Source organism: Acomys russatus, chromosome 26 (assembly GCF_903995435.1).
Source record: "Acomys russatus chromosome 26, mAcoRus1.1, whole genome shotgun sequence".
NCBI classification, from domain to species: Eukaryota; Metazoa; Chordata; class Mammalia; order Rodentia; family Muridae; genus Acomys; species Acomys russatus.
In genome coordinates, this window is record NC_067162.1 from 30,176,287 (window position 1) to 30,243,407 (window position 67,121).

A 67,121-nucleotide genomic window follows, 5' to 3' on the forward strand; every position below is an offset into this window, starting at 1 on the left:
AGTTGTTGTTGCTGATGGTGGTGGTGGTGGTGGTGGTGGTGGTGGTGGTGTGTGTGTGTGTGTAGGCATCCTGAGTGAGCAGGGTGTGCACACCTGAGCACGGAGGCTCAGAGCCCTTGGCGTGCCAATAGGCGCATAGGAGTGAATGAGATGAATGGGACAGGGTTGGGCAGACTGGCTCTTTCCCTGGCGAAGCCGGCGACTGAAGGCTCCGCCTCGTGCAACTACTTGGGACTTTGTTCCGGCTTCTTCGAAAGCGGATCTAAACCAGGGGGCGGGGCGGGGGGGCACCTGCTTGGCGTGGGGGCCTGAGATAGAAGTGCAGAAAGCCCCATCTTAGCCCCGCCTTAGGCCCGCCCCAGCCCCGCCCCTAGGGCGCTTTATAAGCTGGATCTGCAGAGAAAGCAAGTTACCCTCCCACCCCAGGCCGGTGTTCCTCTGCACTCGGAGTCCTGGCCACGAGTCCCTCTCCGGGCTCCCCCACCCGGCCCCTGCCCCGCCTCGGCCCGGCCCGACCCCGCAGTCATGGAGCGCTGGCCTTGGCTGTCCGGCGGCGCCTGGCTGCTGGTGGCGGCCCGCGCGCTGCTGCAGCTGCTGCGCTCAGACCTGCGTCTGGGCCGCCCGTTGTTGGCGGCACTGGCGCTGCTGGCCGCGCTGGACTGGCTGTGCCAGCACTTGCTGCCCCCGCCGGCGGCGCTCGTGGTGCTAGCTGCTGCTGGCTGGATCGCGTTGTCCCGCCTGGCGCGCCCTCCTCGCCTGCCCGTGGCCACTCGCGCGGTGCTCATCACCGGTGAGTGCGCAGAGCGCAGGGACTCCAGGCTGGAGGGCGGGACCGCACACCTAGAGGGTTTCCCTTGGACACCATCAAGGCGGACTCCGCAGCTCAGAAGTGAGAGTCCTCTGCTAGATGCAAGAAAGTGAGCCAAGTAGGAAGCTCCGGGCATCTCACCAAGTCCGGGTTAACTACCTGCAGCCGCGGAGAGTATTGGAGGGAAAGTTAGAATGGGCAGGTGCTCAAAGGAAATTAGTGAAAGAGGAGAGACGAAGTTTATATTGTTCTCCTCACTAAGAGACCAGGTGTGGAGCAGAGGGGAGTACTCTAAGGGACCTTGGAAGACCTGCGAAGGGAGAATGTCATTTCTTAAACTCTGCCTGACATCCCCTACACCACTGGAACACACTGCTATTCTCTGGGGACAGAGCGCTTAGATGGCCAGTTCTGCTCCCCGTGACCTCCATTGGCTGGAATCCTTGGAGTTCAGAACCGCCTGAGGTCACAGCAGCTGGATAGTAGCTGCTTCTTAGATCCAGCTACCCATTGCCAAAAGACTACAGCAGTCTGCAGTCTGCACCTAGCACGTCATCCTGCCTTGTCCTGGGTGCCCAGGAAAGGGGAATCTTGGAGAGCTGAACTCAGGTGCCTCTGGAGCCTGGCTGAGCTCTCTTTGTCTGGAGCAGGGAATAAATCTGTCATCAGAAGGAGGGAAGGGGAAGGGGGGCTGCAGACCCAGCAGGAAATGGGGAGGGGGAGGAAGGCCAGGGGGCACTGGTCCACTGCATGGGAGGAGGGGCGGCCCCCAACCACCATGGCGTCTCAGAGATCCTTTGGTCCTTTATGGGTGGTCTTCATGATTGGTTAGGACTGGGAGAATTTAGGAGGGCCTCCTTGGACTGGACCTTGGGGGAAGTTGGGTGGAGACAGGTGGAATAGGAAAGATGTCTTGGATCACAGAAAGGGTGTGAGACAAAGGTTTACCACAGAAATAAGCATATGATTTGGAAAGGGGGACAGTCAATAACTAGTCTGTCTGTGGCAGTGCAGTGGAGTATGAAGTTTCCTTGGGAGGAGACAGGTGAGGAACCAGGTTGTATTAAGGTAGAGGAGTGTGGCTGGCACAAAGGCTTATGGTCTCAGAAGAGAGGGTGGAGATGGGGTAGCACTCCAGCAGGATGGGAGAGACTTCCAGGGTGAGTGTGAAGGCTCAGGGAACCCCATTTTCAGGAGGCTGAGGAAGGAAAGCTCCCAAACTCTCTTGGAATAAAGCGGGGACTAGGCTATAGGCTCTGCCTACAAAGATCTAAGAGATCCCTTCCTGACTTCTAATCTGCGAGTGACTTGGCCAGGTCCTAGGCCACTTCAGGTTCTACTGGCCTGGGCCTGCAGTCTTTCCTAAGATCTCACCTCAGATCTCTGCTACCGCTATTACTTCTCATCTTGAGCCTGAGCAAGAGGAGAGAAGAGGCATGCGTCCTGTGACCTGCGCTCCCTCCATCTCTGAGAAGCTCAGTGTTTGGGAGTGAGAGGAGGACTGCCCAGCCTACTCCTGTGTAAGCACTGGAAGTTGGCTTCTAGCTCCAGGATGCCTGCAGATTCTGAGGTTTTCCACCACCAAGCAGCAAGGCACATAAGTGACCGGGTCTTCCCCACCTGCCAAGAACACTGTGCCTTATGCCTACAGAGATGTCACTCATCCCTCCCCAAGAATGCCCAAGAACTGCTTGCCAAACCTACTCCACAAGCTCTGTGTGGCTTGGTACCTTGTGTGCAAGCATGTATATATCTTTGTGCTGATGGGTGACATGGGGTCAAGCTCGTGTGTGTGTGTGTGTGTGTATGTGTGTGTGTGTGTGTGTGTCAGAGAACATCCAGGCAGGTTAAGAATGTTTGCAGGTGAGCAAGAAGGTAAGATGTGGGTGTCTTTTGGGACCCCAGAGCTGAGGCTCTGGGAAGCTTTAGTGGAGTGCCGTCTGCTCCAGAAGGAAGCAGAGGCAAGTGTGCACATTTGTGCACACACACTCCCCTCCCCCAGTCAGATTTGCTTGGAAAGGACCCCTCAACACAGACTGGCAGGCCCCAGCTACACAAAGCCCAGTTTGCAGCCCCCTGCCCAGCTTTGTTCTCTCAGCATAGGGGGCGGGGCTGAGACTAGAAGGGGTGCTGTTTGTCCAGGAGTGGGGAAGCCAAGCTGCAAAGCAGCTTTTCTGCTCAGCAGGACCTCGGGGCTGGCGGGCTGCACAGCACCTCCTCCCTCACTGGCCCTCCTCCTCCTCTCACTGGCCACCCACAGAGCCAGGATCAGAATGGAAACCATCAAGGAAGCAAGGGCTTATCAGCACCAGGGACCCCACACTGGGGCCTTGCCTGGTGGCTCTTATCTCTGCATACCAAGGACAAGAAAATGAAGCCTCCACGCGTGGTAGCCGACCTCAGGTCACACTTGGTGGTATGGGGAGGGATTCCAATGTAGGTCTGTTCTCTTCATTTACCATGCATGGTTCCTGTCCTGAGAGGGAAGTGGTCTAGGGCTCAGCAAATACATATACCCAACGTCAGTGGTTGGAATTCCAAGGGCAGAGACCAAGGGGAAGTTGGGAACGGGGCTCCAACTTGAGCCTGGAACAATAGTGGGGGCGTCGAGGCCGAGAGGGGTGCTCAAGTTGAACAGGGCCAGAGTGATGTTGCCTGGGCTTTATTCTAAGGCCATAGGATCCCAAGGAAGCAAAAAGGCCTCTGGGAATCGTCAGTAGCAGAGTGACACTGTCAGTTTTGAAAATATCCCTCCGGCTTAGGAGAGGATAGAGTCATGGGACAAGATAGGACCAGACCACAGGTCTCTGTTTTTTCTATACAGTAAGGCTTATCAGTCACACTTGATGGGTTAGCTCTAGGGAATCAGGGACATGACAGCCGTCACTGAAGTGATGCTCAGGGCTCAGCCAGAGGACAAACTTGTAACACACATCCGTAAGGAAGAGGGGAGGGTTGAGTGTCCGGGAGCCTAGATTCTACCCAGACCCCAGTGATCCTTGGCTTGTCTTGGGCTGGACTGGGCCACTGTGGGAATTCATTGGCTATCTTACCCCGGCTAGGTTGTGACACTGGCTTTGGCAAGGAGACAGCTAAAAAACTGGATGCCATGGGCTTTATGGTGCTGGCCACTGTGTTGGATTTGAATAGCCCTGGTGCCCTAGAACTGCACAGCTGCTGTTCCCCTCGCCTAAAGCTGCTGCAGATGGACCTGACCAAGCCAGAGGACATCAGTCGCGTGCTAGAATTCACGAAGGCTCACACCACCAGCACTGGTCAGCAGATGGGTATCTCCATTAGGGCTGGGCATGGCTGGGTGAGTGTGAGGGAGGCAGGGACTGCATGTTTGCTGTCAGGTGGACCTGAAGCTTCCCTCCTGCTTTTGTGCCCCCAGGCCTGTGGGGTCTTGTTAACAACGCGGGCTTCAACAGTGTTGTGGCCGATGCGGAGCTGTCTCCAGTAGCAAGTTTCCGCAACTGCATGGAGGTGAACTTCTTTGGTGCACTTGAACTGACCAAGGGTCTCCTGCCACTGCTGCGTCACTCAAGGGGACGTATTGTGACCGTTGGCAGCCCAGCAGGTAAGTGCCCTCCTGCCCTGCCCTGAGACAAAGTAGTAAAGGAGCTGCTATCAGGTGAAGAAGGATTTGGGAGTCCCAGGCCAAGGCTGAGAAGCCTCATCCCCATTCTATCCCCCAGGAGACATGCCATATCCCTGCCTGGGAGCCTATGGAAGCTCCAAGGCAGCTGTAGCACTGCTTATGGACACATTCGGCTGTGAACTGCTTCCCTGGGGGATCAAGGTCAGCATCATCCAGCCTGGCTGCTTCAAGACAGGTGAGGGTTCAGGTGTGGTGCAGGACACGCATATGGCAGAGGCATGTGGTCTGAGGACGTGATGTGGCTTGGGTTATAGTCACAGATCATATTAAATAGATTTGTGGCCTCTGGCTCCTGCCTTCTGACCTTGTCACCGCTTCCTTCAGAGTCAGTGACCAACGTGAACCTCTGGGAGAAGCGCAAGCAACTGCTGCTGGCCAACCTGCCTGGGGAGCTGCTGCAGGCCTATGGTGAAGACTACATTGAGCACTTGCACGGGCAGTTCCTGCATTCGCTCAGAATGGCACTGCCTGATCTCAGTCCGGTTACAGATGCCATCATTGATGCACTGTTGGCAGCTAGGCCACGCAGCCGCTACTACCCAGGCCGTGGCCTGGGGATCGCGTATTTCATCCATCACTACCTGCCAGAGGGCCTGAGGCGCCGCTTCCTGCAGAACTTCTTCATAAGTCACTGTCTGCCCCGAGCACTGAGGCCTGGCCAAGCTGGCCCTGCTCATGATCAGGACACACCCCACGGCCCAAACCCTTCCCCAGTTGCAGCTCGGTGAGCCACAAGCCTAAGTGTTCCAGCAGGAGAGGCTTCATAAGCCCTCGGCCCTTGACCCTGGCCATTACAGAGCCTGGGAGTCTGTTAAGAGAAGCCCAGCCTCTACTGTGGACCGGTAGTCCAGGCCTGGGAAGCTGAAGTTCGTTAGTGACCCTCTGGACTTCTCTGCTTTATGAGCCCACACATCCCCTACCAGGCACAATGCTCCACACTGCAGATTGGGAAACCCAGATGGATAGATGGAGAGTTTAGTGTAAGATTTGGCTGTAGCCTTTGATAAGGCTCTACAGACCATCTCTGTGCAAACTAAGAGTGGTTGGCAGGTAGGGACCGCCTCAGGATTCTTTTGGCACCAGTGCCTCAGTGCTGCAGTCCAGGGTAAATCCCAACTGTCTCTTGACTTAGGTCCCCGACTACCTGCTCCCAGCCCTAGGGAAGCTACATATTGTACGTGCCTGGTTGTTGACATTTTAAAATAAAGATACATTTTTATGTCTCCTAGAACTGGGAGATACAGTGTTTTGGGGGAGGTGACTGCCTGGTTCCCTGGGTGGTGGGGTGTGGCTATGTGACAAAGAGAGATGGGGAACTTCCTGGGAACTCCTGGGACTCAGCAGGGGACCTGAGTGGGCTCCACAGGAGCTATAGGGTTCATATCCCTCTTTTACCGACCTGCATAATGAAATGAGATAAAGGAACCGGCCAGCTTTAGGAGTTACATTGTGAAGCAGTTAGGGAGGTCTGGGAGGCCCCCAGAGCCAAGACACAACTCCTCTGTGACAACCCCCACCCCAGCCTATCTCTGTACCTGAGCTCCCAGCAGAAGGAGCCGTCCTCCAGGGACTCCCCAAACCCTGTGGCTGCTGACTGCAGGGGAGGGCTCATCAAGGGTGCAGCGATGAACTAGGCTGGGAGTCAAGGAAAGGGAACAAGGGCCCAAAGGAAGGAGCAAGCAGTAGGCTTTTTAAAGAGGGCAATTTATTGTCTCAGAGGGGCAGAGCTGAAGGAAAGGGCTACAAAGCTACTTCCCCACACTCCCAGAATATGCATTCTCAATTCTTCCCATAGGCTGTGGTTCTGTGGGTTGACCCACAGAGGGGAGAAGAGGCTTGCACTGCCCCAGGGAGTTCTCAGGTTAGGGAGGGACATGACAGTGACACAAGTTTCTTAGACATGTTAGTGGCTGTAAACCGGGGTGGGGATGGGGGGGTTCTTTGCTCTGGAGGAGATCTTGGTCCATTCTTGATCAGGGGAGAAGTGCTTAACCCCCTTTTTAGGCCTAAGAGCAGCCCTGGAGGGGTCACAGAAGCTGGACAGCCAACCCCAGGACAATGTGCTACACCTCACCAGGTCAGACACGTGAGCCGTGGGCTTCACCACAGCACACAAAAACATACACGGTACATTTGGGAGCCATGGGTTAGAACGCTAGAAGATGGGGATATAGTTGTCGATCTTGGCCCGATGGCGCTGGGCGATGCACTCAGCAATCCAGACAATGTTGCGACATTCCTGTTCCTTAAGCTTCACAAAGGCATAAAAGACACCAAAGTGGAACTGGTTCAAGAAGGCCAGCTTGTTCAGCTTCACCTGTGGACAAATGCAGGCGTGATGCACATGGCTGTGGCCAGCAGCATAAGGCCTAAGTCACAAGCCTACTGGGTAGGCTCCACAAGAGCCCTGTGCTCACCTCATGCTCAAAGAATCGGTCCTCCAGGGTCTTGTCTCCAGGATTGCTACCTGCACCCTCAAAAAGCAGTTTGTATTCCTGGCCAGCAAATGAAGAGGAGCACAGGTGTGAGTGCTGCCAGGTGCTAGTGGTGCCAACACAGCCACTTAAATCTGGTCAGCCAGGGCACTCACCGGGTAGTAATCAGCTACATTCTTGACCTGTTCATAGTCATCCGCCCGAGCCAGCTGAGCTAAGCCCTCAGGGTAGAGTCTACCACAGTGTGGAAAGAGCTTGGCACGGTCCTCCTTGGACAGCTCTGTGCCGAAAGAGTTGATGGTGATGATGAAAGCTCGGCGGTCAGCTTCAAACTGCAGGACCAGTGCATAGGTGAGAAGAGAGGGGAATAAGGGAGGCCATGGCCAGTCAATTGGCAGAGCTCCCCCTGGCAAACATCAGTGGGGACAAAAGGCAGGGAGATGGGCAGGCACTCACCTCTAGGATAGGACACATGGCATCAGCTGTGGTCCCACCCAACAGAGTGCAGAACTTGTAGAAGGACTCCAGATAGGCCTGTAGAAAGGACAGCTTCAGGGTACACAGCCCCACCCCTTTTTACTGCCAAGCTTAGAGGGGGCTCTGTTTTCCTCCTGGTGCTCTGCTTTTTTAGACTCCAGAAACCTCTCCTTCTTCAGCCTTAGAAAACCAGGTATCCAGGGGCCAATGAGGAAAAGTTATCCTCAGAGTTCAGTCTACACTGAATCCACAAGCCCTCCCTTGCAACAATCCACCTTGCAGACTCCTCCTCCCCCCAACCCGAGGCAGCTCGTAGGCATCAACAGCAGGAACCAAACTGTCAGCTCAGTTCCTGCTGAAGGATGGCTACTGCCTATGTGAGCACCAGCCTCACAGTCAATAACTGGGCACATGGGCTGCAGGCGGAAACAAGTACTTTTTGTCCAGGCAAATTGGATCTGCTTGGCATGAGGAAAGGACAGGTTAGCTCAGATACAAGGTCTTTCCCAACTCTCACTCACAAGGTTTCTTCCCAATTCCTCCACCCCCTCCCCAGCATGGGCTTGCAGACCCCATGGGGGCGCTCTTGCACGAAACTTCACTCAGACCCAACCTAAGGTCCCATATGTAGCATGGTCACCAAGACTCTGGATCTACATGCTAGGGACTATTCTGAGTCGGGCTGGGGTGGGGAGAGGGGCTTGCAAGGCATGAGAAGCTTTCCACCTTCAGGTGTGCCTTCCATGCTAGCTTGGACACTACACATGATAAGCTCAGTGGGGAGCCTGCTAATATAAACCAGTAATAAGAAAAGCCTGGAAACAACAGAGCCCAGCTCAGAGGATCTCAGAGAATCAAAAGCCATTTTGATTGGCAGGCAGAAATGGCTCCCAGCTCCCACCTTGGTGGTACTTCACAGGCCCACCAGGAGTCAGTCCTCTGTGGCCTTCCTATGGCCAGCCAAGCTGGTTGTGCTGAAATCTTAGGACCTACTTTAATGGAGCCTGCAGTTCCTATCTGTGGAAGAAACCACCAGGCAGTTCGGAGTTCTGTTACCTAGCATTTACTTAGCCAAGCTGTATTGATCCCCAGAAAAGCTGACCCTAGGACTAAGGCCTACATTTTCCTCTAGAGGCTATAGTAGCAAAGAAACTGGCAAGACCTAGGTACCAAGGTCACCTGCCAACCCCATCCTGTTCCCAGGTTCTGCCAGCCCATGCTTGCTGCACCAGCTGCCTACGGTTCACTTGTCAGACAGCTGTAGGTCCACCTAATCTCTCATCTGTGACCACTGGGCTGGGATATTGCCTGCCAGGCAGGCAGCTCTGGCATGGAGCCCATAGTGTTGGGTCAATGTTTGTGAGCTGGTCCTGGGCAGTTCTTTGCAGTGACTCCAGCCAAAACCAGTCAGGCCCAGTGAGGGTGTGGGTAAGGCTTGGGGGATAGCCACACCCCTCATTCTGTCTGGGGCAGGGAATCTGTCAATAGGCTAGGTGAGTGGGAGAGAGCACTATAAGATTAAGCTAGCGAGCACGCGCGCGTGCGTGTGTGTGTGTGTGTGTGTGTGTGTGTGTGTGTGTGTGTGTGTGTGTGTGTGTTCGAGCACATGCACCTGCACATACATGTATGTTTGCATGTACCCCTTATCTCTAATCTGCTTTCCACCCTGCAGTCACAGAGAGCCTTCTAAGAATACTTTGCTCTGTTAGAAGATTTCAGACCCAAGCTGGAGAGATAGCTCAATGGTTAGGAGCACCACCTGCTCTTCCAAAGGTCCTGAGTTCAATTCCCAGCAACCACATGGTGGTTCACAACCATCTGTAATGTGATGTAATGCCCTCTTCTGGTCTACAGGTGTACATGGAGGTAGGACACTGTATACACAATAATAAATAAATAAATCTAAAAAAAAAAAAAAAAGAAGAAGAAGATGACTTCAGACTCACAGCGTAAAGTTCATTTTTTTCCACATTTCATTTATTTTGTGTGCCTGTATGTGGGAAGGGTCAGAAGATATTTAGTGAGTATTAGTTCTCCCCTTCCACCATGTGGGTCCCAGAGATAAACTCAGGCTGTCTAGCTTGGCAGTAAGTACCTTCATTTCCTGAGCCATCTTGCCAGCCCAAAGTTCAAACTTATCTTTTTTGATTATTGTTGTTTGTTTTGTGACAGGATATCAGTATGTAGCGCTGGCTACCCTGAAACTTACTACATAGACTCAAACTCACAGCCATCTGCCTGCCTCTGCCTCCTAAGTACTAGACTAAAGGCCACTATGCCTGGCTTACCTTTTTTCCTTGAGACAGACTCTTACTATGGAGACCTGGCTGACCTGGAACTCACTACATATACTAAGCTAATCTTGAACTTAGCAAAAATCCTCTTGAGTTTTCTGAGCATTTTGAGGTATATACCACCACTCCCAGCTAAAGTCCAAACTTTTGATGTGCCATTCGAAATGACTTGGCTCACTCAGGGCCTGCCTTCTTTTGGATACCCTCCCACTATCCACATGAGACCTGCACTCTCACTGTCCACCCCTTGCTATCTGGCTGGCCCATGCGCCTTGCCTTCCTTTTGAACGTGCCATCCTTCTGCCTATGCTATCATAACTTCTATTATCTACCACCAGATCCTTACTGTATGTTGGCCCAGGCCCCACAGAAAGATTAGAAGGTCTAACCTCAGACTGAGCCAAATGTCCACCAACCAGCTACAATCAGAGCCGTGGACACTGGATAGACAGATGTCCTCAGGTTTAGGTCAGCAGGTCTCTCTCTTCATGGTTTGCCAATTTCTGGCCCATGTTCCTGACTAAAGTCTGCCAGGACTCTTAGCATCATGTCTTAGAATCACCCCACAAACTGAACTCAGCCTTCCCAAATGCTCTTAACTGGTACCTAATTTTAAATGTCTACAGTGACTGTGAACCCAGAAATCCTAAGCCCACTCCAACTCCAGAGGCTATCCAGTCTACGCCACAGCCTAGGTAGAGCGAAAGGCCAGTAGATGTTAAAGATAGTGAGGTATCACAGTCTGGGAACTGTAAACTGGCTGTGCCTGGCTGGATACTTCCCCCACATAACTAAGTACATTATTGTCTTTGCCTAAGCCTAAGTGCCTATTCTGGATGGCAAAAGCTTGTGTGGTAGGTGTCTGAGGACTATGGCCTGGGTGGTGGCCCATGACCCTCCTAGATGCTTGAGTGGCTGTCTAGGAGCCAGCTCTGACAGGTCAAGTGTCAGAGCAGCAGCCACTCCAGCTGATCTTCCCTGAGTCTGCTGCAGACACCACGGAATAGATAACGGGTTCCATGCAACCTTGTAACCATCACAGCAACCTGAAAGTGAGACTAAGCCCCCAGGACGGGAGTGTGGCGCGGGTATACCTGGCCGGCATCTCACATAAACCACCTCCTGGCCGCCCACGGCCCCGCCCCTTCTAAAGACACTACCTTGTAAAGCGTATTGCGGATTATCTCGATGTTCATCTCATCAAGGTCTTGCTCTGAGATGCAGTCCTGGAAAAAAGCCGCTGGGGAGGGAAGACAAGGATGTGAAGGATGGGTGAGCAGCCTAAATGAGCGTCCATTAGGCTAGGTACTGGGGACCCCCGCCCAGCTTGAGATGCTGCCTTGGAGTAGTAGAAGCAGCTCTCTGAGCATGTGCACTGACCTGAGCTGTTCCTGCCCTCCCTGCTCCTAAAATTGATTTATAAAGGAGGCGGCCAGCCATAACATGATCTAATCGCTGCTGGGCCAGACCCAAGTTTTGACCATGCCAGAGACAGGCTTGCATAAGAGGCCATGAGATTTTTCGCTTCTCCAAGGGCAGCTATGGGTTGAGGGGCTTGAAACCCTCTGCTCTGTACACCCTATGAAGGCCTAGTGCCGACACATGGAAAACTAGCCTCCTTCTCTAGGTAAGAATGAGTTCAGCAGCGAGGCACGGAGTAGTCAGTGATCCACTGCAGGGCTAAGAGGAGAGGCCAGGCCAGGATCCCAAGGAGGGCCTGACAGATGCCTCTCCCTTAAAGATGAAGAAACTGCAGAAGCTACAAACAGCCCAGAACTAGCTCAGAGCTACTGGGAGAATAAAAGGCAAACTAGGTGATTCTCATGCCTTCTCTCTAGCATTTAGGCAGACAGGAGCCAGCACTACTAGGCGGGGCTAACATGAAGCTATCCTGACACCCCCTCCTTCCTTGGCCTCTGCCATGGACCCTGGGAACTCCTCAGTGAGATTCAAATGAAGCTGTTTGCTTCTCTTTTCTGCCTCATAAGAAGCTAGCCATTGCGGCCCTGGTTAGGACTCCAAGGGACGCAAGCTCTTCTCTGTAAGTTCATTCTGCCCTTCTCTGAATTCCAAAAAACTAAACTATTTCCAAAGTTAGAAAGCCTAAGCCTGTTTTTTGGGTTGTCTGTCTGGCCTGGAAAAGGTGCTGGGACAGGACAGGAAGTGGGATGGGGATAATGAGACTAGGAGGCTGGGGGAGGCCAGGGCGGCAGCAGCAGGCAGCCTCCTTCTGCTTCAGGGTTTCCCCATCTCTTACAATCCACAAAATCCACACTGAGGCTCTGATGCTAAGACCACTGTCCAGCTGCTGTTTCCACCACAGTGGCTCACCCAGGGGCGTGTCCACCAGAATGGCATTGTAGAGCTCTGCAGGTGTCTGTGCGATGTTCACAGCCTCCATCTGCTCAAAGCTGCCTAGTGGGTGGCACTTGGGCACAAGTTCAGCAATTGAACGCTGGTGCAGTGTGCCCGTGATGAGCAGGATCACGTTGTCAATCATGTAGCTATAACTGTGAGAAGCAGACAACAACAGAGCAGATTGTTAGGGTAGAGGGTTTGGAAGGCCTGGCCCAACACCCTTGCCCACAGAACACATATGTCAGCACCTCCGAAGAGTAAGTACTGGCTCATGGATTCTGTAGATAGGCTCCAGAGGAACCCCCACCCCCAGTAACAGGACCACAGAATAATACAGCCTCTCCTTTGACAAGATGGTGGATTCATGCCCTATAAATGACTGGAACACAAGCACCCCCTCCCCATGGTGTGAACAGTATTCCAACAGTACACAAGAACAGTGGCCACATGTGGGTAAGGCACACAACCCATCCCAGGGGCAGGTGTGGTCAAGAGCTTGAAAGATAAAAGGACTTATAGATGAAAGTGTGTTCTGGAAAGGGAACAGTACGCAAAGGCCTGGAGGCACACACTGAGTGAGACTGGATTTGAGGAACTAAGTGTCGCCAAGACTGGGAAAGGGAGGGCACAGCTATAGGCAAGGCAGTGCTGTCAGCAGAGGGCTGCCTGGAGACTGAGCTCAGGCCAGGCAGAGGGTGCCACCTTCACCTTAAACACAAGGAACCCATAAGTGGGATGAAAATAGAACACCATAGTGTAGTTAGGGCTACTCTGGCTCCTTGGGAATTGGGAATGCAGAGGAGGAAGAGAGCAAAGACTACGGAGTAAGCCAGGGAGCGGCTCCTCCAAGAAGGGCTAGAGAAGAGTTGTGAAGCCCCATCTAGAATGAAGGATAGATTAGGCATAGTGCACAGCCTTACTTTGAAGACAGAAAAAAACACCACTCCTTAGGGCCAGATGCCAGTTCAAGCAACTATTCAGGAGGGCCCGAATGAGATCCAGAGCTGGTCTGACTCAAGTCAGTTCTAGGATTAGTCTGCTAGGCTCGCCCTGCAAGAGGACTGCTCTGTCCACCGTGGGCAGCAGAGGGGGCTGTGGAGCAGGGGAGGGTGGGGCTGCAAAGACTTGGCATGGGACAACCAAGACAACTTGTCTCCAACTGAAACACAAAGCCACAGAGGTGCTAGAGCAGAGAGTTTTGTGTACTCACCTATGGGGGAGGAGGGATAGGATACAGAAGGGGAGAGGCTCCGCTACCGTCAGGCTGCAGCTGAAGTAGCTCAACTATTACCTAGCCTGCTGTAGGTAGTAAACAAGGAGCTGGAGCAGGCCTCAGGAGAATGTCCTCAACAGCCAGGCTGGGCCAAGCAAGAGTAAGGACTGAAGATGGAGCCTACTCAGATGTGCAGCTTGGTCATCATGTGGGTCCCTAACAATGGAAGTAGGGGCTGTCTCTGACTGTGTTGCCTGCCTCTGGATCCCTTTCCCCTAGCTGGGCTGCCTTGTCTGGCCTCAGTGAGAGAGGATGGGCTTAGTCTTGCTGCAACTTGAGGTGCCCTGATGGGTTGGTACCCCTTTGGGGCCTCCTCTTCTCTGAGGAGAAGGAGGGAAGGAATGGGGGAAGGGGAGCATGAGAGTGGGACTGGGAAGAGAGGAGGGAGGGGGCTGGGATCAGACTATAAGGTGATTAAAGGAAAGAAAGAAAGAAAGAAGGAAAGAAAGAAAGAAAGAAAGAAAGAAAAGAAAAGAAAGCAATTCTACATAGAGCTAGGACAGATAGTTTTTTTTTAAATGGAGGCTACTATTAATTGGGCCCTGAACACAATTTTGTTCTGTTCCTAGGAGGACTTGAACTAAGCTCTATGCCTGAGACAAATCTTGAGTACCTAGGGCTAGACTGTTTAGGGAAAGTCTTGGTAGGAGGTGGTGCCCACTACACCAAGGGAATAAAAGGGAAAAGGTGGTGGCCCACAGTGCCAGCCACTGGGGTACCCCTATAAGGCCCTCAAAGGAGGTACAGGAAAATAACCCCAGTCCTGCCTCAGCCCAACCCCTACATATTCTTTGTGCTTGCTGAACATCCCCCTAGCTTGCACCCAATTCAATACCATTACAACCTCTGCTGTCCTGGGCCTGGGGCTAGGCAGGTGACCTGTTTTCATATCCAACCCAGCTGGACCATTAAAGGATATACACTGAGAAGAGACAGCACCTCTTCCCCAACTCCCTAAAAAAACACAAAAAAAAAAAAAACAAGAGTCTCAGGCAAAGTCCATTTGTTTTTTGGTTTTTGTGTTTTTTGAACAGGGTTTCTTGCAAGAACCATTTGTGATTGCAAGCCAAGAGGTCTATAGACCAGCCTCTTGTTCCTGACCCCATACAACTGGCAGAGTAGGGGAACGGCAGAGAAGGAGAGAAAGCCTGCCAGAGCTCTGTGCTTTGGCCTTAACCTATATTTCCTCCACTCTAGTATGTCTCTTGCCTCTGATATCTTCTGCATCTCACATATGCCAGGATACACATAGCACCCTTCATCACTTAACCTGCACACAGTCTAGCCCCCTAAAACCATTGCATCCCAGAGACAGCCATAGAGACCCACCCAGAGATTAGGACTGCCCTTTCCCCTCTTACACCCCCTGGAGTCGCTGAAGAACAGCTCATCCAATGTGGCCTTAGCACCTCAGCAGATAAAACCCACAATGGGCTATTACCAGGCCCTATCTCAAGATAAGACAGAGGGCTTTGTCCCCACAGCCACTGTTCATACACACACCTATGGCCAGCACCTTATGTTCTAGTTCTAAACGTCACACCTTTGTCTTCTCAGTGATCCCACAACCTAGCCTCCTTATTCTCAACTTACCCCCTCCTTGTGTCCACAATCCAGGGTCTCTGTTTTATCTGTTTAGGCTAGGGCAAGGCTATATAAGACACCAAAGGTGTCTGAGTATTTCTGAGTGTCCTGGCCCAGCCTTCCCTTAGGCCCTATAGGGAGATGCTGCCACCTGACTGTACTGCTATCCCTCTGATGAGTGGAAGAGGCCAGCTGCAGTTCCCATTTCAGCTCTGACAGTGTGTGTAGAAGGCAATAGTAGCTCTTCCCTCCCTTCCCCAAACCTCTCTTTGTTATAAGCCTTAGTTGAGCACAGAGGAAAATGCAGGGCCAAGTTAAGGCCACTCATAATCATGGCACTCAGCCCCTTCTAATTCCTCCTTCTACTCAGGCCAGGCCTGCCTGCATCCTGTGCCAGGCTGAGCAGTTCTCTTCCCCTGGGCCAACTATAAGGTTGCTTCAGCAGAGGCCCCTGCTTTCCCTTCCTGCACAGTAAGACTCGAATCTTCTTTCCTGGGAGATGGAAGGCAGGACAGGCCTAGCATAGGTGATGAGACCCAGCCATATACTTTCCTACATTCAGTGAGCAGGGAACCTTCCTTCTCTCTGCCTAGCTCTTCAGCAGTTGCCCCCCTGCTCCCAGAAAGCTGCGCTGCCATGTCTCCCCTCATTTGGCCTCAAAAGAGAGAACGAAGTTCCAGCTGGTCAGCATCTCCCTCCAGAGGAAGACAGCTGGGGAGTGGATGGCCCGCTGCCCGCCAGGCCAAAGAGGCCCTTTTGGAGTAGGGGGTGGGGCAGTCTATAATCCTCTGCCCTGAGGCCCTCCCTTGCCCTGTGCCTCCAAATAGCTTGGGTTGGGAGAAGTCTGGGGCTGCAGTTTAGGAAGTCACTTCCTTCAAAAAACCTTGAGAGTCCCTAGTCGACCCTGTCCCTCCACTGTGCCCTTTGGTGCCACCTGCTGGAGCAAGGTGGCTTCTCTGCACTTGGGCTGGGGGGCTGTATGGAAGCAGGTACTTCTGTCAACTACTCCAGCTGCAGCCCCCACCAAGGGTCCTCATTTGTTGCTAGTGACAGTGTCTGTTCTCAATTACATCTAAGTTCTGAAGAGCCTCACCCAGGGCTGGAAATGAGCAGAAGTTTCTGCTATGGCCTCAGCACATCACCTCGTAAGCCTCAAGCCCCCCTTTACAACCAGAATGAATGAGATGTGGTCCACAGAGCAGTTAGTGGGGCTCTGACCATCTCAGTAAAATCCTGACCCTTTTTCAGGGTCCAGTTAGGCTATTCCATTTGATTTGAGCCTTTGGGGCTCTAAAGGGTTCCTCAGAATGGTGCTTTTCTTTTCTCCTTTTTTTTGGGGGGGGGGGGATGTTGTTGTTGTTTGTTTGTTTTTCAAGACAAGGTCTCTCTGTGTAGCCTTGGCTATCCTGGACTCACTCTGTAGACCAGGCTGGCCTCGAACTCACAGAGATCTGCCTGTCTCTGCCTCCCGAGTGTTGGGATTAAAGGCATGTGCCACCATGCCCGGCTCATTTTTGTAAAAATATTTTATTTATTTATTGCATGTACACACCAGAAGAGGGCACCAGATCTCATTATAGAAGGTTGTGAGGCACCATGTAGTTCCTGGGAATTGAACTCAGGACCTCTGGAAGAACAGACAGTGCTCTTAACCTCTGAGCCATCTCTCCAGCCCAATGGTACTTTTCTTTAAGCCAGAAGAACAGGGTCAGTGCTGGCTCCCTTTCCATGCTAGAAAGCAATAAGGAAACAGAACCCACAGCAGCCCTAGAGACTCCATCAGCAGATACTTGCCCACTCACAAACTCAGCTTATTGGGAACAGTCAGGATAAAAAGGCCTGGGGAAACCTGATGACTGCTCTATGACCAAGCAGGGCCAAGGTGGTTGTAACATGTACTGCAGAGGGTAGGAGATGCTTTGGGGGACCCACTGGACACTTGAGGCAATTGTCCTGGGACAAGACTTCCTTCCAGGTGTCCACTCCAGTTGATGGCAATTCTCCCAGATGGTACAGGTTAACCACAGAGTTTCTGCCAGTGGGCATATAGGCTACAGGCAAGTGTTATCCACTGAGGATGGCCCTGCTAGAAGCTCACACATTTTTTTAAAATGACATTTAGGGGCCACCTGAAGATGTCCCAGACACCAAGCTTACCCTCCTACATCTTTCCCAATTTATCTTCCAGGGCTAACTCTCCTGTGGGAAAACATCATGGAATAGGCCAGTTAAAGGTCTCCTCCAAGGCTAAAACACCCTAAATAAAGGCTCAATATCAAGTTAATGGCTAGGCCTGGCAAGAGTCTTTGGTAAAACGGCACTGTAAAGGTGAGCTGGGTCACCTCCAGACCATATGTAACAGTCTACTTCACTTTGACCATTTGCTTTATGGCAAACCTCTGCTGTGGCTCCCTGTGTCTCTGCACCACTATCCCTCTGCATCCATATAGCTCCTGCCTGGCACTAGCTCTGGACTCACCCAAAGTCTTTCAGCCTAGATCCCCACCCCTAGTCCTTCCCTCAAACACCTTTCTCCTCAGCCAAGTAGCCATTCCTTAGGGAACGTAGTCCTGAGTCCCCAGCCTGAAGAAGCCCCACCCTACCCCCAACACAGAGGCCAAAGAAAGCTTCACTCGCCTCTTTCCAAAATTCTATTCACACTTGAATTATCTGCTAGGGCACTGGAAGAGAAAGAGAAGCTAAGGAAAAAGAAGTTAAATTAGTCAGATATCATGAAAGAAGAAAGTGCTGAAGGCCGGACACTACCAGTGTCCTTGGCCACATGAAGGCCAAGACTGACCACAGTCAGGGCCTTGCTGTGGAGTGGCAGAGCTTCTAGGAAATGACTGCAGGCTTGAGTGACAGGGGAGGTGAGAGAAAAATGAGGAATGTGAAAATATAGGCCCCAAAAATTAGTTTTTAAGGGTGGGTGATGATGCTAGAGATTCAGGTATGGTTCTAGAAGCATGGGAGAGACCTGAAAGGGAAGGTGGCAACATGGGTAAAGAGGAATGGCCTCAAGGTCCAGCCAAGGGTGAAGGGATTCAGACTGCTGGTAGAAGGATCTCAGGGAAAGGAAGGTGGAATAGAGTCAGGGGAGGCATGCAAACGCAATGTTGGAAGGTGTAGTAGCTTCTGATGACTTTGAAGATGAGTAGGTGGGCCATCTGCTCAGACATGAAAAGACTGGAGGCAATCGAGAAATGATGCTTAGGGTGGGGAGGGGTCATCTACTCTTTTTTTTTTTTTTTTTTTTTAAAGATTTTATTGATTTATGCGTGAGTGCTCTATCTGCAAGTAGACCTGCACTCCAGAAAAGGACATCAGATCCCAGTATAAATGGTTATGATCCACCATGTAGTTGCTGGGAATTGAACTCTGGAACCTCTGGAAGAGCAGACAGTCAGTGCTCTTAATCACTCAGCCAGCTCTCCAGCCCCAGTCATCCTACTCTTGATGGGAGCTTCAGGGTGCTGAGTAGGGACAGCAAGAAGTCACTGGGCAGAAGCAAGCTTAGGCTAGCTAAATGGGTAAGCATGTATGTCTGTTAGTTGGAATGATACCCACCCACCCCCCCTTAACACACGCCCTGCCAATAGCTGGCTTCCCCAGCTTTGCTCCCAGCAGTGGAGGTGGAGGGAGGACAGCTCCAGGCTGAAGGCTCTGGGATTACTCCAGGGCTGGGGTGCTGCCAGCCGGGTGGGACCATGAGTTGGGCAGCCAAGAGAGTTACAGATGTTGGCAGAAGATAGCTCAAATGATAGACCAAAAAAAAAAAAAAAAAAAAAAAAAAAAACCTCCAGCTAGGGACATAGGGAAATGAAGACAGAGGGACAGCATAGAAGGAAGCAAGGCCTCGTGTCATGCTGAATCCAAAACCCACCATGTTTTGCAAGGGACTCAAAGTGGGCTGGAGAGCTTGAAGGCTGTGGGTGGAAGATGACTGCCTGACTCTGCAATTTCAGGAGTGGAGTAGTTCCAGGCGGTGACATAGCAGTCATCAGTGAGGGGTGGCTTATGGGAGAGGGGAGGAGCAGGCACTGGAGATGAAGGGGTCAAGAACAAGCAGCCACGGGCTCAGACTGGCCAACACATGGCTGCTGAGCTATTCCTGGGCTGAGGAAGAGGGGAAGGCTATAAGCCACAATCACCCGTGAATGGAAGAGGTGGGGAAGTGGTGGATTCAGACAGCTTGCCACAGGATAGCACTTGGCCACTTTAAGCACACTTGGTGCTCTGAGCCAACCTCCAGCAAAGAGCTGGCGGCTGCTCTGTCTCAGTCACGCTCAGAGCCCTCTTCAGTTTCACAGCCTGGCTGGCTGACACCAACACAGGCCAGGGTAGATGCACAGGCAGGTGGGCAAGTTGGCAGCAAGATGGATAACATCTAATCTCTGACCACTGGCATGAGGTCAAGCTTCCTCCAGCCAGCCTAGCTGGCAAGACCAGAACATTCACCAGGAAGCTGAAGGAGCCTTGTGCAAACAAGCTGAAGGTGAACACTAAGCTCTGGTAATAAACTCCATTTCCTGGTATGTTCTCGGCTCTGGCTGTAGGGTAGGGGATACACAGGCCCAAGCTAGGAGTTAGGTGACAGATGGTAGAATGATGTCTCTCTCCCTCTCTCTCTCTCTCTCTCTCTCTCTCTCTCTCTCTCTCTCTCTCTCTCTCTCTCTCTCACACACACACACACACACACACACACACACACACACACACTGGCAGCACATGATACACTCCATGTGCCCCGTCTCCCTAGGTCTACATTGGCACACCTCAACAAGGTGAGAGGTAGTTTGAGCATGAGCTGTCTAGGACGCCCCAGCACAGAGGTCTCTGGGGGAGGCGATCTACAGGCAGGAAAAGGCCTGCTTTCCAGCTTATAGGAGTTCTCTGCACCTTCTGGATGTCCCAGCCTATTACCTTTACCTGAGGATGGAGCCGTCTGCCTAAATACCCCATTTGAGTAGATAAATTCTGTGCAAGTGGTTGCTCTTGGTTGAGAAGGTGACAGGCTAGCCAGCCAGCATACAGCCCTGTCTCTGAAGAGACAAGTGGAGTACTGTGCCTGGTCTCAAGCAAGAGGGTAGGGAATGGGAAAACAGGACTCTCAGAAGGATGTGGGGATACATTTCCTAACAACATTCGCTGTACAGCCCGTGATCATACTTCTGCTCATCGCCTACATGAGGTAGCCATCTGGGTGGAAGCCATTCTTGTCTGCCAGGCTGTGACTCATGACTCCTAGGTCACTCCTTAAGGGTCAACTTCTCTACCTTTCAGAACCCCGGTACATAAGACTAACTAAAGTAGCCTCTTCTAGGCCTCAAGCCCAGGGTTTTCTCTGTTTAGCTTCTCTAAGAGCTCTATCCAAGGGTCACACACCGAGGAAGCCTGATGCAACCAAGGGTTATTAGTGAACAGCCCACCTTAGCTCCTGTAAAGGACAGCAAAGCACTCAGCATTCAACTCAAGCCATGCCCAGTCTTTCTGACCTGTCAGAGCAGATGGAGACCAGGCCTCGGCCTAGGTAGGGGCAGAAGGACTGCAGGGAGATCCATCCCAGGATCTCCAGAGTTCTGCCCACACCTGGACCATAGACTCATAGCATGAGGGGAGTGGGCAAAACCTAATGAGTGTTTGATGGAGGTACTGTAGAATAAGTGAAAAGGGAGCTCCAAATTTCCCAGCTTTTGCAACTTAACACTTCCACAACAGTGAGAAGACAGGAAAAGAGACTGGTAACACCACTTTAGAGAGTGTGACCTAGTGTCCAGGGTTGTTGAGCAACCAATCTAGTTACCACATGAGAAGACTTTTGTTTTGTTTTGTTTTTCGAGACAGGGTTTTTCTGTGTAGCCTTGGCTGTCCTGGACCCAGTTTGTAGACCAGACTGGCCTCGAACTCACAGCGATCTGCCTGCCTCTGCCTCCAGAATGCTGGGATTACAGGTGTGCGCCACCACGCCCAGCTGAGAAGACTTTCAAAGAAGATATTCTTTAATGACAGCTGACCTGACAGAGCTGCCACCTGGTGCCAACTTCTGCAGGCTTAGAGGTACCTTGCCCAGCACTATGGGTTTACTCACGTAATGAAGTCCAGGAAGCTGGCAAGCGGCTCATAGGCATGGTTTCTCATGTGGCGGAACTCTACTACCATCTTCTCCTTGAGCTTGTCATCGATGACGGACACTGTCAGAGGTGATGCTTCATTGGCCAGGAAGTTGCCATAATCTGTACTCTGCAGGTGCAGCTTCAAGTCTGAAATCCAAGGGTAAATGGTAAGGGCTTTTTGAATCGTACCCATTGCCCTAAGTTTCCTTCCCTACCCAATTCTAGGCCCAGCTCCTCCCGTGAAACTGTATCCTGCTGTCACTCTATCTTCCATCTCCCTACTGGCTCAGTGCAATTTACAAAGGAGCCAGGCTAAGAAGTCAGGACACTGGGCTGCAGAGAACAAACACAACTAGAATAATTGTGCACCAAGATGGTGAGGCTGGGAAACCTCAGCACAAGATGCCACTTAAAACCTGTAGCCTCTGAGACCCTAGCTCAGGACAGAATATAACATGGGCTTCACTTTCCAGCACATTAGAATTAGAGGGGTGGGTAAACCAGGCGTGGTGGCGCACGCCTTTAATCCCGGCACTTGGGAGGCAGAGGCAGGTGGATCGCTGTGAGTTCGAGGCCAGCCTGGTCTACAAAGTGAGTCTAGGATAGCCAAGGCTACACAGAGAAACCCTGTCTCAAAAAACAAAAAACAAACAAAAGAAAAAAGAATTGGAGGGGCAAAATATTCAGACATAAGACACATTGATAAAGAAATACCTAAAGCTATTATAGGTAGAGAAAAGAGCCAGCACAAAAATATGGTTGAGTAGAGAAGGCCATGTTGGGTTGGGCTACAGCAAAGGGTAAGGAGTAGGAAGCACGAAGGAAAAGTGAAAAAGGGAGTGTATGGCCAGGGCATGGACTCCTTTAACAGTGGCTGGAGGTAGACAGGCTAATATGAAGAACTCTCTTGAGCTTTTAGAGACACGTGATAAAATATGACTCGCCCCTGCCAATGATTGTTTTATTTTTGCAGTACTGGGAACTGAACTTTGGGCTTCATACATGCTAGGCAAGTATTGTGTCACTGAGGTATAGTCCCAGCTCTGTTTTTTTTTTTTACTCGTATATATACATATATGTGTGTGTGTGCACACATATGTGTAAGCATGGTTATAGTGGTTACAGGGAAATCTTGGACATCATTTTTGAGGCTCTTCCTTTTGCTTTAGACAGGGTTGCTCACTGGCCTGGAACCTGACCAAGTAGGCTAGACTACCTGGCCAGTGAGCTTACAGAGAATCGCCTGTCTGGCCTCCTATCTCACCATTGTTGGCTAAAAAAAAAAAAAAAAAAAAAAAAAAAAAAAAAAGCACATGCTACCACGCTCACCTTTTAACATGGGTTCTAGAGATTTGAACTCAGGTTGTCATTGCTTGTTAAGCAAACACTTTATCAATTGTGCTGTCTACCCAGCACCTTGTTTTATTTATTTATTTTTGGTTTTCTGAGACAGGGTCTCACTATGCAGCTTGGCTGGCCTTGAACTCATAGAGATCTCCCTGTCTCTGCCTCTCACATGCTAAAATTAAAAGCATGTGCCACCATGCCCAGCCTCTTTCACACATGACCTTGTTATGTAGCTCAAGTTAGTCTGGAACTCACTATGTAGACCAGGCTGGCCTCAAACTTTTCAGTCCTCTTGCCTGAGCCTCTCAAGTGCTGGGGTTAAAGGTGTGCGCCATCACACTCAGCTTTCTTTTGAAATTTTAACAGAATTGTCCTCTTAAATAAACTTTAGTTTTGCGTGACTTTAAAAAAAGATTATTAATGCCTCTGAAATTCTTTTTGTGGGTGTGAAACAAATGGTTAAAAATATGAGCTATCTGCCGGCGTGGTGGTGCCCACCTTTAATCCCAGCACTCAGGAGGCAGAGGCAGGCGGATTACTGGTCTACAAAGTGGAGTCTAGGACAGCCAAGGCTACACAGAGAACCCCTGTCCGACCCCCTCCCAAAAAAATAAAATTAAAAAAGAGCTATCCTACTTTATAAGTACTAAAGTGAAGTTGACTTCATTTATCAAGTCATATTCAGGCTTTGCTTTATATATTTATATCTACCAGCAAACATTTGGTGGCGGTGGCAGCAGCAGCAGCACACACCTTTAATCCCAGCACTCAGGAGGCAGAGGCAGGTGGATCAGTAAGAGTTGGAGGCCAGCCTGGTCTACAGAATCCAGGATAGCCAAGGCTATACAGAAAAATAAACAACAAAACCCTCAAAACCACATGTTGCTAACTGGGGCCTGGGAGACCAGCATGGGCAAAGGGTTCTGGTCTAGGGCCACCAAGTCTCAAAACTTTTACTTCAAGAAGTTTTAGAGCTGACAGCAGCTAGAATTGGTATTTTGGCTTAGACTATTAGCTAGGCCAAACTGTCCATTTATCCATGCAGCCATAGCAGCCAGCCGAAAATTCTCCTCAGGCCAAAGACTTCCTATTCAGCTCACAGTTTGGGCCTAGAGATTAAGATGGGGCATAGGAAGGCCTCAGGGCAAAACTCAGTTCTCTGACTAGATTGCCTCCTCACCAATGGCCCTATTGCTTCCTAAGGTAGCAAGCCTAGCCTAACTCAATCCTCCTGTCCCTTATGCACAAAGCCCTAAGGACCCAGGCCTCTGTACATTCTGCCCTTCTGAGCCCTGGCACATGCTCTGGGAGATTCTGTAGACAAGCTGTCACCTCCCACTGGGAATCCTGATAAGCTCTCCAGCAGCATGACACTTCCTCTGTCCCACACTTGCCTTGTATCACTTGGCTCTCTCTGGGAAGCTAGCTCAGCAACTTCCCCACTGCCAAACACCTTCTCTTAAATAACCAGTGACTCTCCATCAAACACTTGGTACTCAGGTGAGAGTTTCCACATCAGAAGACCTAGAAACACCCAGGTCATGTAATGGTCTCCTCCCATGCCAAGAACAATCATTGTGTTAGACCTAGCCATGCCCACTTCATAGGCTTGTCATTAAAAAGTCTGATGGAGCCAGACCTTGTCCCGAGTCTCACAGGCAGAGTGTAGAGAGGTTAGGGTACTATGCAGGCCTGTGGGACTCTGTCACTCCCTACCTCAGCTCTCTTTTGTTCCCCTGCCAGCCTCCCTGACCACAGGCTTCCATAGTCCTTGGATAGGGAGAGCTTTTCAGGTATGGAACCAGCTGCCAAATAGCCTTTAAAGCCAGAAGAGTTGTCCACTGGATGCTCACGGCCTACCTGTCAATAGCAGACACAGGCCCTCACTATCATGACTCAGCGACAAATCCTAATAACATCTCTTTTGACACCAACCATTACCAGAGAAGCTAGAAATATACACGTGTGACTGAGCAGGTCAAAGCTGGGGTGCTCTCCTTTGTAGAACCCCACCCCTGGAACTTCACAGAAGCTTCGGAGCAGACACCCCTGTGTCTCCATTGCTGCATTCTGCTGACACCGCATCTGGGGAAGCACGGCTCTGAGCACTGCTGGAATGCAGGCGGCTGGGAGGTTTCTGCTGGAGTTTGTCAGATCAGAGCAAACCCGGGAGACTCTACTGAGAATCCTGCCCAAGGCTGAAGAGTCTGCCTTACCAGGAAACTCATTTTTTATATTTTATTTATTTATTTATTTTGGAAACTCATTTTTAAAAGCCCCCAGAGACACTGTCAAAGGGCTGTTCCAGACCACTTTCTCTGGCTAAGGCCCACATTTCCCTGTGACCCAGGGAAAAGGGACAGCCTGCCAGCCAAGAAGGCAATTTGGAGGGAGGCAGGCAGGCTGATCCCCCAGCTCGCCCACGAGGGGACCACACAAGGCTTCTAAACCAGTTTTCTGACCCTGATGGAGAAACCTGGCGCCCAGACTCAGTGGCTGGCAGCCCCAAGCTCTTCAGACAGGCCTGGCCAGGGCTAGGACAAGCTGGGTTAGGATGCTCTCTCCTCAGCTTCCTACTATGGCTGTGGAGGAGGGATGTGACTGGAGACAGGATCCAAGCACAGGAGAGGCTTAGCCACCACTGGGCCCTAGCTCAGCCCCTCAAGGGCACCCGAGGACAACAGGGGCTAGGACCTGGGCTCAGCAGCCTAACAGAAGCAGTGGTGGACCTTGAGAGGACCAGACATGCCTGGTCTGAGGTAAGAGCTGTATTCTGGTTACAGCAGATTCTGGGAACAACTCTGGGCTAACCACAAGGCCAGCTGTCTACCCCAAATCCTATCAGTGGCCCAGCACCAGTTAAGTAGTGTCTAGTCAGTTTGGGATTTCACAGTAAAAAACGTCCTAAGAGGCTGATTCTCAAGTTCAGAAAGACGTTGTTGCTATCAGGAAGTTCTCGTTTGGTGTGAGCGAACCCTAAGGAAAGGAAGCAGATTAATTCACTTCCCCCATGTTCCCGGTCCTGCTCAGCTCTGGGCTTACTCCTCCACACCCCACACCAGAACCATCCCAGGCCTCCTATGCCTTCTAAGTTCTTGTCTCCGCTGTTCTGGAAGCTACCTCCATTAACTCCAACTCCCGTGCCATGCACCCTTCCTGCTCTACTCCTTAGCTCTCAGTTCCCAAGCCCAGAGTGAAGTCATCCAACGCCAATATGTCACCATCACCTTCACGCAGGGGGCTCTGTGGCCCTGGAGCTACAGCTCTGTTTCTCACAACACCCCTCCCCCTTGCACTTCTTTAGCCCTGACTCTGACTGACCAGTGCCACTATCCTGACAACAGTCACCTTCCTCTCATCCCAGCAAATGCTCAGGGAAGTCCATAGGTGGCCTTAGTAAGAAGCCCCTGAAGTGGAGGAAAAGGAGCTGTTTCCTCAGTCCAGGCCAGGAAGACTGAACAAGGAAGATACACACTCAGCCTAGAAACCAAGAGCCTCTGCCCCTCCCTCTTCCACAGGGCAGCCTCTGTCATCTTGAGTTGTGTGTCAAAGGCCACTGTCCCAGCTCCAGCAGAGAGCTCTTGAAGGTACCTGGGAAATCTGCAGCCCAACACTCACCTGGCACAGCTATTCAGCCCATAAGCCTGCCCTAGCTTCAGGCTAGCCTAATAGCTTCCATCTGCTCTGAAAACCCCCTTGCTTATCCCTAATCCCCTGTCTCCTCTGGTCATGACCTTTCAGTGGAAGGCTCTGGTCCCTACCGACACTACTGACCCTACTGACTGATCCAGGCTCCTAAACAGTACAGCTGCATGCCCAACCAACAACCTGACCAGTGTTCTCTGCTCTGTATGATAAAGTATTGGCTTGGCAGTGACTCAGACAGGCTTAAGCAGCCCTACCCCCACCCTCTTCCTGAAAGCACTCCCTAAGCCTGCCAACCCTGAAGGAGATCTTTCAGGCCATTCAGCTGGCTCCTAGGGGCAGGTAGCACATGGCCTTTCCAGCCCTCTGGCCCCTACAGCAGTTCTCCAAGGACATAGGCAGGCAGAAAAGGAGGGTTATGGCCTATGCCAAAGGGTTGGTCCCACATGCCTTAGGGGACCAATACACTGAGCAGGGTGGCCAAGTTCTACACTCACTTATGGCCTCATGGTCCACAGAAGGGTCTTGTTGGCCAGCTGGCCACAGCAAAGTATAAGAGGACAGTGTGTTCCCAGACTTCACTTCTGCTTTTCCAGAGGCTACTCAATGACACTCTCCTGGGGAGCTCAGGAGTTTTCAGGAATTGTATGAAACCAGATGCTAGAACATGTTCCATAGAGCCTAATGTGCCAACCCTAGTGGTAGCTAGGCCACTGGCCTGTGGGGTCCAGGTGACGGGTCTGCTTCAAAGGAACAGGAATCAACTTCCAATGCTACTACTCCTAGAGGTGAAAAATAAGATGTGGACAGATAGCCAGGATGGTGATGTAACAGAGCCTGTGCTACCCTGACACTTCTGGGCGAACAGGCTGGTGAATGTGCTAGGCTCAGGAGACTTTCTCAGGCTCATGTCAGCTCTAAAGCAGATGTGTGCACTGGCTGGCTGAATCTGCAGGGTCAGAGTGCCACATCTGGAACACAAGTGTGGGAGCCTCTGCATGGGAATCATTAACTCTAGGTTTACCTAAGACCCCAGCATAGACTGAGTATACTCTTCAGCCTTTGAGCCTCCACTGTGGCATATCTAAGGTGATCCAAAAGCCGCCAGGCAATGCACACTGAGCACCTGTGTGTGCTAGCTTTCTCCCTCCTCACATACTACCCGCTCTTCCTTACCGCCCCTATAGTGTTGTGAGCACCTTACCCTGGCCAGTGAAGGCATACCCTTCCCCAACAGCTAGGTTATGCTATAGTTCCTCTTCCCTCTTAAGACCCACTTTGCCCAACCATTGGTTTCAAAATATCATTCCTTGGACAGAGAAAAGGAAATACTTTGTGTGTTTGTTTAAATACAGGGCTCACTGGTACCCCAGGATGGCCCTCAAACTTAAAAATCCTCCTGCCTCAGTCTCTTAAGTGCTAGGATTACAGCATGTACCTACCAGCATACCTGGCTCAAAACAAAAAGTCTGAGCTTTGGAGCCATAAAAATGTGGGTTCAAGCTGGGTGTGGTGGAGCACACCTTTAATCCCAGCACTCAGGAAGCAGAGGCAGGCAGGTTGCTTTGAGTTCGAGGCCAGCCTGGTCTATAAAGCAAGTCCAGAACAGCCAAGACTAACACAAAGAGACTCTGTCTTGAAAACAAACAAAAAATGTGGGTTCAAATCTTGTCGTGCAACTTGGCCCTGAGTATTTTAAAGTACATCTCTATATCCAGGCTCCTGGCTAGTCACCCAACACTTGCACTGGGTGCCCAGCCCCAGGGCACCCACACAGACATTACATTGAAGTAATGGTATACAGAGAAACATCAATACAGTACACTATAGACCATCTCTTCTAGCAAAAAGAACTCCACACAAATGAACACTCTCAGCTCAAAAGTCACGATCACTCCAGCTGTGGCTCAAGCTACACTATTCGGCCCTCCCAAGATTTCTCCTCTCCATGGTCTATAGCAATTCTTCTTCTGGGCTCTGGTATGCCCTCCACATCCCCGCCTGTGAGGATTACTATACTACATGAGCATGCAAACTCACCAGCACAACTCTACTATCTACTAGAGATAGAAGAATATGGCTGGCTCAAGACCTAGGACTCTTATCCCAAAGTCCATGTGTTACTTCACCTACCAACACGATCATACAGAGCTCAGGGCAGCCCAGAAATCCAGACAGAGTTTATGACCCAACTCTGCCCCACACACTATATCCTGGGCTTCCCTGAGCTAGAGCCCCAGAGTCTTGGGAGCAAACAGGAGATAGAGTAGCTACATCAGCGCCTGCTCCACAGGAAGCCCTAGGACCTGGCAGGCCTGCGGGACCTAGAGCCTATTGCTGGCACAGCCAAACAGTTACTGGGTTTCAGCTGGTGTGAGGCAGGGCTGACACAGGGAAAAGACATGGAGTTCTCCCTCCTTGGTCTCTGGACTCGAATTTTATTTCATGCTGGAGGCTTTTACGTCAAGGTGAGGCATTGACAGGAGGGATGGGGCAAACCCAGAGGTGGTCCAGCTAATACTGGTAACACCACCCACCAACATCAAATATTGGTGGGAAGATCACTCCCCATGTCCAGAGTAATCAGAATGTCCGTCCCAGCTTAGCCACCCCACTCCCAGCTCTGGGACAGGTGGCAGGTGGCACAGAGTCACATTTAATTACCCATAAGATCTCAGGAACACCTCGTCCCTGTAGCTGGGACAATGAAAGCATCTCTCATAACCCATGAGGAAGTCAACTCATCTGACAATCAGGACGGTGCCAGTCAGGCAATGGCTTCATGTGCCAAAGGGAGGGGCGGAACTGGTTACTGCTGCACCCAGGGCAAGTTCCAAGAAGCTCTCCCCTAACTGAGTGGTAATCCAACAGGACAGCCTTCATCAGGCAAGGAATACTTTCCTTGGTCCTAAGACTTCATAGGACTGGTATGACCCAAAAGACACAGGCTTACAGGATAGTTTCCTTGTGTTCCCAACCACAACCTAGCCTGGCAATCAAGGGGCCTTACCCTGGGAGTTGGGGGCCACACCTCTTCTGCGGCTACCATGCACTTTGGCCTTATGTAAGCTTTCTTCTCTAGATTTGCTACTATAGTCAGAGAATCTGCAGAATGGAGTACATCTGGAGCTGTTAAGGAAAACTGTTTTGCATTTTCCAAAGATATGAATCTGTTTGGATATGAGTAAAAGAGGTACAGTGGCCTGACCTGGCTAGGTGCCAGGCAGCTAAATGAAGGCCACCAGTAGATGTAAGCTGTGATCAAATATTGGCTCATGTCTAGGTCTTGGGTTTGCTGGACCATAGCAACTGTCAGTGTAGTCAGTCCTTGATGCTGGGCTCCTGTTCCACACAGAGACCTCTGGAAGAAGGACATGAAGAAAAGCTAAGGCTTGTTCAGATGGAGAAGGGTAGTTCTAGGGCTCTCCAGAGGCTCTGATCTCTGTGTGACTATACCAGTATCCTGCCAGGAGCATCTTGCCAAATCCATGGTGCTCAGAGATAGCCCAAAGGAGAGACATAAGAAAGAAATACTCAGTTGGGCAGTGGTGGTGCACACCTTTATTCCCAGCACTCAGGAGGCAGAGGCAGGTGGATCTCTGTGAGTCTGCGGCCAGCCTGCTCTACAGAGTGAGTTCCAGGACAGCCAACGCTACACAGAGAAACTCTGTCTCATGGGGGGAAAATACTTATTTTGCTTTGGCCTCAGCTTTATGACAGGCTCAAAGGATCAAGCCTCACTCATGGATGTGAAGACACGTTGTCTTCAGTATGAAACTCCATTCCCTATAGCTCACAGAAACTGCACAGAGCAGTCCAGGCCAGGGGCAGAGTTGAGTCACACTATACACATGTCTTGCAGAACCAAGAGAGTTGGACTAGGCAAGAAGGTGGCAGCATCTAGCAGTAACTATCCAGACTGGTCCTGTTCAGTATCCTTCACTCACCCAGTTTTGAGCTTATGTCCAGTAACTCCACTCAAGAACACAGTAAGACATGTGTGGGGCAGCAGTAAAACGCTACACTGGATGTGACCAGATCTGTGGTCCTGGCTGGCCTCTGGCAGGGCAGTGGTTCCATGTTTGAGGAGCTTCATAGTTTAAAAGGTAGATCCAATGGCTCAGCAGTTAAGAGCATTGTTGTTCTTACAGAAGACCAGAGTTTGGTTCCCAGCATCCACATCAGGTGGTTCCTAACCACCTGTAACCAGTTGTTGGGGAACCTTATTCCTCTGGACTCCACAGGTAACTGGGCACACACGTACAGATAGCACAGATACCCCTACACACACATTCTCTCCCCCCCTCCCTCCCCCATCCAGGACTCTCTGTTCCTCCAGACCTGGCCACGTGGAACGTAGTTTGGAACTTAGTGGGTGGAGAAAATGAATGGACTGCCACAGGTGACCTGGAAGCCTCAGGGTCCCGTGCAGCAGATCATGGGTTGCACCTCACCTAAATTCCTCAATTCCCAACTCACTACCTCTAAGCTAGATTCCTTGTGGCAAGGCCTGGAGGATTGGCAAGAGCCCAGAAGCAGGGATTCTTTCCACTGACCACCCTTACTGAGTTGAGGACTAGATACACACAAGTATAGCCCAGGGAGCCATGAATAGACAAATTAAATAGTAAATGAAGGAAAAGGGAGAATCTAGAGTAATTTGACCAGAAGAGCTAAGGCAGGTGTCAGGAGAGCAAATGAGTAAGTCCTTGGGCTTTATCTGGGACCTAATATCCCAGATAAAATACAAGAGTTGGATAAGTTACCTCAGGAGCCTGTCTAGCTCTGCCATACTCTAGTCTGGCCAGGCCCAGGTCACTCTGACTCCCTGTAACACAACCTTTGAAGGCCACCAGAGAGGTTTCCTGGCAGGACTAGTAGCAGATGCAGGACCAGGGGATCTAAAGCCCTCAGAATACAGACAGCAACAAGGTGACTGTGGCTCATCTACCAATCAAATGTGAAGTTTCAGTTGAGGTCAAGGCCTGAATCTACTACCTGAAAGTCCAAAGTCTAGGCAAGTGCCCTTAGCTAGACCCCAGACAGAGCTGGCCAGGAAAAGAGTGCCCAGCAAGCAGTCAGGGCTTTTCCTCCCAGAATCCTTCCCCTGCTGAAAGCCTGCCTGTCTGTCCTCAGATAGTCAGGCCATCTACACAGTCTGTCAGGGCAGCTGCAGGATGCTGGGTATGGATAGGTGGAAAAGGCATCCAGATTATGAAATAGTAGTCTAGCTAAAGTGGTTTTTCATTTTTCCACCTTTAAAGGGAGGGGGGAGATGAAGGAAGTCAGCCTCAGAACACCGGCTGAGCAGAAGCAGTGACCTCAGTGGAAAGGCACTCAAATGAGAGCAGAGGAGGAGGAAAAAGAGTTGTCAGCTACCTGTTAATGACCCCTTCTTGGCATAATTATAGGGCCAACATTGCTTACTTGGAGTTTGGTAGCATGTTTAGTACTCTCCCAGAGTCACTTACACATATGTATCTGTATGTGACACACATGCCTAAATGTTCCAAAGAAAACTGAGGAGAGTATAGACTATGGATGAATTCTGGTTAGAACCAACAAGTGTAGAACCAACAAGGGTGAAATGCTGGTGAAGGGGATATTTCTAAGAGCCTCAAAAGCAAGGTCTTGACCCTTGGGGAGCCTCAAGCTCCTACATGAAACCCTGAAGACATCTTGAGAGCTCATAAGCTAGCATACTGTAGTAGCTGCTACTCCACTCTGAGAGCTGCCAGAATGATCAAGATGCAAGCAAATGCAGACAGTGTATTAGTCAGGGTCAGGTCATCCTGTACGTCAGGACAGAGACTATCAGAAAACGTTCTCTGGTCTTCTTCCTATCCTTGGAAGATGGGACACAGAGAAAAGAGCAGAAAGAATGAAACAAATAAAAAACACTGAACAATGAACCCTACACTTAATCTGAGAAGCTAATTGGGGACTTGAGAGACAGAAGCAGACCCCAGGACGGAATCCTAAAGGACAGCAGCCATAGACAGGCACTGTGTACAGCAGAAGCCCAGATAGAGAGCAATGCTGCCTTGCCAGGCTCACAGGCAGCAGAGTGATCCCAGTGCGCCCTCTTGTGGCCAAAGGCAGGATGGGTTTACAGACAAGCACGAGGAGTTTGGCTCTTAGAAGAGGTTTGCTCCAGCTCCAGTTCCCTTTCAACACATCCTTCCAGTTTCATCGCGCCTCAGACTCTTGGTCTCCATCTCCCCCAGCCATCAGCCCCTGCAGGGTAAGACTTCTGACACCCGCAGAGAGGTGCAGAAATGTGTCATAAACAATGGGAATTTAGGGGACTGGAGAGCAGCTTAAAGCACTTGCACTTGCAAAGGACCCAAGTTCACGTCTCAGCACCCACATGGTAGCTTATAACCATCCATAATTACAGTTCCAGGAGATCCAACAATGCATTCTTCTGACCAGGCATGTACATGGTGCACATATGTACATACATACATGCAGGTAAAACATTCATACACATTTTTTAAAAACAAAGAGAAACTCGAGAGACGGCTTAGCAGTTAAGAGCTCTGGATGCTTTTCTAGAAGATTGGATTCCCAGCACCCACGTGGGAGTTCACAACTATCTGCAATTCCAGGTCCAGGGGATCCAATGCCGTTTTCTGTTTTCCTGAAGCACCAAGCACACATGTGATGGTGTCCAGACAGACATATAGGCAAAACACCAATACATATAAAAATAATTTAATTAACTAAAAAACAATGAAAATTTAACTGTAGACATCAGGAAAAGCCAAAGTGAATACCAGGGCAATATGAGTCTGACATGAGAAACTGGTCTTACATTGGCATAGGCAGTTTTCTAAGGGACAAGGCTAACAGGATGTGGAAAAAAGCCTGGGTACCCTCAGTCTGCTACACTCTTTGTTTTCTAGCTCAGCTGGACCCTTTCAAATCTCTATAACCCTCAGAACTGTTTTGTTTCTACTGATACTTATTACTCAGAAATAGGACAATCTGTGACACAGTGACCCCTTCAGCATGTGGCTTTAGCTCTTTCTCCCCTGGATTCAAAATCCTAGGACCCTGCTAGTAGCATTATGGGCCTAGCACTCATCCAGAGAGACAGACAGACAGACACTCTCTGACACTCTCTCTCTCTCTCTCTCTCTCTCTCTCTCTCTCTCCTGAGCATCCATTCTGGTGAGAGTTACACTGTTGAATCTTAATAAGCAACAATTTGAAGCCAGGTGTGGTGGTGCATGCTTTTAGTCTTAGCACTCAGGAGCCAGAGGCAGGCAGATCTCTGTGAGTTCAAGGCCAGCCTAGTCTACAAAGAGAGTTCCAGGACAGCCAGGGCTATTGCACAGAGAGATCCTGTCTTTAAAAAAAAAAAGTTTGCAAGTGAGTGATTTCCATTTCACGTCACACAGATTCAGCTTTACACAGCTGGGTAAAAGGAGATCAACAGCGAACAGGTGGTCCTACAAAGAAGAGGAGACAGTCTAGGAATCAGAGAGGTCTGACAGTCCTGAACCTCAGCAGGCACAGATGGCTTACCAGAGAGCCTATTGCACCTGTCTGTCCTTTATTAGGCCCTGGGATGAGCTGTATTATATTTGGTTGTTTGAGCTGTGAGCTGGGGAATGAAGCAGGATGCTGTAGCAGGTGACAGGGAACGAGAGACAAAATGGATTAAACAGAGACAGACCTAGGCCCTCAGGGATGTGGCTCTGCTCTTCTTTTTCTTTCTTTCTTTCTTTCTTTCTTTCTTTCTTTCTTTTTTTTTTTTTTTTTTTTTTTTGGTTTTTCGAGACAGGGTTTCTCTGTGTAGCCTTGGCCATCCTGGACTCACTTTGTAGACCAGGCTGGCCTCGAACTCACAGCGATCCGCCTGCCTCTGCCTCCCGAGTGCTGGGATTAAAGGCGTGCGCCACCACGCCCGGCTTTTTGGCTCTGTTCTTCTTGTCATGTCTACTTGCTCTCATGCAGGAGACAAGTTGCTGTGTTTGATATGACCACCTAAGAAAGCGAAGGCTGCATTCCACAGCACATGCCTACAGCCCCACTACTCAGGAGGCTAGAGCAGGAGGAGGCTGCACTCAAGGCTAGTCTGAGTTACGTTGCAGACTATTGTTATCAGATGAGTTTTATGCAAAAACATTTAAGCTAAGATGTTACAACACTTCATAGTTGCCTGTAAACCCAGGACTCAAGAGAATGAGTAAGGAGGGTCACTGCCATTCTGTCCAGCCCTGTCTACAAAGTGAGACCTTGCTTCAAAAAACAAACACAATGGAAAAATAAAGAAATAAGATGTTAAGGGCATTTCCCTCTCTGCTACCCAGGAAGCCCTAGTCTACAGGGGTCCTAAATAGCTGGCATTTGCCTATTTTAGGTGGCTACTTTAGAGAAACCCTGTCTGGGGGAAAAAAATCCTAGACAAAGAGTTTAGGCACTGGTTTCACCTCATAAACCAGGCCCAAGAAATTGCTGAGTAAATCTAAGAAAAAGTGTTTTATCACTTGTCAGAACCAGTCCTGACGTGCACACCTGGAGCACAGCTTATGTTACACGGCAGACACTCACTCGTTTGACCATAAATAGTTCCCAGATAAAATCAGGTGAAACTATACACAGCAAGATGTAATCTAAAGAGAAATCAGGAGTGGTGATGGAGAGGGAGAGGCAAAGGAAAGAGAAAACGGCACGGCAAGAGGGAACTTGCTCAGGGCTGCTGTATCTGGGCAGGGACCCTAGGGCTCTCGCCTGGGATACATGAGGAGTCTAGGCCTGGCCTAGGCCCTCAAATATTCCCTAGATTTGAAGATTTCAGGTAAAAAGAGCAGGGAGGAGCTTGATATAACTTCCCTCAGCATCAAAATAGCCCGATAATGCTGTGAACCAAAATCAGGCAGACACAGACTCCACGCTCACCAGCACAAACCTTGGCTTGGATGACTGCTAAGTGTCCGAACACATGTGCTCTAATTTCTCAAGTATCTTCACCAAACAGTCTAATGTTTTTAAAATATTTATTTATTTTACATATATATATAGTCTGTGCATCGTGCACCTGCCTTGTGCTTGTGGAGTTGGGGGACCCCATGGGACTGGAGTTACAGAGAGCCGTGAGCTGCCATGTAGGTGCTAGGAATTGAACCTGGGTCCTGTAGAAGGAAAGCAAATGTTCTTTAACCACAGATCCACCATTCTATTCCTGCTCTAAGTTTTTAAAGTATTATTTGTTCATTCTTATATTCAAAGAGTGGAAGAAAACATAAACTAGGTACTGAAATTCTTTCTCCCTCCTATCTTCTCCAATCTCTCTTCCAGAGCTTATAACTCTGGACAACGTGGGGCCTTTGCTTCCAAATGCTTGTTCCTGCGCGTGCCTTTAGTCTTCTACTACACTGGGATTATGTTATGCACAGTGCTTTACAACTTTCCCCCAAACAATGTATTTCTAAACCAGCACTTAGAAAATTTCCTGCTGTGTTCCACAGTAAGGGAGTGCATGGGTTATCTAACCACTCTAGGGACTATGTCACTTGTTCTAGTGGTCTCTCTAATTAACAAGGCTGCTATGAATATCTCTGTGCCTGGTACCCTATGCTCATTTTAGGATCTAATTCTATAAATGGGATTATGGGTTCATACAGAACATATTTAGGCAGTGTTTTGACAAAATAGTAACAATTTTGCCTACCAGACATGGTGATACACATCTGTAGACCAAGCACCTGGAAGATGGAGGCAGGAGAACCAGGAGTTCAAGGTCATCACAGTCTATACAGCAAATTCAAGGCCAGCTTCAGCTACATAGAGAGACCACACCAACAACAAAGACCGTGGCCAGGTTGTGGTGGCACACTCCTTTAACCCCAGCACTCGGGAGGCAGAGGCAGCTGAATCTCTGTGAGTTTAAGGCCAGCGTGGTCTACAGAGTGAGTTCCAGGAAAGCCTGGGATACACAGAAAACCCTGTCTCAAAAAACAAACTGACTGTGTGGGTGTGTAGATACAGATGTGTGCTATATGTATGTATTAGAAAGCAAGAAACAAAACCAACCATGCCACAATCACCCAGAGAGATGTCAGCAATCTAGAGGGAAAGGGAAATTCCAGCATGTTTCTCTCTCGCCTTGCTTGCTAAACTAGGCTCCATGCCATATGTCCTTGTTAGGCCACACTGTACACATTTGGCCCACAGTTAAGCTGTGCTTTAGTCACCTGGCACAACTCATGGGCAGGACTGGGCTCCTAAGGCAGGCTGCCCTGGCTGCAAGCCTAGAGATGACTGAGCATGTCGAGCTCCTTCCAGACAGTGTACTGATGACTTCCAGATTGGTATCTTAATTTAGTGCTACTTCCTCACATGCTCACTGGACTCCTCCCTCACACATCTAAGAGGCAGCAGCACCTCCTCCCCTACCATCTTACCCACACTTAAGCTGTCTTCCTCTCAGGGGGTCCTCCACCTCAGAAACAGCTTCAGGGCTCATCCAAATCTTTCTTGAAGTCAGAAGCTGACTTCCAACATGTCTCACCCGTTCCTAACAAAAAGTAGATTTCCGGCCATGCACACCTTTAATCTCATCATTGGGAGGCCAAGGCAGGTAGAGCTCTGTAAGTTCAAGGCCAGCTTGGTCTACACAAAAAGTTCCAGACAGCACGGCTAGGGCTATTACACAGAAAAACCTGTCTCAAAAACAAAAACAACAACAAAACAAAGGAAAAGAAAGAAAGTAGATTTCATCCTCCTTCTGATCTCTGATCCAGTCCTTTGTTCCCTTATTTCATGCTGTCACCCAAAGCCACTAGCCCCTAGTCTGACTCTGGAGAATACGGAGCTCCAGAGCAGGCTTCTGTTTATATCACACAACCAATCCCTACCTCCTCCACACTTCCCCTCAGCTTCATCCAGAAAAGGATGGAGTTCCTGACAGCTCACAGCAGCCTTTTGCCTCTCCCCAGCCTCTCCCCCCAATTTGAAGGTCTCATTCTCTTGAGCAGATGCAAGCAATCAAGGCAGCAGGCACAGGCGTCAATGATCCATACCTTGATCTTTGAGCACTGGGGTCTCTGATGTCATTGCCCAGGGCAATTGGGACAATACAGGTCCTCAAATACTGAAGGAAAGGCTGTGTGAGGCTCAGTCTCTCACTTTACTCATGTTTACTGCCTTCTGCAGACATTCCTCCAATGCCCCCTTGAACACCTCTCTTGTGGTCATTAGATTGTTAGGACTAGGACATCTCTTCCTTTGGATCACATCTGACTCTAATGGATTTAGGACTGAGCTAACTAATCTTGCTGTCTAAGCTATGTTCATCTCATTTCAGAAATCCTGTTTAGTCTCCTTTGGCAAAACAAAGTGAAACACACATATATATTTTCACACAAAATGATATAAAGAAATTGCCAGAGCCAGGTGTGGTGGCACCCGCCTTTCGTCCCAGCAGAGGAGGCAGAGGCAGGTGGATTTCTATGAGTTTGAGGCCAGCCTGGTCTACAAAGAAAGTTCCAGGACAACCAGGGCTACAAAGAGAAACCCTGTCTTGGGGGTGGGGGGGGGGGGTCGGGAAAGGGCCAGGCATGATGCTGCACGCCTTTATCCCGGCACTAAGGAGGCAGAGGCAGGCAAATCACTGTGAGTTCAAGGCCAGCCTGGTCTACAAAGCCAGCCTGGTCTACAAAGCGAGCCCAGGACAGCCAAGGTTACACACAGAGAAACCCTGTCTCACCAAAAAAAAAAAAAAGAGAAAAAAGAAAAAAGAAAAGAAAGGAAGAAAGAAAAGAAATCACCAGGTTTGGTGACCCACACCTTTAATCTCAGCACCCGGGAGGCAGAGGCACGTGAATCTCTGAGTTGAAGGCCAGCCTGGTCCACAGAGAAGGTTCCAGGACAACCAGTGCTAAATCTTGTCTCAAAAACAAACAAACAAAAAGAAGTTATTGTGGTTTTATGGTTCTTTGTTTGAGACAAGGTCTGCCTATGAGCCAAAGCTGTCTTCCAGCTCCTTATCTTCCTGCCTCAGTATCCTAAGTGCTCAGGTGAAATAAAGGCATGTGCCACCATGCCTGAGCTCAAACCCTTCTAAAAGATTTATTTGCTTACTTTGTCTGCAAAAATACATGAGCACGAAACTAGTGGGAGTCAGTTCTTTCTTTTCACCATGTGAGTCTTAGGGATTGAACAGAAGCAGTCAGGGCTGGAGCCATGAAAATGGCCAGCATTTAAAAAAATTTTTTTAGATTTATTTTATGAGTATGTTTTGTATGCATGTATATGTGTATACTAAGTGCATGCCTGGTGCCTCAACAGGCCAAAAGAAGGTATCGCATCAGTAACTGGAGTTACTGATGGTTGTAAGCCACAATGTGAGCGCTGGGGATTGAACCCTGGACCTCCACAAGAGAAACAAGTGCTCCTAACTGTGTTCCAGGACAGCCAGGGCTATTACACACAGAAACCTGTCTCGAAAAAACAAACAAACAAAAAAGTGTAAAGTACACAGTTTTCAATATATTTCCTTATCACAATTTTAGGACGTTTTTATCATCCTAAAAAGAAACTCACCCACATAGTCCATCCCCTTCCCACAGTACCCTGTGCTTACTGAGCATCCAATGCTGTTTTGAATTTTCTGCATCTTAGGCACACCTGCCCCTAAGTGAAGCCTGTGTGATGTTTATGTCCCACCCACTCAACCCTGCCCATGGCATCTCCTTCCTAGTAACTAGAGGAAGAATGACCAGTGGGAACAGTCAGCTTGACTATTCACTCAGCAACTAGCTCCTCATTAGTCCTTCTCAAACATCCTGAAGAGCCACGATCACCTCCCTTTAAGATGGTAGCACACACCTGTAATCCCAGCACTCAAGGAGGCAGAGGCAAGAGGATTATTGTAAGTTTGAGGCCAGCCTGGTCTACAAAAAGTGAATCCAAGACAGCCAAGGCTACACAGAGAGACCCTGTCTCAAACACCCACCCCACCCACCCACCCCCGCCAAAAAAGATGGTGTCCCTATGTTGCTCAGGTTGGCCTCAAACTGGCAAGCTCACCAAATGTTCTTCCTACCTCAGCCTGGTGAGAACAGATAGAAACCACTGGGACCAACCACTTGCTAAAGGATCCTATTCCTGTTTTACAGTTAAGGATAAATGACTCACTCAAGGTCACAAAGCCAGTAAATGGTTAAGCTGGGATTTGTTCATCAATGAGGTCTATTGTATCTAGTTAGCATCTCTGCCAATCCAGTTTCATCAGCTTCTAGCACTTCCTTCCTCTGTTCTCACTAAGGTCACTCATGACTTCTGAAAGGGAAAGCCAAATAAAAGGAAGTTCTTTCTACAAAGCTCTTGGCCATGTTTGAGAATCACCGTCCCCCTTCACGTCCACATCCTCTTCATATATATCTCTCCACATCCTCTCTTACGGTAATCAGTCTTTCAGGAGATGACTTTGGCCACTTAAACAGTTGTTTTCCTTCATCCTACTCCCAACTTTGCTTAACTGACGCACTGCCTGGAGAAGGGTCCAATCTTCAACCTCTATTCTATTCTATACTCTTTTGGAGACTTTGGTTATTACTCTACTGCAGTCCCCAAAGCTGTCTTCCAAGCTCTGATCTTATACCTGAGGGGATGAGGCCTCCATTCAGATGACTCACGGATGCTCACTCTCATCTTCTCACTTCCCCCCACTACATCATGTCATTCTGTCATCTATACACTTACCTGACCCAGACATGAGGATACCAACCTTAATTCCTTGTTTGCTTCTTTTCTTTCTTTTTTTCTTTAGACAGAGTCTCATATAGTACAAGCTGGCCTCAAAATTGGTATATAGCTGAGTATCACTTTGAATTCCTGATACCCCTGCTTTTGATATCCCAAGTGCTGGGATTACAGGTGTGCACCATCACACAGCCTTTTTTCCTTCCTTACACTCTTCCTACAATTCCCCTACAGTACTTCCAGCCAATGCCTAAGCACAGATTGTCCTTACCTCTGGTCAGATGCCCGTAAGAACCTAGAGATTAGTTGGGCATGGTAGCACACGCCTTTACTCCCAGCACTTGGGGAGGCAGAGGCAGGTGGATCTCTGTGAGTTCAACGCCAGCCTGGTCTACAAAGTGAGTCCAGGAGAGCCCAGGCTACACAGAGGAACCCTGTCTTGAAAAACCAAAAAAAAAAAAAAAAAAAGAACCTACAGATTGGGGCTGGAGAGTGGGCTCACAAGTTAAGAGTACCTTTTGCTCTTGAAGGGGACACAGGTTCAATCCCAGCATCCACATGACAGACCACAATCACTGTCTTCTGACCTCCAAAGGCACCAGGTACACACATAATGCACAAACATACATTCAAACAAAACACTCATACACATAAAATAATAAAATACATCTTTAAAAAAGAAAACTAGCCGGGCGTGGTGGCGCACGCCTTTAATCCCAGCACTCGGGAGGCGGAGGCAGGCGGATCGCTGTGAGTTCCAGGCCAGACTGGTCTACAAAGTGAGTCCAGGATGGCCAAGGCTACACAGAGGAAACCCTGTCTCGAAAAACCAAAAAAATAAAATAAAATAAAATAAAATAAAAAAGAAAACTATATAGCCGGGTGATGGTGGCGCACACCTTTAGTCCCAACACTCTATAGGCAAAGGCAGATGGATTGCTGTGAGTTCGAGGCCAGCCTGGTCTACAAAGTGAGTCCAGAACAGCCAGGGCTACACAGAGAAACCCTGTCTCGACAAAACAAACAAACACAAGAACAGAAAACTACATATTGTGCTTTCTCTTCTAAAGAAGCCTCTCTACTTTCCAACTGCAGTTACCTTTAAAAGTCAAGTCTAATAGTTTTACTCTCCTATACTCTGAACGCAAGGCAAAGTCCTCTGGCTTTTCAATCTTTCAAGAGCTGATGGTCTCTGTTTAACTTTCCAGCCACATTCCTAGCCATCCCACACCTAATAAATGCCAAATAACTTGTGATAATGAAAGACAACATCAACATTTGCACCTTCAGTTTCATAAAACTGACTAGCCCAGCCCAGCCTAGATTTTCAGTGTTTCTTCACCCCAGACTATCTCTTATGAAATAATGCTAAACTATAGAGGGAAGTATGAAAAAAATTACACCAGACCAAAGAGAAATCAAAGTACTCTTGAGAGGTTGTACAGACAGCCCAGTTGGCAAAATGTGGTGCAGGCACAAGGATCTGAGTTTAGATCGCCAGCACCTACTAAAGAATCTGAGCACGGAGTCCCAGGGTCTGAAACCCACTACTTGGCAGGTGGGACAGAAAGATCCTTGGAGCTGGTTAGTGATGAGTTTCAGGGTCAGTGAGAAACCCTGCCTCAAAAACTGAGGTTGACAGCAATCAAGAAAGACACCTGAGCCAGGTGTAATGGTGCACACCATTAATCCCAGCACTTACAGGCAGAGGCAGGAGGATCTCTGAGTTCCAGGATAGCCAGGGCTACCCAGAGAAACCTTGTCTCGAAGCACACACACACACACACATCCCACAAAGAGAAAAGAAACTTCTTCTTGCAAGGGCAGAGGACTCACATGCAGGTATGCACACACCCACATAAACACATCCATATCTCACACATGCACAACTATTGGGGAGGAAGGTATTCTAAAATATAAGCAATGAGCCCTACGTGAAGGCTTCAACCACAGCACCAAGTATTGAACTGGCTCTGAACAACTGTCCTCAGCACCACTTAGCTTCACAGGAGTTAAGAAGAACATAGGGCTCTTCTCACTGATACTTGACAAGAGGAAGTCAGCGTCAACTGGGCCACAGGCCACGTGAAGCCCTCATTATGGAGAAGAAAACAAGCAGACTGAACAACATAATTCAGAAAGCTACTTGCTTTCTGTATTTCCCAAGTTTCTAAGTGAAGAAACACCTGTGACTGGCCTTCTCAGGATGAGAACCACCCCTAGAACTCGGGCTGCCATCTCTAAATGATGTTTTCCAATAAACAGAAGCATGTCTCCTAAAAGAAATACTGACTATAATTTTAGGTCCAGAAATGTTCGTAATGTGATTAAAATACACTGGCATCTCAGGTGGTCAGGAAGCACATAAGGCATGCAAAAAAACAGGCATGGTGGTACACACCTGTAATTCACACTTAGGAGTGTGAAACAAAAGGATCATTAGTTGAGGTCAGCACTCACATGAAAGTAAGGCATGACAGTGCACACCTGTAAACCCAGTGCCGGGAAAAGGCAGAGGCAAGGGAATCCCTGGTACTCTCTACTAGCCAGCCCCACAGTCACTGAAAGAACCTCTCTCTCAAACAAAACAAAACAAAACAAAGCAAAACAAAAAAACAAGAGAGTGCTAGAGGATAATACTTGATGTTGACCACAGGTGAGCACAAAAATGCATTCACAACTCACATATACAATATACCTCTATTTGGTAGCTAACCCTAATAAACTACTGACCAAGAGACAATTTTAGCATCAATAGTTTAACTGATAAGCTTAATAAATAAGATCCAAAGCCAGGCATGGTGGCGTACGCCTTTAATCCCAGCAGTTGGGAGGCAGAGGCAGGTGTGAGTTCACTGTGAGTTCAAGGCCAGCCTGGTCTACAAAGCACGACCAGAACAGCCAAGGCTACACAGAGAAACCCTGTCTCAAAAAAGAAATAAGATCCAGGGAGCTGGAGAGATAGCTGGGTGGTTGAGAGCACTGGCTGATCTTCCAGTGGTCCTGAGTTCCATTTCCAGCAACCACATGGTGGCTCACAATAATCTATACCATCTGGTGCCCCCTTCTGGCACTCTGGAGGCAGAGGCAGGAGGATGCTTGAGTTCTGAGGCCAGAGTCCTAGGGCTGTTACACAGAGAAATCCTGTCTCAAGAATACCATAAATAGCCGGGCGTGGTGGCGCACGCCTTTAATCCCAGCACTCGGGAGGCAGAGGCAGGCGGATCGCTGTGAGTTCGAGGCCAGCCTGGTCTACAAAGTGAGTCCAGGATGGCCAAGGCTACACAGAGAAACCCTGTCTCGAAAAACCAAAAAAAAACAAACAAAAAAAAAGAATACCATAAATAAATAAATACGTGTATGTTTGATGCAATCATAAACCTAATACTTAAATACATGCATTTAAAATTTTTTATTTTTTAAAAATCTTTTAAAACTTTTTATAAGCTAGGCAGTGGTGGTGCACACCTTTAATCCCAGCACTTGGGAGGCAGAGGCAGGTGGATCGCAGTGAGTTTGAGGTCAGCCTGGTCTATAGAGTTAGTCCAGGACAGCCAGGGATACACAGGGAAACCTTGTCTCAAAAAAACAAACAAACAAAATTGTTATTTTATGTACATAGAAATTTTGTCTGTGAAGCACAGGCAGGACCAGTGCCCTCAGAGGCCAGAAGTGGTATTCAGATTCCCTAGCAAAGGAGTTGCAAATGACTGTGAGCTGCCACATGGAGGCTGGCTACTGTTGGGGGATGGTCTGATGTATTTTGATGTTAATTACTGCTTGCTGTCTCTGTGATCTACCTTTTGAATAATAAAAGGCCATCCCACTTGGGCAGGGCAGAGGAGCTGAAGGTGTGGCTAAGATTCCCCCGGGAGGGAGGGAGAGAGGAGAGAGAGGAGAGAGAGAGAGAGAGAGAGAGAGAGAGAGAGAGAGAGAGAGAGGGAGAAAGAATGAATAAATAAATGAATTCTGAGGAAAAGAAGAGAGACTGGTACGAGGAAGGAGAGACCTGAAGGGAGAGGAAAAGAAGGCCGCCATGGGTTAGATGGCGGAAAACAACAGGCCACTAAATACGTATTTGATTATAATAAACTACTGAGGGTGTTTTCTTTGTTTTTACGACAACCCTGACCAAAACAATGAAACCAAAAACCCAGTGGATTAATACATTCAAAGTAATTTTGTACAGCTTGTATGTACACATCTTTACTCCTACCACAAGATTCAACCTAAGAAAGAATTCAAGGGAGCTGGAGAGATGGCTCAGAGGGTAAGGGCACTGTCTGTTCTTCCAAAGGTCCTGAGTTCAATTCCTAGCAACCACATGGTGGCTCACAACCATCTATAATGAGATCTGGTGCCCTCTTCTGGCATGCAGGCACACATCCAGACAGAATACTGTATTAATTAATTAACAATTAATTAATTTGACACATACACACACACAAAAAGCTCAGAAGCATGAAGAGCTCTTGTAACTGCCATCTCTGTTTCCTCTGTTCCCTCAAGAGTCCTCTTCCTACTCTTGAATAAACAGATACAATGTACAATACAGAATAACGAACACTAGAGTCTTTTTCTTTTTTTTTTTGGTTTTGTTTGTTTGTTTTTGTCTTTGTTTTGTTTTGGTTTTTTGTTTTGTTTTTTGTTTTTTGAGACAGGGTTTCTCTGTGTAGCCTTGGCTGTCCTGGACTCACTTTGTAGACCAGGCTGGCCTGGAACTCACAGTGATCCACCTGCCTCTGCCTTCCGAGTGCTGGGATTAAAGGCGTGCACCACCACCACTGCCGCTGGGCCCTCGTTTTTGGTTTTTTTAAGACATGGCTTCTCTGTGTAATCTTGGCTGTCCTGGACTCACTTTTTTGTTTTGTTTTGTTTTTTGAGACAGAGTTTCTGTGTGTAGCCTTGGCTGTCCTGGACTTGCTCTGTAGAACAGGCTCGCCTCAAACTCACAGCCATCTGCCTGCCTCCCAAGTGCTGGGAGCACTAAAGCCTTAAAGAGACAGGTCTATCAGAGAGGGAGTCAGTAGGGCAGATAGCCTACTGGGCTGGAATCCAGGTAGGCTAAAATGCTGTGTTTGTCATGTATTTTCAGTTTTGTTTTGGGTTTTTTAGGGTTAGGATCTCAAGCCTGTCTTGAACTCATGACTCTCCAAATTTCTTGAGCTGGGATTACAGAACCATTGCACCTGTCTTTTACTTTGGAATCTGTATCATGCCAGAGCATACCTAAAGATCTTACTGGTGCAGGCCTTTAATCCCAGCAAGGATACACAGAATAACCCTGTCCCAGGGGGAAAAAAATCTTGAGCATCTCCAGCATTCAAAGTTCCTGGGATCCCAAACACATGTCAAGAAATTTCTAGAAAAGTATAACTGACAAATACCACAGGAGTTACAACTGAATGGAGGAGACACATGCTAGTCAACCACGGCCATTTTTTCAAAGACGAAGTTGGCAGTCAGGTGTGGTAACTCACACCTGTAAACCCAGCTCTGAGGATTACTACTGATTCCTGACAAGCTTGGGATATATAGTAAGTTCTAAGCCAGCACTGGCTGCCCTCCAGAAGACATGGGTTCAATCCCCAGCACCTACATGGTTCACAGTCATCTGCTAACTCCAGCTCTAGGGGTTACAATTCCTCCTCCAGCCTCCAAGGGTACCCAAACTCACACACACATGTCCACACAGAATTAAAAGCAAAAACAAAAACAATTCTAGCTTATTTAGGAGGCTATAAGGAGGGTAACAATAGCAAAGTCAGCCTAAGCTACAGAGCACAAACAAGCCAGGGTAACTTAGGAAGACCATGTCTCTGAACACAAAGTAAAAGAGAGCTGGAGCTAGAGTCTGGTGGTTAGACCCCTTGTCATGTACCTACAAGGCTTAAATCAGTGTGTGTGAGGGGTGGTAGTGGGGCAGTACTTAATGAGCAAAGAGAGAAGCAGAGGGAACAGCAAGTTAAGTAATAGACAATATAAGCTAATGTTTACTTGGGTGCTGACTTTTTCTTAGTGCTTACTGGGTTTGGGTGCTGGGCTAAGTAGCATCATGGCCATCTCACAGTCTTTGAGGCAGATGCTACTTATATGCCAGGTGAAGAATTCTATGTCCAAGAAGTTAAGCGATTTGTCTACAACAATCCAGTAATTGGGAGGTTGAGACTCAACCTTGCTTGACTCTGAAGTCCTGTTACCTCTGTGCACCCAGTGCTGGGGTGTCCCATGTGGAAAGGGGAGGAAGGGATCCCTAAATACTACCTTACAGGCCTGGGTGATGTGCCACAAGGGGGCCCACTGCTAAAGAGCTCAGCAGGAAGAATGCCCTAGGATGGTTGTTGTCAATGATGGAGTGTGTGCTGGAAAGACGGGAACACAGGATCCCAGAAATTCCACAAGGGAGCAGGCAGCAGCAGGAACAAGGAAAGCCAGAAGAGAAGCCAGAAAAGGTAACAGTGTTCACCTTTAGCTTTACCCAAATAAGGATTTTCCTCAAAGAAAACTAAACATCTTTGGGTTTTTTTTGCTTTTTTTTTTGTTGTTGTTGGTTTTTTTTGTTTGTTTGTTTTGTTTTGTTTTTCAGGACAGGGTTTCTCTGTGTAGCCTTGGCCATCCTGAACTCACTTTGTAGACCAGGCTGGCCTCGAACTCACAGCGATCCGCCTGCCTCTGCCTCCCAAGTGCTGGGATTAAAGGCGAGCGCCACCACGCCCGGCTAAACTAAACATCTTTGTAACAGGGGGGGAAAAAAATCTTCCTTAAGTTCTAGTCAATACACAGAACTCACACTAAGTGGTACCTAGTTTTAGGTCCTGCCCCCAGGCAGCCTCCCTATGTCTACTCTCCCGCAGTGAAGTCAAACTAACATTTGCGGCCAGCTCCCACATCGCAGCGTCTTCAAGTATCCTCTCTTTCCCCACTTCTACTCACATAATAAAGGTGAATAGCCGGGCGTGGTGGCGCACGCCTTTAATCCCAGCACTCGGGAGGCAGAGGCAGGCAGATCGCTGTGAGTTCGAGGCCAGCCTGGTCTACAAAGTGAGTCCAGGACAGCCAAGGCTACACAGAGAAACCCTGTCTCGAAAAACCAAAAAAAAAAAAAAAAAAAAAGAAAGGTGAATAATTTTTCTTGCATGTTTAACATTAAGATCATAAAATCTTCTGCACTTTAACTTCACTAAGTTTTCCTATTTTAACATTACATTTCACTTGACAGGTCTAGTTTTCAAGGTAAACAGTAAATGAACGAGCTCAACTTAACCTCAGAAGTATTTGATGGAGAACTTTCCACACCGGGTGAATCACCAAGCCTCCTCCAGCTATAAGTACCTTTCTTCAAAGGAATCATTTAGGCCTCAGGGAGCTCTCTATCCTTCACTACCACCAGGATAGAAGGTTCTGGAATTAGGGACATCTCTAACTTAGTACAACTGCTACAGCTGGGCCTGAAAATCTTCTCGCTTTACATCAGTGGGTCTCAACCTTCATTAAAACTGCAACCCTTTTAATACACCTCAAGTTGTGGTGACCTCCAACTATAAAATTATTTTCATTGCTGCTTCCTAACTGTAACTTTGCTACTGTTATGAATCGTAAACATCTATGTTTTCTGATGGTCTCAGGTGAACACTGTGATTCCCAAAAAGGGGTCCCCACAGGTTGAGAACTGCTGCTTTAGATCTGTGTTAAGAAAGGGGAACTTGGGCGGGAGAGGTGGCTCAGTGGTTTAAGAGCAGTGTCTGCTCTTCCAAAGGACTCGGGTTCAATTCCAAGCACCCACATGGCAGCTCACAACTGTCTGTAACTCCAATTCCAAGGGATAAGACACCCTTACACCAATGCACATAAATTTTTAACAAATTAAAAAAAAAAAAAAAGAAAGAAAGAAAAGGGAACTCAAGCTGGAGAGATGGTTCAGAGGTTAAGAGCACTACTTGTTCTTCCAGAGGCCCTGAATTCAATTCCCAGAAACCACATGGTTTACAACCATCTACAGTGGGATTTTTTGCTTGTTTGTTTTGTTTTTCCGAGACAGGGTTTCTCTATTTAGCCTTGGCTGTCCTGGACTCACTCTGTAGACCAGGCTGGCCTCGAACTCAGAGATGCACCTGCCTCTGCCTCCCGAGTGCTGGGATTAAAGGCGTACGCCACCACCATCTGGCTATGGTGGGATCTGATGCCCTCTTCTTTCATGCGGATGTACAGGAAGACAGAAGACTCTATACATAAGTAAATAAAATCTAAAAAAGAAAAGAAAGGGGAACTCAGCTCTGTCACTCTTGTGTAAGAAACTGGTGCCCCAACAGGCATTGCCTCTCGCTGGGGGTTGGTTGAGTGAATGGGGTTGGAGCCAAACACTTGTGCGTGAACTTCAGATTTACCAGGGCCACCTCTTGCTTTCCCAAACAGTCCATTTTGAAGATACTGCACAGCCAAAGGTACAGAGTTGGGCGGAACCCCTCTCGCTAAACTGGCTTAGCAATTCCCCTGGGAGGCTCAACCCTCAGATCAACACCAAGACACAATGATTCCAAAGACAATGGGGGAGGGGAGGGGAGGGGAGAGGCTTTTCCTCCTAACTTCCCCATGCATTGCCACCCAACAAGGCCCAGGGTTGGGCCAGAGTGAAGAGGCTTGTAGGCACACACCTCGCGCCAGCTAACCAATCCACAGAGACCCCGTCCTTCTAAATTACAGGACTAGCTCTAACGGGGTTAGAGGCAACCCAAGCAGTGGCAAACCACTGCGGTTCTTAATGTCTTGTTTATGTCTGGGCCCCGCGACGAGCCACCGCTCCTTTTTGACATGCCCGCCACCCGCTCGCGGATTCCCAGAGGCCTCGCAGGCCCTTTCAAGACCCTCCATTTCCCGATTCCCGACTCGGGGAGGCCTTTCAAGGTCCCTTAAACAGCCCCGACCCTCGGAGCTCACCCTCGAGCGTCTCGCACTGCACCAGGTTGAGATAGTCCGCCTGGCTGAGCACCCCGGCCTTCAGGCCCCGCACTAATCCCTCCAAGTAGCCATTGTCCACGTTGAAATAAAGCTCCGGGAAGGACGACATGGCTGCGGCGGGGGCAGCGGGGACTGCGGGACCAGAGAGCCCCGATCAGCCCGCACGCAACTCGACTCCGAGATCAGCTGACGCGGCGCCCGCAGCGGGCTGTCAAGTGCGTCAGGTGACGCACAGCGTCTCACGTGACCACAACAGGGCTGGCTCTTAAATGCATCCAGCTTCCGGGTAGCCTGGCGCGCAGGCGTTGTTCGGGAGTCCCTGGACGCCTGCGCACTAAGGAAAGGCGGGCCCTCGGCGCCCAGCGGAGGGCAAGGCGACGTCGATGTTGGAAGTCGACCGCGTGGTGGTGCTAATACCCTCAGGATTTGAGCGGGGGCCCTTAGTTTAGTTTTCCCGGGTCAGGCGCTTCTGTCTGGCTCTGTTGGGGCCAACCAAAATAAAGGTGAGCGTGTGTGCTGTTCCTTAAGCTGCCGACGCTGTCTCTTACCAGATGGAATCTGAGGTCCAAGGAGGGGAGGGGTTTGGAGCCAATGTTTATCCACTAACTAGACTTTACACCCGGTAAACCGTGCTTACTCCCGCTTTCCCTGCATTTGTTGCATTAGATTCCCTAGGACCGGCGTGTGGCCTCCTGCTTTCCCCGAAGGGGCCTGGTGCCTTAAAATCGCCTGCATACGGGGCTCAGACGATGGTACAGCCTAGACCCCGAGGTTGTGTGTGTAGTTCCGGCATGACGACACCCCCTACCCTTCGGTGAGCCCAACCACCCTTCGACAGCCACATTCGAAATAACCACAGCTTTAGGATTGGTCCCATCCTTTATTCGCGTCCCCTGCCTTTGCCCCAACCTCCGTTGGTTAGGTGCGGCTGCAGAGGTTCGTGGCAGTCCCCAGCTTGCGGCAGTAGCAAAAGGCATTGAAGAAGCGGCAGTAGCACGTGGCGCACGGGTCGCAGCAAGGCACCTGCTGTCCCAGGCAGGACTCGTGCAGCCTTACACAGCGACGCGGAGAACGAGAATCGCGGTTCTGTGGATCTAGCACCTGCATTCGTAGGGGAGTAAAAAGAAACAAAACAAAAACAAAAACGTCTGACCTCAGGTTCAGGAAACTCTTCCACCCTGATCAAAGTAGGATGGCCGTGGAGTGTGGGACAAGGATGGCCTGCGGTTCTGCACACGGTGGGCAGTCCAGAAGAGGGGGAGGTGATGGTTTCTGATGCACCCTTCCCCTGAGCAGTTACCTCTGCCAAAGCTTCTGCCTTCTGCAGCAGGCCTTCTTCTGCTCCAGCTGCAGTTGTCTTCTTCAGGCCCTTCAGACTTTGACCTGGGGCAGAGGATGTGAGGGCCACACCCGACATGCACCAAGTACCCACCTCCCAAGGTTGGGATGGGGAGTAAGGGGTAGGAAAGAGGGCTTAGCCCAGGCAGGCAGGTTTGTGGCCAGGAATTGTCCTCGCCCCACACATCCCCAACCTGACCATACTCACCTGGGAACTCTGGGAACAGGGCTTGGCCAGGCCTCCTGATGCTTTCCAGTGGAGCCACGCCCATCTGGACCCCCAGTGTGGGAGGCAGGGCCAGCAGCAGGACACAACTCAGCAGCATTATAGTCAGCATGGCCTGGCTCAGCAGGAAAACGCCCCCCATTTAGTCTCCTCATCCTTAGAGTACCCTACCGATGCTGAGAGCGAGATGCCCAGAAAGTTGGGGTTCCTGTACAAGTCTTTGCGCTTACCTTTGTTTCTTGATCCTTGCCTAGAGAGTTCCTGCCCACTCGTGCCCTGAGCTTATATAGCACTGTCTAATAAAGGGCCAGCACATGACCCCTCCCTTATGAGGGAGGGGCCTCCCTGGAAAATGGGAGGGGGGCAGGGGGAAAGGGGGCACAATTCAGGCTTTCTCCCTAAAACCTCTGTACCTTTGGGCGTTCTATCTCCAATTTGGCATGAGGCAGCCAGGAGCCAATTAAACTTTGGGAACAAGATCAGGTGTTCAGGCCCCCAAATTTCCATAAGACCAGAACCTAGGCATGGGTCAGGCTAGAACTATTAGCAGTAATAAGGCAGGCGGCCCTATGGCCTTAATTTAATTTCTGGCTCCACAGAGGTTCACTTAGAGTATATGGCGTACTGTTTCCTTTGTTTCCAGGAATGTTGGTTGAGGGCACCAAAGAGAGGCAGTTGAGTATCACCGGGCAGGAGTGGAGTGAAAAACTAGACCCAAGGTTTCTTTGGAAGAGAGGTCAAAACAGTCCTTCCAGCTGAAACCAAGCCCTCCTGCCTCGACCTCCTCTTTCCCTTCTTTAAAGACCCCTACTCTTATTCCTGTCCCCAAACCCCTTTCCTCCTAAGGTTCCTGGAAACCAAGGGAGCAGAACACAATGTTCCCAGGGTGGGCACACAGCTTCAGAGTAAAAAGCTTTCAGGCTGCCTGCTTCATTAGTGTTAATGGCTGCTCCCTTCCGCCCTGTGTTGTCAGGTCTCTGCCCACGCCAGGTCTCATCAGCTTGATGACGTGGTGAGGACTGCCTGTTCGTGGATGTAGCAGGACCCAGGAATTTTTTTTTTTTTTTTTTTTTTTGAGACAGGGCCTTACCATGTAAGACCAGGCTACCCTCCAATGTACAGCAATCCACCTGCCTCTACCTCCTACGTGCTGGGATTAAAGGCGTTCACCACCACACTTTGTGGACGTTTCGTTGTTGTTCTTTATGCCTGCATGTGTATCTGTGTGCCAAGTGCGTGTCCAGTGCCCAGGGAGGTCAGAAGAGGGCTTTTGGGTCCTATGGAACTGGAGTTATTGATGGTTGTGAACCACCATATAGGTGCTAGGAACTAAATCCGGGTCCTCTGCAAATGTTCTTAACCTCTGACCCAACTCTGCAGCTTGGTGGGGTTTTGTTGGTTTTCTTTCTTTCTTTCTTTCTTTTAAGATTTGTGTATTCATTTATTTTATGTGCTCTGTCTTCATGCACACCAGAAGAAGGTACCAGATCTCATTGTAGATGGTTGTGAGCCACCATATGGTTGCTGAGAATTGAACTCAGGACCTCTGGAAGATCAGACAGTGCTTTTTTTTTTTTTTTAAGATTTATTTATTATGTATCCAGTATTCTGCCTGCATGTATGTCTGCATGCCAGAAGAGGACACCAGATCTCATTGTAGATGGTTGTGAACCACCATGTGGTTGCTGGGAATTGAACTCAGGACCTCTGGAAGAGCAGACAGTGTGCTCTTAACCTCTGAGCCATCTTCTCCAGCCCCCAGACAGTGCTCTTAACTGCTGAGCCATCTCTCCAACCCTCTTTGTGGACTTTTTAAAAAAATCATATACATGCCCATTCGGAAAAGGAATACAGGTTGAATCATCTTGGAGACCCCAGTGCGCAAGGCAGATGAAAGAACTGCCAGGATACACAGCTCAGTCCATACTGACTTTTCTAACTAGGTGGTTGCCTGCAGAAAAGCCCCCTGGCAGCCTTCATCTAGAGTCCACATCAGTGTTTGGGTTCAAGCTTCATGTGTAGGAAGCGCTCTGCAGAAGACGGGCCTATAGCACAAACACTGGTATCTGGAGTCAATATGGCTGGCATTGCATTCTCCTGCAGGTGACCAGGACACAGTCCTCAGAGCTCGGAGTTTTCTTTCTATTTCCCAGGTTGAGGAGCTGGGGAAAGCCCCTGTGGGGAGTGGTCTCTGACCTCTCCCTTTAGGACAGCAAGGGTCAGCCCTTTTGTCTCCCCTGAGAATGGTGTAGGCAGTTTGACAAGGCTGTCACTGAACAGACCTGCCATTGAGACCGGTTTGGAAGCTGATCTGGAAGTTTGGTGGACGCATGTCAGGACTTTGTCTCTTCTGGCGTGACCTGGAGAAGAAATCAGGCTATATCCTAGCTGCCTCACTTGGAACTCAGGAACAGCAATCCGTGAAGTGTATGTAGGTGAGGTGCTTTCCCAAGATCATTCTTTTAGCCTCCGTTACTGAAGATTCTGGTCGAAAAGGTAAGCAGAGACATCTGGTGAACTGGAAAGGTGCCCCCAATAAGCTGATAAATACTTGTAATCCCATCGCTTAGGAGGCTGAAGCAGGAGGATGGCTGCGATGGACTCTGGCCACTTGGCCATACCTATTTACCATCTATCCTCAGGGCAGCTCTTGTCTCCAGTGGGGCCTCCTCCAGCCCTGAAGGTCAGCAGTCTTTATTGGTGGTGTCTACACAAGTGTATCAGTCCATAGGGTAGTGGCAGACAAGGGACGTGCTGCTTATAGGGGCGATTTGTGATCTTAGGCAAGTCCCATGGGAGAGACAGTCAAGAAACCAAAATATTAAAGTGACATCAGCGATAAGCAGCAAAAGGGTGTCCATCGGCAGAGACATTCAGGCAACAAAGCCATATCCTGCCATCTCTGAGAGCCATCTCTGAGGTTCTCTGGCAGAAGAGACAATCCTATCCTCAAAGCCTCAGAAGCTTTGGCATCAGCAGCAGGACTACCATCTCACTCATCTCTGTGTTCACAGCATCCTAAAGGAAATCAGTGACAGGCCTGCTGAGGCATCAGGGTCCAATGGACACTTCAGAAACACAGAAGGCATTACCTCACAAAATGACAAGGGAGCCAGGCGCGGTGGCACACGCCTGTAATCCCAGCGATCAGGAAGCAGAGGCAGGTGGATCACTGTGAGTTTGAGGCCAAAGTGAGTTCAGAACAGCTAAGGCTACACAGAGAAACCTTGTCTCAAAAAAAAAAAAAAAAAACCAAGCAAAACAAAAAACAAAAATAATGAAAAGGGAAAACTATATTAAATATAAATAAATAAAATTTAAATGGAATATAGAAAATTTAGATACTTATATCTCCTAACTTACGTGGCTTGGTCAGCTTCGCCACAAGCTTACCTAATTGCTTATGCACTTTATACTTTCTTTTAAGATTTATTTATTTTTGTGTGTGTGTGTGTGAGTGCTCTATCTACATATATGCCTGCACACCAGAAGAGGGCATCAGATCCCATTACAGATGGCTGTATGGTGTGATATGATGTGATCTGCTGCCCTCTTCTGGCCTGTACGTATACATGCAGGCAGAGTGCTGTGTACATAATAAATAAATGGATCTTTAAAAAAAAAAAAAAAAGGCAGCATAACTGACACACTTTACCACTCAGTCTAGTTAGCACTGTTTAACACATGGTCTACCTCAAACCTGGTTCCTGCCCAAAGACCCAACCTAATCAATAGTCAGTTGGCTTTCTTTCTTTCAGCTGGAAATGGGAAGCCAGTCATCCTCTAATGTTCAGATAGAGTCATCAGCAAACATCTGTAACCATCACCACACCCCTGTGCGTGTGCACGGGCTCAGACAACCTGCCACAGAACCCAGGACGACACACCTCATCCATAAGCACAAGTAGAGTCCAGAGGAGGAGATGAACATCAGTTTACATCTCTTCCCACTCCAATCCCCTTTACCTTCCAGTGTGGCCCTATATATATTTATACAGACATATATAAAGAAATGTTCTGTGTGTGCAGACATGAATGTGCCCATGGTGGCCCAAGGTTGAACTCCTTTTTTTTTTTTTTTTAAGATTTATTTATTTATTATGTATACAGTGCTCTGCCTGCATGTACAGCTGCAGGCCAGAAGAGGGCGCCAGATCACATTATAGATGGTTGTGAGCCACCATGTGGTTGCTGGGAATTGAACTCAGAACCTTGGAAGAGCAGGCAGCACTCTTAACCACTGAGCCATCTCTCCAGCCCCTGAACTTCTCCTTGATCACTGTCCACCGTATTCATTGAGGCAGAGGCTCTCAAGTGATCAGACGCTAGTTCAGCTAGCCAGCTTGCTCTGTGGACCCCATGTCTCTGCCTACCAAGCATTAGCACTACAGGTGGACTGTCGTGAGAACGCAGCATTTGTGTGGGTTCTGGTACCTAAACTCAAGGTCCTCACACTTGTACTGCAAGTGCTCTAACCACTGAGTCATCTCCCCAGCTCCCCTACCTATATTGATTTTTGCAAGTAAGCAATCTTTTATTTAAGTCAATTTATTTTATTTATATTTATTTGGAGACAGGGTCTGTATGTAGCCCTGGCTGTCCTGGAACTCGCTATGTAGACCAGGTTAGTTCTGAACTTGCAGAGATTCTCCTGCCTCTGCCTTCTAAGTGCTAGAATCAGGGCATGCACCACCACCTGGCTATATTTTATTTTATTTATTTTGATTTTTTTGGGACAGGGTTGCTCTTGTAGTCCTGGCTGTTCTAAAGTCCCTTTGTAGACCAGGCTGGCCTCGAACTCACAGAGATCCTCCTGCCTTTGCCTCTCAGTGCTGGGATTAAAGGCCTGTGCCAGCACACCCCAGTCTATTTCATTTTTTGAGACTGGATCTCATTATATATCTCTGGCTGTCCTTGAACTTAGATCTGCCTGCCCCTCTGCTTCCCAAGAACTGTGATAAAAGGTGTATGCCACTACACCCAGCCTCAATTCAATTTTTGATTCAATTTTTGTTACAATTAGAATCTTCTGCCTTCCTAATGTGTCCTGTTTTCCTTAGTGCTAGGTTTGAGCATAGTTTGTGTCCCTCCCCAGGTTCTTGTAATTGAAGGCTGAACCCCAGAGAGCAGTACTGAGAGGTGGTGGAAGCTTTAAGGAAGACATAGTTGGAGGCCCTTAGGTCCTTGAGAAACATAGCCTGTAAATTCTTCCAAGAGGGTTCTCTTAAACGGAGCAAGAGCCTGGTTCTACCCAGCTCTCTACTGCCTGTTGGAGAAGTGATTCCATGGCTCTGCTCACACTCCAGCCATCTGTCACTGGATTCTTGCCAGGTCTATGATTTGCCACATGGCATTTTGGCCTTTAAAACTGTAAGCTAAATAAGCCTTTTGTTTTTAAATGTAATTTTTATTCACGCTTTGAGAATTTCATACATATATGCAACATATCTTGGTCATATCCACCCCTTTGGAGCCCCCCTGGGCCCGCCCTAACAAGTGCCCATCTTTTGTTTTTGTTTTTTGTTGTTGTTGTTGTTGTTTTGGTTTGGTTTGGTTTGGTTTGGTTTGGTTCATTTTGAGACAGGGTCTGTCTGTGTAGCCTTGGCTGTCCTGAACTCACTTTGTAGACCAGGCTGGCCTCGAACTCAGAAATCCAACTGCCTCTGCCTCCCAGAGTGTTGGGATTATAGGCATGTGCCACCATACCCAGCTTCAGTAAAGTACTCTTTTTTTTTTTAATAATTTATTTATTTTTCATGTGCATTAGTGTGAAGGTGTCAGATCCCTTGGAACTGGAATTACAGACAGTTGTGAGCTGTCGTGTGGGTGCTGGGAATTGAACCCAGGTCCTTCGTAAGAGCAGGCAGTGCTCTTAACCACTGAGCCATCCCTCCAGCCCCAGTAAAGTACTCTTATCCCCCCAAAGATTCCCTTATTTGCCCACTAGGAGAATGCTGAGGCTGTTCTCTCTCACTGGATTTAAGAGAAGACCTTCTAGAATGACCAAAGACTGTTGCTGTCCCTCTATTGAAAAAAGAAACCTAAGCCAGGCGTGGTAGCGCACGCCTTTAATCCCAGCACTCGGGAGGCAGAGGCAGGTGGATTGCTGTGAGTTCGAGGCCAGCCTGGTCTACAAAGTGAGTCCAGGACAGCCAGGTCTACACAGAGAAACCCTGTCTTGAAAACCCAAAAAAAAAAAAAAAAAAAAAGAGAGAGAAACCTGGGACCAGGAAGATGGCTCATCCAGTAAAGCACTGAATGCATAAACCAGACCTTCTGGGTTTGATCCCTGGAACTCACAAAGGCTGGGAGAGTGGGTTGCAGGTTCAAGGTCAATTTAGTGAAATCTGTCTCAAGCAAAAAAGGCTAGTGGTGACGCATGCTTTTAATCCCAGCACTGGGGAGGCAGAGGCAGATGGATCTCTGTGAGTTCAAGGCCAGCCTGGGGTACATCGTGAGTTCCAGGACAGCCAGGGCTACACAAAGAACCCCTGTCTTGAACAAAGACCCCCTCCCCCCAAAAAAAAGCTGTTAGGAAAACAGAACCAGTGACTTAACATCAACTGCAATTAGCTAAAAGCTTGATTCAAATCATCTTAGGCCATAAGAATATTGTCTCATATACCTCAAAGAGTACAGAGGCAGGGCTGGTTTCAATTGAGGGGTGATAGAATGCCTCTTGAATTTTAAACACTTGGTGGGGGTAGACACAGTTGGTTGATTCCCAATTCCTGTTCTCAATTTTGTTTGGGACAGTACCCAAATACACCAGCTTCCTCAGATTCCCAAAGGCATTGCTGTGTCAATGAGGTATGCTTATTATGCACGAGACTCCACTATGAAGCCTCTGGGAAAACGTGGGTTCCTGTCAAGAAGTTAAAAGTAGGATTCCTAAAGATGAGGAGGCCCTCTCAAAAGGGGGAAGACACATCTAGGACCACTTTTGCACAGTTGTTCACAATGGAAGCCTAGTGCTTCCCAACATCTGTGTCACACGCCTTCAGCACCCTAGTGTCAGGGTCAAAATGGCATTCAGGCCATCTTTGCCCTTCCTGAAACCAAGTAACGGCTGAAGAAGTCCCAGGAGTTTTAAAGTAGGTTGGAGGCCTACTCCTTAGGACTGGCAAAGAGGACTCAAGCAAGCTGCTCAGGCCTGTCCCTTAACCCTTGAGGGTGGAACCTTTTACTGCTTCAGTAAAGAGAGAGGAGAAGAGAGATGTATTCCTACAGCTTAAGTTTTTCTCCCAACCGGGCGTGGTGGCACACGCCTTTAATCCCAGCACTCGGGAGGCAGAGGCAGGAGGATCGCTGTGAGTTCGAGGCCAGCCTGGTCTACAAAGTGAGTCCAGGACAGCCAAGGCTACACAGAGAAACCCTGTCTCGAAAAACCAAAAAAAAAAAAAAAAAAAGTTTTTCTCCCGGAGAGGAGCGGGTCACAAGAGCACCTGTCTCAGTATGTCTAAACATATAGATCTCCAAGGTGGTGCTCATGCCAGCGGCAATAGCCTGAGAAATCCTGAGGGTGCTAATCTAGCTCTGTACAGACTCCCAGGACAGCGCTCAGTTTGGTGTGTGTGTGTGTGTGTGTGTGTGTGTGTGTGTGTGTGTGTGTGTGTGTGTGTGTGTCTGTATGCCTGTGTCTGGTGTGCACATGTATGTCAAAGCCAAAAATCAACACTGGATGTCTCTTGTTAGGAGCTGAGTTGTCTCTGTTTTGTTGTTTGAGACCGAGTCTTTTGCTAGAATGCTGGGCTCATCGGTTCAGCTGGGCTAGCTAGCTAACCAGTGAGCTCTGGGAATTATCAACATAAGCCACGAGTCCTCATGGGAGTAGAGCAAACACTACTATAACTGAGCTATCTCCCAGCCCCCGCTGGCTGCCCCAGTTTTAACAGACATTCCAGGAGACTTTGATGTGGCTGAGCTTTGAGAATCGTCGCTCCATTTTGTAACTCCAAACCCTAGCAACTTCCTCATATAAGACCAGGCGCCGAGCCGGGCGTGGTGGCGCACGCCTTTAATCCCAGCACTCGGGAGGCAGAGGGAGACGGATCGCTGTGAGTTCGAGGCCAGCCTGGTCTACAAAGTGAGTCCAGGACAGTCAAGGCGACACAGAGAAACCCTGTCTCGAAAAACCAAAAAAAAAAAAAAAAAAAGACCAGGCGCCACTGAGCAAGGAAAGGCAGTTGAAGCTGTCACAGGCAGGGGAGTATCTTCATCAAGTATCCACTGCGTGCCTAACTGTGTGCCTGTGCCTGACACAGAACAGGCACAGATCCTTAGGATTTAAGAAAGCCTGCAAGTAAAGAAAACAAAAGTTTATGCAAGAACTGAGGCTGGCTGGCTGCTGGTGGTGGTGGTGGCGGCGGCGGCGGCAGCGGCGGCAGCGGCGGCAGCGGCGGCGCACACCTTTAATCTCAGCACTTGGGAGGCGGAGGCAGGCGGATCGCTGTGAGTTCAAGGCCAGCCTGGTCTACAAAGCGAGTCCAGGACAGCCAAAGATACACAGAGAAACCCTGCCTGCCTTGGGGGAAAAACAAAACAAAAACCAAGGCTGGAACACAAGGAATTTGAGCCTCTTGTGGCTCCTTGAAGATACTCAGCCTTGACAGCCCAGAAAAGCCCCCCTATCCCCCCCCCTTCCGCTTCTTTTTCAACTAAGGGAGCCATCCATTGATTGTACAGAGAACAGGCTGTGTGCACTATCAGTGGGACACTGTGCTTATATTCCTTATAGTCCACCCAAGACCACCTGACCACAGGCCAGCCCCACATTCAAATTTGCATGGTTGAACCAAGGTCAGAGAGAAGCCCACAGACGCTAGACCCCACACCTTTTGGGGTCTGGACGCCATCTACTGGCTGCCTGTGCTTGAGTGACTAATCCAGAGATTCTTTTTTCTTTTCTTTCTTTTTTTTTGTTTTTGATTTTGTTTTGTTTTGTTTTGTTTGAGGCAGGGTTTCTCTGTGTAGCCTTGGATGACCTGGACTCTCTTTGTAGACCAGTTTGGCCTTGAACTCAGCGATCCGACTGCCTCTGCCTCCCCAGTACTGGGATTAAAGGTGTGCGCCACCACTGCCTGGCAGGGATTCCTGTGTAAAGGCCTCTTTGGTCCTAGCACCACTTCTGAAGACCTCTGTAAGAAGCCAGTGGAAGGAAATGAAGGGATAAAGGCCCAGTTCAGCCTCAAAATGGCCAGAGCAGAGTTGTATTGGTCTGAGAGGTTGATGTCGCTAAACTCTTAGGGGCTCAGTATCCAAGGGATGCAGGACAGCACCCCATCTGGCAAGGTCTGAGAATCAGTTTTTGTAGCTGTAGAGCGGGGAGGTGGAGGGCCTGGAGAAGCCAGACCCATGTACTCTGTGCTCCGGGGCATGCCACGGGGGTCAGCTGCTGTCTGGAATCCCATGGGCGGCTAATTTCCTGAAGCCTTGAGCCTATTTTATGGACCTATTTTCATGTGTTGGGGGTGGAGTCTTTACTTCCTCTTTCTTCAGTCTCCCACAGCCCCAGATGACTAACTCCCCTTGTCTTCTGTGAATATCTCCCATCTGCAACCTGGGTGCTGGGTGCTGGGACTCAACTCTCCAAACTCTTTTAATGTCACACAACGACAAACATATGCCACTCTTGCTTTAAACGGCCCTTTGAAAAGTAGAATTCAAGGCCTCTGACATGCTCTGACATCTATACCCAGGCTCCCCTAGAACTCAGGAGAGCAGACCTGCCCTCAGAGTCAGACCAGGGCTATCATGTTAAGCATCAGAAAACACCCTCAATGTTGGGCACAGTGGCACATGCTTATAATCGAAAATACCAAAAAAGAAAAAGTAAACACCCTCACAGCCAGAGTGGATGCTAGGACACAAAATGCCTTCCTCCCCTCCGGCCATACCCTAGCACACGTTGGTGCAATCTAGAAAACAGATAAGCTGAGAAGGGCTCCGGCCCACCAGGGAGGTCCCAAATATATTTAAGATTCCATCATAGCCCCCTCAGACACACCACTGCTTTGTCTGCAGTCCCATCCCACAAGTTTTGTAACATAGCCTGGAATGCTGCAAAGGTTAAAGATAGCATCTCATGCCCGGTCCATTGTCTGAGAGAGGGTGGACTCGGCCAGCTTTTCTCATCAGTTCTTGACGTCCTAGGACAGGAGAACGGCTGTAGACAAGAGGGAACAAAGCTGTGGCAACCTCCTCTGAGCCTGGCAGCCAAGCTGATGAGAGGCTGATTTTACAGAAAAATTTACATAACTCTCAGCAAGGAAGCAGGTGTCAAGGGAATTAGACCAGATTCATTGTGCTGCCTGGGCCTGCTCAAGTCCCCTCCCTTGCCTGGGGTCCTTGAAGTTGAAGAAAGATCTGTGTATTAGTCAGGGCTCTTTAGAGTGAAAGAATTTATAAAGCCAGGCGTGGTGATGCACACCTTTAATCTTAGCACTGGGGAGGCAGAGGCAAACTGATCTCTGTGAGTTCGAGGCCAGCCTGGTCTACAGAGAGAGTTTGAGGGTAGCTGGAGATGTTACACAAAAAAACCCTGTCTCAAAAAAACAAACAAACAAAAAAAGAATTTATAGAATTAACATGTTGGTATATATATATATATATATATATATATATATATATATATATATATATAAATAATTTCTTAGAATAACTTACAGGCTGTGGCCCAGATAATCCAACAATGGTAAGTATGAATGGAAAGCCTAAGAATCTAGTAGTTGTTCAGTCTCTGCTGGTCTCCAATATATGCTGTAATCCTGAAGAAGTAAGTTCTAATGTCAGTGAAGGAATGGATTTGCCAGCAAGGGGAGAGCAAGCAAGCAAAGCAAAAGCTCCCTTCTATGTCCTTATATAGGTTTCCAGCAAAAGGTATAGCCCAGATGAGATCTGGACTAAAGGTGTGTCTTCCTACCTCAAAGATCTGGATTAGAAATACCTCTTCTCACTTCAGATTAAGAAGTCCCTCACAGATGCATCCTCCGTTTGAGGGGGGGGGGGTTTAGTTAATTCCAGATGTAGTCAAGTTGACAACAAAAACAGCCATCACAAGCAGCAACACTAGGGCAAGATGTAGTTTATACCACTGTGAGACAGGAACTCTGATCGCAGGCTGGTCTCTTACACAGTTCTGTTTTGGTGGCCGTCTCTGCATCCAAGGATAAAGCCCTTAACAATGTCACCTTGTTCACCACCAGCGTCAGGCTTTTGTGTCTCAGAAGCTCCAGTATCTGTAGTTGGCTAGCTGAGTGAATGCAAGGCTATGACATTTTTGGAAATAAATCAATAGACTCTTATGTGATCTTCCCTAAACATGACCCCCTGGGCTTCTGCTTCCTGTTTAGCAGCCCACCCCCTTCCTCGCAGCCATTCTTAAGCTCTGGCCTAAAGCCTGAGGGCTTCCGTTCCTGGGATCTACTGTTAAAAGGTTTCTCTTCTTACTGTGTCCTCCTCACAGCCACCTGAGTATATCAGAGACTTTATGCCCTCACCTGTGGGGAATGGGTGAGCCATGGTTTCTTCACGGGCTGTATACTTGGCTGAACCTCAGTCACTGTCAGGATCATGCCCACATAGAAGCCAGTTTAAGCCTAAGTCAAATAAAGACAAGGCAGGGAGCAAGGATACAAGAGCGATCATAGCAAGAACAGCAGGGTTGGCTGCGCCCTCCCCAAAATGAAAGATCTACAATGTTTTGTTTTCTTTTTGCCATGTCCCAGAGCTACTGAAGAAAAGCAGGTGAGGTTGACCCTGGGGGCACACAAGTCTACACACCAGCTCAATCACATCCTGGCTTTGGCAGGCTCTTATCTGTGCTCAGTTGGCATCAAGGTGTCATCGGGTGGCAAACGCCAGCTTGCAGGTTGGAATGGTGCCAGCAGCTGCTGTTCCGGGTCTAGCCTCAAGCTCCATTCGGTACCTGTCTCTAGGGTTCTCTTGAGGCATTATGCGGTCAGTGTCTCCCCAGTTTCCCACTGACATTAGGGCTTAAATCCTTGTGGATGAAAACAGAGGCAGATCCTTAAAGGTGGTATGCAAAGAGGAAGTAGGTGGTACAGGCCCTCTCCCCAAGGCTTCAGCAAGAGCTGTTGGGATGTTCAAGATGGGTGAACATGATTCCTTTTTCTGGGGCTGTTGGAGAAAGGCCTAAGGAAAGACATGGTGTTTTTCTTTTCTTTTTCTCCTCCCAATGATTTATTTATTTAATGTATAGGAGTGCCTTATCTACTTACACAGCTACACCCCAGAAGAGGGCATCAGATCGCATTATAGATGGTTGTGAGCCATCATGTGATTCCTGGGAATTGAACTTGGGACCTCTGGAAGAGCAGGGTGGCGCTCTTAACCACTGAGCCATCTCTCCAGCCCAAGACATGGTGTTTTAAAGTATGAAGATTTGTGGCTCCTACCTCATCCAAGAACCTATCTTAGTTGGGGGTTTCTACTGCTGGGACGAAAAGAACTTTGGGAGGAAATGGTTTATTTCATCTTATAGCGTATAGTTTATCGTCCAGGAAAGTCAAGGCAGGAATCTGAAGGCAGGAACTGACTCGTGTGTTTGTGTGTGTGTGTGTGTGTCTATTACTATATCCCACAGGACCCATCCCCTCCACGGGGTGTAAGTAGCTAGTGTTGAGAGACAAACTGAGGTTGTGTGTCTGTGTGTGAACACATGGGAAAATCTGGGAGCACCTCCATCTCACCTCCACAATCAGTACAGCGTTATAGCACCACTGCTCAGACTACACATCAACAGAACTAACATCTTTTCAGCCGCTCATTCTTTGTAGAACTTAGTTTAATGAGCCCCTTTTGCTTGGCAAAAAAAAAAGGGGGGGGCTGGACTGTGTCAGTGAAAGCCAGTTTTCTTACTTCATGGTGGAATCAGGTATGAGGTATAATTCTAGATCCCTGGAATGTCTGGCTGAAATTAGCATCCAAATGAGACTACCTCTACCCCCGGATTTGCCCCATACTCTCTTCTCTTTCTTATTTCTATTTACTTGTGGTTTCATTGTCCATGTAATTGTATCTGTCCATATGTGTGGGTATCTGTGCATGCAAAGGTCAGAAGAGGACACTGATCCCTTGGAGTTGGGGTTGCAGGTGTTTGCAGGACACCCAGCTTGTTTTGTGGGTACTGAAGTCCAAACTCTGATTTTTTTTTTTTTTTTTTTTTTTTTTTTTTTTTTTTTTTTTTGATTTTTCGAGACAGGGTTTCTCTGTGTAGCCTTGGCCATCATGGACTCGCTTTGTAGACCAGGCTGGCCTCGAACTCACAGCGATCCGCCTGCCTCTGCCTCCCGAGTGCTGGGACTAAAGGCGTGCGCCACCACGCCCGGCTCAAACTCTGATTTTCATGATTACATGCAAGCACTTTTAACCACTGAGCCACCTCTCCAGCCCCATCTTCTGCTTCTTTTATTCCTTTTTTGTATCTCTCACTGGATACATGTTTTCCCAAAACAGACAGTAAGTGGGGGAGGATAGTTCTTAGAAAGCAAACCAAAAGGTCAGCAGGAATTGACCACCTACCAGATTCCATGGTGAAAGGAATTTTATTAATGGAAGGTGATATTTGAGAGTCCTCAGACTATGACAGTGAGGGTGATCAAATATTCACTCCAGGAAACGGAGACTGGAGTCAGGATGAAGGAAACACACCAGCTCACGCGGTAGGCCTAGTACACTGGAGTATGAGGCAAGTCAGAAATCTGGAATCCAATGGCCTGATGCTTAATCTTCGATCAGCCTGACTGGCTTTAGGATCACCTAGGACACCTAATGCCTTTGGCTGAGTCTTCAGGGGGTGTTTCCGGATAGATTTAATTAACAAGGAAAGGCCTCAGGCTGGGTGTGGTGGCGCACGCCTTTAATCCCTGGCAGAGGCAGAGGCAGAGGCAGAGGCAGAGGCAGAGGCAGAGGCAGAGGCAGAGGCAGAGGCAGAGGCAGAGGCAGGCTGATCGCTCTGAGCTCAAGGCCAGCCTGGTTTATAAAAGTGAGTCCAGGACAACCAGGACTGTTACACAGAGAAACCCTGTTTCAAAAAACTAAAAAAAAAAGAAAGAAAAAAAGAAGACTTCACCCTGACTACATTCCACAGGTTAGGGTCTCCAGCTGGATAAAAAACAAACAAACAAACAAACAACTGAGGTGATCACCAGCACCCCCTTCCAAACTTCTTGGCTGAACATTGGATGTGACCAACACTTCACAGCCACGCCTTCCCAGCTGTGCTGGGCTGCAATTCTATCAGCCAAAACAAATCCTTCCTTTCTTCCATTGCTTTCTGTCAGGTATATGGTCACAGCAACAAGAAGGATATTAACTTCTATTATCTGCTACATTCAGCACTGCCAACAGGTACTTAGCAGTGGAAACCATTAATGTCAGCCAAGGCTACGGCAAGAAACCCTGTCTCGGAAGAGAGAGAGAGAGAGAGAGAGAGAGAAGAAAACCATGAATGTAAGTGAACCTTCATGTCACAAAGCCAGAAGGCAAGCAAAGTAACACCAGAACCAGGACCCAATATGGCACCACAGACCTTTAGGGAAAGAATGGGACCTTTTGATTTGCAATTACAATATATGAGTAGATACACATGGAAATCCAGAACCGAGGGAGTTCTGTCCTCTATGTGAACTTTAACCTGTGCGGGGACACAGGGACCCTCAAGTTCCCTGGAGGAGAATGCTTGCTTTTCTTACTTTGGGCCTTGTCATCCCTCCTAGTCACCAGACCCATGCTAGAATAAAGAGACTGATGAGTCCTCAGCAGAAACATGGTGGTATGTGCCTGCAATCCCAGTACTCAGGAGGCAAGGCAGCTGGGGGTTCTGCAAGTTGACAACATTCCAGGCCAGTCAAAACTACACAGCAAGCCAGGCATGGTGGCACATGACTTTAATCCCAGCACTTGGGAGGTAGAGGCAGATGGATCGCTGGGAGTTCAAGGCCAGTCTGGTCTACAAAGCAAGTCCAGGAGAGCCAAAGTTATACAGAGAAACCCTGTCTCGAAAAAGCCAAAAACAAACAAACAAACAAAAAAACAAATTCAAAACTACACAACAAGACAGTCTCTCTCTCTCTCTCTCTCTCTCTCTCTCTCTCTCTCTCTCACACACACACACACACACACACACACACACACACACAAAAGCAGGCAGATCGATGTTCGAGGCCACCCCGGTCTACAAAGCAAGTCTAGGACAGCCAGGGCTGATACCCAGAGAAACCCTGTCTCTTGAAAAACCTTTTTAAAAAAATCCTCCAGGCATGGCAGTGCACTCCTTTAATCCCAGCACTTGAGAGGCAGAGGCAGGTGTATCTTTGTGAGTTCCAGGCAAGCCTGGTCTACAAAGAGAGTCCCAGGAGAGCCAAGGCTACACAGAGAAACCCAGTCTAAAAACAAAAACAAACAAAAAAATAACCTAAATTTGCCAGGTGTGGAAGTGCATACTTGTAATCCCAGCACTTGGGAGGCAGAGGCAGGCAGATCCCTGTGAGAGTTCGAGGCCAGCCTGGTCTACAAAGCAAGTCCAGGACAGCCAGGGCTACACAGAGAAACCCTGTCTCAAAACAAGCAAGCAAGCAAACAAACAAACAAACAAATGGTCTTCAAGGTGGCTTGGGGATAGAGGGAAGGAAGGTACCTGCTATCAAGCCTGTTCTAAGTCCCAACAACTCACATGATGGAAGTAGAGAACTGGATCCCATAAGCTGTTCTCTTACGCCCCCTCACCCACATATACCATGATGCATGCATACACTCACACAGACACACACCACACACACAGAGTCTAAATAATTACATACATGTAAGAAAACTTATTGGTTGTGGTGGTGTGTGCCCTATTACTTGGGAGACTGAGGCATGAAGATTGGTTGAACCTAGGATTTTTTTTTTTTTTCCTGTTTTCTTTTCTTTTTTCTTTTTTTGGTTTTTTGAGACAGTGTTTCTCTGTGCAGTCTTGGCTGTCCTGGACTCACTTTGTAGACCAGGCTGGCCTCGAACTCACAGTATAATTCACCTGCCTCTGCCTCCCAAGTGATGGGATTAAAGGCATGCACCACCACACCCAGCCCTTTTCTTCTTTTTGAAGACAAGGTTTCTCTCGTGTAGCCTTGGCTATGCTGGACTGCTTTGTTTTTTGTTTTGGGGGTGTTGTTTTTGTTTTTTGAAACAGGGTTTCTCTGTGTAGCCTTGGCTGTCCTGGACTTGCTTTGTAGACCAGGCTAGCCTCAACTCACAGGGATCCGCCTGCCTCTGCCTCCCAAGTGCTGGGATTACAGGTATGTGCTACCACGTCTGGCAAATCTAGGTTGTTTTTGTTGTTTTGTTGTTTTTTCTTTTTGTTTTAGGCAGGATTTCTCTGTGTAATGGCCCTGGCTCTCCTGGAACTCTCTTTGAAAACCAGGCTGGCCTCGAACTCACAAAGATACGTGTAGGCTCAATTTTTTTAACCAATATATTTTATTACGAACTTATTAACTGAGTGTACATCCATTATAACCCGGCTAACCAAAGCAATAGGAAAAGAGGATTAAAGAACTACAAAACTGTAAGGATATCAGTTCCAAGGAACAATTTGCCTGGCATTGCCAGCAGTATTTCTTCTGCTGGAACCTGGAGTAACCAGAACCCAGAACCTCAGTAGGAGCCCCGAAGCCTTCCCTCAAGCACTTCTCTCTAGGAGCATCTCAAAGTGGAGCGATGAACGGCTAAAACTATCCCAAGTCTTCAAAGGCCGTGCCTCTTGTTTCTGGCTCACTTATATACCTCCTCCCAGAGTCTGTTCACAGATCTTTTCAGCTGGCAACAATCAAGCTCCCAAACGAGGTGGCTTGTCTTCTAGTGGATTAACATCACCTGTTCTCTCACAAGG

The 67,121-nt window shown here is 48.8% G+C and overlaps 3 protein-coding genes across 3 annotated transcripts; 1 reads left to right on the plus strand and 2 right to left on the minus strand.

The window, feature by feature from the left end:
• The first annotated feature begins 399 nt into the window (after nucleotides 1-399).
• On the plus strand, nucleotides 400-5,696 carry Hsd11b2 (hydroxysteroid 11-beta dehydrogenase 2). Its single transcript, XM_051169011.1, has 5 exons — nucleotides 400-790; nucleotides 3,871-4,083; nucleotides 4,203-4,388; nucleotides 4,507-4,644; nucleotides 4,794-5,696. The coding sequence occupies exons 1-5, from the start codon at nucleotides 526-528 to the stop codon at nucleotides 5,195-5,197; spliced, it is 1,206 nt and encodes a 401-aa protein (XP_051024968.1). The 5' UTR covers nucleotides 400-525; the 3' UTR covers nucleotides 5,198-5,696.
• Nucleotides 5,697-6,398: 702 nt separating this feature from the next.
• Nucleotides 6,399-48,895, minus strand: Atp6v0d1 (ATPase H+ transporting V0 subunit d1). Its single transcript, XM_051168524.1, has 8 exons — nucleotides 48,646-48,895; nucleotides 20,979-21,150; nucleotides 12,007-12,185; nucleotides 10,836-10,915; nucleotides 7,361-7,438; nucleotides 7,060-7,236; nucleotides 6,887-6,964; nucleotides 6,399-6,786 (listed from the first exon to the last, which is right to left on the minus strand). Exons 1-8 carry the CDS (start codon nucleotides 48,773-48,775, stop codon nucleotides 6,625-6,627), a joined length of 1,056 nt encoding a protein of 351 aa, XP_051024481.1. The 5' UTR covers nucleotides 48,776-48,895; the 3' UTR covers nucleotides 6,399-6,624.
• A 642-nt stretch (nucleotides 48,896-49,537) lies between these two features.
• Agrp (agouti related neuropeptide) lies at nucleotides 49,538-50,342 on the minus strand. Its single transcript, XM_051169152.1, has 3 exons — nucleotides 50,213-50,342; nucleotides 49,967-50,049; nucleotides 49,538-49,767 (listed from the first exon to the last, which is right to left on the minus strand). Exons 1-3 carry the CDS (start codon nucleotides 50,340-50,342, stop codon nucleotides 49,585-49,587), a joined length of 396 nt encoding a protein of 131 aa, XP_051025109.1. The 3' UTR covers nucleotides 49,538-49,584.
• Between the last annotated feature and the right edge of the window lie 16,779 nt (nucleotides 50,343-67,121).

Excerpts from the sequence above, each read along its gene's own strand:
- Hsd11b2 (XM_051169011.1), top strand. The coding sequence starts at position 526 with ATGGAGCGCTGGCCTTGGCTGTCCGGCGGCGCCTGGCTGCTGGTGGCG. Across the intron at positions 4,084-4,202 it reads GGCTCACACCACCAGCACTG|GCCTGTGGGGTCTTGTTAAC; the intron begins GTCAGCAGATGG and ends TTGTGCCCCCAG. Across the intron at positions 4,645-4,793 it reads GCCTGGCTGCTTCAAGACAG|AGTCAGTGACCAACGTGAAC; the intron begins GTGAGGGTTCAG and ends CGCTTCCTTCAG.
- Atp6v0d1 (XM_051168524.1), bottom strand. The coding sequence starts at position 48,775 with ATGTCGTCCTTCCCGGAGCTTTATTTCAACGTGGACAATGGCTACTTG. Across the intron at positions 12,186-20,978 it reads AGCTTCCTGGACTTCATTAC|TTATAGCTACATGATTGACA; the intron begins GTGAGTAAACCC and ends TGCTTCTCACAG. Across the intron at positions 10,916-12,006 it reads TCTGGTGGACACGCCCCTGG|CGGCTTTTTTCCAGGACTGC; the intron begins GTGAGCCACTGT and ends TTCCCTCCCCAG.
- Agrp (XM_051169152.1), bottom strand. The coding sequence starts at position 50,342 with ATGCTGACTATAATGCTGCTGAGTTGTGTCCTGCTGCTGGCCCTGCCT. Across the intron at positions 50,050-50,212 it reads CCTGTTCCCAGAGTTCCCAG|GTCAAAGTCTGAAGGGCCTG; the intron begins GTGAGTATGGTC and ends CCTCTGCCCCAG. Across the intron at positions 49,768-49,966 it reads AGGCAGAAGCTTTGGCAGAG|GTGCTAGATCCACAGAACCG; the intron begins GTAACTGCTCAG and ends CTACGAATGCAG.